Source organism: Pelodiscus sinensis, chromosome 30 (assembly GCF_052426305.1).
Source record: "Pelodiscus sinensis isolate ZL-2025 chromosome 30, ASM5242630v1, whole genome shotgun sequence".
Lineage (NCBI taxonomy): Eukaryota > Metazoa > Chordata > Testudines > Trionychidae > Pelodiscus > Pelodiscus sinensis.
The window spans coordinates 16,084,039-16,144,986 of NC_143081.1; the positions used below are offsets into that span (position 1 = coordinate 16,084,039).

Here is a 60,948-nt window from a genome sequence, read left to right on the forward strand (position 1 = left end):
GGGCCGGGGCTGAGGGTTTGACCGGGGGTAGGGGCCGCACCCTGGCAGAGCCCAGTGTGATGGCGCGTTGGGGTCCCCCGTCTCCTGCACCCCCGAAATGACACGGACAGACTCCCCCAGCCGGTAGAACAGAGGTGGTTTATTGCTTCTCCAGGACACAGCACAGCACAGATGTAATCAGGTTCCAGGGCAGGCCTAGGATGCCTCAGCCCCCCTCGATATGGGGTGGGGGGTCTCGGCTTCTAAACCCCCCAGCCTGTTGCTGAGGCTGCTTCCTCCATGCTCCCAGACCAAAACTAACTAACCCTCCTCCAGCCCTGCCCCCCAGCCAGGGCAGCATCCACCTCCCTTTGTTCCTCCCCATGGGGGGTGGCTGGTCAGACAGGTTGAGAGACCCCTTTGCATAGTGACTCATCGCCTGTCTTGCTTGGTGGTGCTACAGACAGTAGCCAGTGAGTTAGCAAGGTACCCCCCACTAGGTCACACCCGGCTGTCTGCAGCATGCGCCCCCACTACCCATTCCTGCGCCTCAGTTTCCCCTCCCCTCTGCACCGCAGTGCCAGCTCGGAGTCTGTCTGGGGGCAGCCAACCCCAACATGCCGTCACACAGGGGTTGGCAGGGAAGGGCGCAGGACTTAGGGGTGCTGGGGTTGCCAGTGAAAGGAGAAAAGGGGGAGCCGGCCAGCTTGTGTGGTGCCAGGCGCCTGCCCCCCGCTCCTATTGGGCCCCTCGCTGGGCTGGCAGGGCGGTAGGTGGAGGAGCCGAGCGGGCCAGGCGGACGGGGAGCAGCCGTGAGTCAGGGCTGGGCTGGGTCCACTCCCCTGGTCTGGGCTCTCCCCACAGGCTGCGGGAGCATCACTGGCCGGCAGCCGAGGGCCCAGCCTGTGACGCTGGCAGGGGGCCGATGGGCGTCAACCCGCCTGTCTCTGCCGATGAGTTTCCCCTCCCCTCTGGGCCCCAGAGAGGGGTCGGGGTCTCTCCAGGGGCAGGAGATGGGGGGAGCAGGGCCTCACTTGGCTGGGAATGGGAACACGGGGGGCAGCCCTGCCACCGGCCGAGGGCGCCCAGGGTCTCTCGGGGCACACAGCCGCCTGGCACACGTTCCCCGTCGCCCCCTCTGTCTGCGCGGCCCCTGCAGGGGCTGTAGCTCGTGTCACCAGCCCAGGGTGGGTTCAGCGGCCCCGGGCCATCTGGCCCCAGGAACCGTCCATTTCACCTGCTCAGAGCTGGCGAGGGCCCCACCCCATGGCCCCAGTGGGGAACCGCACCCGCGACGTTTCGCTGCAGCCCACCTGCGTGTCAGGGCCTGCGCTGCCGGTTCCCACCTCTGCCCGGCCGGTCGGGCCACTGTCGCAATGGGCAGAGCCCAGGCCGTCCTGCTGAGCCGAGATTCCTCAGTTTCCCTTCCCACTCCTCCTCCCCCGCACCCGGCCGGGCCCTATGTAAGTCACTCCGGGCCGGGTGGATGCACCAGGACGAGGTGCAGGTCGGATCCGGCGCCAGCCCAGACACAAGGACTTGGTGAGATGCGAGAGTCCCGTCCACGAGAAGAGAGGCAGCGTGTGCTAGTGGTTAGAGCAGGCAGGCTGGGCAGAAGGGCGTCTAGGTGCTCTCCGGAGAGGAGGGGTTTGTGCAGCCCCTGGTCCCGCAGCGGCCGGATCTCCAGCGGGTTTGGTGCCATGTGGGGAACACTGGAACTGGATTTGTGGTGGAGAGCAGGATAAAGACTCTCCCCACACAGCCTGGGGCAGCCTAGTAGATTCAGTGCGCTCCAGCCCCATGGGCGGATAGTGGGGGCGGATTGGCACCGGTGCGGGTTCCACACTGCAGTTTGACAGCTGGACCCAGGCAAGCTGGGGACCATAGATTGCCCTTGGGATGGAGGTTCCACACCCCTGCTCCAGGGTGTTTTGGGCAGAGTGTGTGGGGGGGGGAGACAGGGGCAGGGTTGTGTCCAGCAGGGGGCAGGGAGGGGGCAGATCCACCCCGCTCTGTCTCCATCCATCCCCCCTCTCCCCACGGCAGGTGGATCCAGGCGCACGACATGGCCCCGGGGGGACCCCGCCCCGCGCTCCTGCTGCTCCTGGTCCTGCTGCCAGCCATCCTGGCCTATCTATCTGCATTCCGCAGCTCCCAGGAATTGGTGTGGAAGCACGTGGATTTTCCCAGGACCAGCCCCCCGCCCGGCCAGCCGTACTGCGACTACCTCATGTGGCAGCGGCGCTCCCGCATCCGCGGCTGCAGACGCAGCTTCACCTTCGTCCACGCCGAACCCATCCAGCTCTACAGCCTCTGCCGCTGCTACGGCCGGTGCCAGCCCATGAACAGGACAAGCGTCAGCAGAAACCCCGTCCCCACCACCACCTGCCGCATGGTCCCCGGGCTGGGGCGCTGCTCCTACGTGGGCCGGTTCGAGAGGCGCAGGATCCGCGTGGCCTGCAGCAGCTGGAAGCCCGTGGACGTCCTGGGCACCGTGTAGAGCCGGGCGGGGCCGAGGCCCGGGAGAGGGTCCCTGCACCCCGCTTAGCTCCCGGGTAGCCTCTGTCCTGGGGTCTACCCTGCCCCCTCCCTGCCCTGCTGGCATGAGTTCCCCTCCCTGAACATCCCGCTTCTCCCTTATCCAATGGGCCGGCAGCTCGGGGCTCTGGGGGTTCTCATTCTGGGATCTGGGGTCCAGCGCCCCCCGAGGAACACAGCTGGTGCCCACCCCCCTGCTGGCCCCAGGAGCCCAGCGCCCGCCGAGCGGCTGAAATCTCCCAGGAATTTGCTTTGGGGGCCTCATTTGAGTGTCCAAGGGCAGAGCCAAGTTCCCATGAGCCCTGGTTGGCTGCCCCTTCCCCGCCCCGCCCCCGCTGTGCCCATTAGCCCACACAGCCTCTTCCCCTCCCTTTCCTTGAAGCCGAGCATGGGGGAAGCTGCTGCTTCACTGAATTATCTTGCTTCTTCTGGCAATAAAACCCTTTTGTGCACACGCAGCACGGGGGGCGAGTTCGAGTGTGTGTGGGGGGGGCAGAGTCTCGGTTTCCCAGAGGGAAGGGGGTCGGGGCTCAGCCTCGGGGCAGGGCTGGGGCCTCCCACGTGCCCTGTGGACAGAGCCGGGGGCATTTCAGTCCAGGCACCGGCTGTGGCCGGTGGAACCAGAAGCCCCTCTGCCCCCCTCCCCCGCAACAGGAGACCCATGGGCCCCCGGTGGGGCGTCTCTGCCACAGGAACCCGGGGGGTGGGAGTGTTTCTGGGAGCTCTGCTGAGAAGGTCAAACCAGGGCAAAGAGCCCAGAGATGCGGCCACTTCCCGCCTAAGCCTGGGAGTGCATTGCTCTGAGGCCCCAAACCTCACCCAGGGACCTCCGGATCGGCCCCGGTTCTCCAGAAACCCCTGAGATCCCCTGTTCCCTTGTGTGCCAGACAGCCCCCCATCCCCACATCTCCTCGGACACCCCAGCACTCCCTGTGCTCCCCCCCAGCCACACCACACACAGGTGGGAGGTTATAACCCATCTCCCCAGCGCCCCTTCCTGTGTGCTTCGGATTATTTCTGATCCACGGAAAACCAGGGCACTCCACGTAGACATACCGACTTAGTTATTTTCTGCCAGTGCTAAGCAGTTGATACATCTGTTTACATTTTTCAACCCTGGAAAACAATGACTACACGATTGAAACCTTAAACACTCTTAATTGTAGAGCACTAAACAAAGCACAAAGCAAAGCCAAAGCAATCACTAGAAGGCCTATTGTAATACAATCATTGAGCCTTGTTCACTTACACGCCACCCGTCTGCCGCCCACAGTGCCCAGCGGGAGGTCGTGGCCCCTCGGAGTCCCACCCGTGGGGACGCTGGGCTCTGGGGTCGCCGGTGTGACGGGCCCCTCACTTCTAGTTACAAGGGCAGGCGCTGTGGGTCCCTCCTGCTCCCTCCCCCCGTCGATTATTCTCACTACGCCCATTGGATAGCAGAGCCAGACTCGGTCGCTTCCCAACGGCTGACGTGTGGGGTGAGGTGCCTGGTCGGCCCGTCCTAGGGGGACATCCTGCTACTCAGGATCTAGCCAATCTGCGTGCTTGGGAACATCCCGGTCCCAGGCTGCTCCCAGTCTTGGCGGGGTCTCGCTGTACCGTGCTGTGACGGTGCGTTGGGGTTTCCCCGTCTCCTGCACCCCCGAATGGCACGGACAGACTCCGCCAGCCGGTAGAACAGAGGGAGTTTATTGCTTCTCCAGGATACAGCCCAGCACAGATGTTATCTGGTTCCAGGGCAGGCCTAGGATGCCTCAGCCCCCCTTGAGATGGGAGAGCCTGGGCCCCTAAATCCCAGCCCCTTTCCCTAGGCTGTCTCCTCCATGATCCCAGCCAGAAACTAACTCTCTTCCAGCCCTTCCCCACAGCCAGGGGTGGCATCCACCTTCCTCTGTTTCTCCCCATGGGGGGTAGCTGGTCGGACAGGTTGAGAGCCCCCTTTGCATAATGACTCACCCCTGCCCTGCTGGGCCGTGCTGCAGCCAGTGGGGGTCACCCACAGCCCACTGCCCAGCACAGCAACCAGCAAGGTACCAACACTACGTCACACGTGCCCAATTGGCGTGATTGTGGAAAGCGTCTCTGCCTCTCCCAGCTCTCCCTCAGGGCCTCCCGGTGGCAATATCCATGGTTGCTCAAAGGGTCTCCTTTGCAGCCGGCCTGTGCCCCCCAACCCGGCAGGAAGGCCTCCCCTTTCCTCTCCACAATGGTATGGAGGACACACGACGCCGACACCACCTCGGGGATGTCGTGCTCCCGCACGTCGGGGCGGGTCCGGAGGCACCTGAACTGCGCCTTGAGGTGGCCGAAGGTTTGACGAGGTGACCCCGCGCTCCGGCCCGCAGCCAGCTGTGACTGCGCCAGCCAGTAGAGCAGGAGGGTTTATTGGTTCTCAGGGAGACAGCTCAGCACGGGCTCCTGAAGCCCCTCGTCCTGGACCTCGTCTGCTTCCTTCATGCTTCCCCCAGTCAAGCCTGCCCCTTTTCCCAGCAACTGGTCACTCACCCCCCCAGGAATCCGCACCCCTTCCTTTGTTCAAACTCCTTCCCCGGCCAGTTGTAAAGCTGCTGGGTTATTGTCTACCTGTGTTGGCTCAGGAGACTCCACCTCCCACTGGACCCTGCCCAGACACCGAGCAGCAGAGGGTCAGAAAAGCAGACAGCACCCCCACTACGGCACAGACGGCGCATTCCTCATGCATGCCAGTCCGGCAGAGGTGGGATTTTAAAGTACCGGGCCGCTCGAAGACTCAGGGCGCGGATGGGGATGTGGGTCCCATCGACGGCTCCCCCGCGGTTCAGGAACACCAGGGTGGAAAATCCGGCCAGGATCGGGTCCAGGTCTCCTGGGCGGATGACCCTGCGCAGCAGGATGGAGTTGATGGCCCTCACCACCCGCAGAAAGAGACAAACACACCCAAGAGAGGATGAGAGGGAGTGCCTGAGCCCTTGGGAGGTGCCCTCCCCACTTCCCTCCCCCCAAACACCGGAGGGGCCACCCCCTATGTGCCCACCCTCAGGAGCAGGGCTGTGTGAGGGCAGGATGGCACAAATCCATGGCGATGGAGCATCCCCCTCCCCCAGACGCACCTCCAGGTGACTCCTGCAGTGCCCCAACCCCCCTTTCCCTAGGGTCCCCCTTTCCAGTACTGAACTCCCCCCCTGCAGGGACTGCAGCCGAGAGCGCCCTACTGCATGAGGAGAGCCCCGACAGTGGATTTCCCCGCGCCGAACTGGTTGCCCACCGACCGGTAGCTGTCGGGGGTGGCGAGCTTCCAGACGGCACTGGCGACCCGCTTCTCCAGGGGGTGGCGGGCCGCAGGTGGGTGTCACGTCTCCGGGGGGCAGGGACGAGCCCGGCACACAGCTCCAAAGCTGGCCTTGGGCTTGCGGAAGTTCTAGAGTCACTGCAGGTCGTCCCACCGCTGCAGGACCAGCCGGCCCCACCAGTCGGAACGGGTGTCCGGCCTGCAGAAAAAATTCTCCACCGTGGAGTGCGGTGGCACGGGCCTCGCTCCCGCGCACAGGGAGACGGTCTCAAGAATGAGCTCAGGTTTGAGCTCAGTCAGGGCCATGAAGGCAGCCGGCACACCGTGCAGCGTGGCCGCGTGGGCCCATGGCATGCCCAGGGGCGGCTCCGGCTCCACGGCACAAAGACAAATGCTGTGGTGTCCAAAAGAGTGGGGCAACCAGAGCAGGCGCTGCTGGAGCTTTGCTGTCCCTTGCAGAGGTAGGCAAGTCCACAGTAGAAGCAGAGAAATGTCTGTCCAGGGGGGTCCCTTTAAGCCCGTCTCACACTAGGCTGTGGCGCCAGCACCGGGAAGCAACTGGAGACCTGCAGCCCATCTGGAACTGGTCCCGGGTGGCCTTAGAAGCCAGAGAGCGTCCAATCAGTGATGACGCTCTCTTTCGACAGAGCAGATCACGTCTTCGATGCCCGTCGGCAGTGCGGACGCTCTCTACCGGGAGACGTTTTTACTGAAGAATTCTTCCAGAAAAGCGTCTTCGGAAGGAAGCCTGCAGTCTAGACATAGCCAAGCCCATTGTATAGCAAACCTGGACTTGGCCTTGTTGTGCTTAAAAGAAGCACCCAGGATCATTTTCAGAGGGAGAAGGCAACACACCACATTTACTGACCATCCACAGATCAATCCATACGTATCATATGCAAGTGATACATCACACTCGTGCACTCTCACGCACACACAAGCACACGCCGCCTTGTTACCAGAAGTAGCTCCCTCTAACTGCACTGGCCAGGGGAGTTAGATGGGGCAGATGTGGAGTCAGGCTCCTGTGGATCCCATCTGGATCGATGCTCCCATGTCGACAAGACGAAAACACAGGGTCCTCTGCAAGATGCCTCCTATTTATCCTTCTCATGCAGCCCGTTAGTCATCACCTCGCCTTTCCTAATGCTGCTCCAGAGAGAGTTCTTCCAAGGGCAGGCACCTGCTGCTGGACCCCCACGGCCCCTGTCTGTCCAGTCCTTTTAATGAGCTCACTTTGCAGAGATTGGCTTGGGTCTGGCTCCCAGACCTTCTCCACCCTGGCACCTGCTGCTGGAGGTGCTCCCCTTCCATTCTCCAGTCACACCTCAGTCATTTCAACAGGGCAGTCAAGGAAAGGGGAGAGCTCAAAAGACATTTTTTCTTACTAGATCTAGACATATAAAAAGGAAAGTTTCTCTTACTACAAAGTTAAAGGAGAAACGTTCCGGAGAGTCTATAAGAACACTTAGCAAAGACATAGCTAAAAGGACAAGATCTTAATCCAAAGTGATTTGAGAGTGATAATATTACAGGGATTTCTCCACATGGTTTCCCAACGGGTGATGTGTGGGGTGAGGTGCCTGGTTGGCCCATCCTTGGGGGACATCCTGCTACTCAGGATCTTACCAAACTCTGCGTCTGGGTGGCAGTTTCCTAGCTGTGTGTGGTGTTGTTTTACCGATAAGAGACAGAACGTCCCGGTCCCAGGCTGCTCCCGGCCCTGGCAGGGTCTCGCTGTACCATGCCGAATCAGCATGATTGTGCAAAGCGTCCCTGCTTCTCCCATCTTCCTCCCTGGCCTGCGTGTGATGTGCCCCAGACGTGAGACAGGCCGGGGGTTTGCCAGGTCACAGAGCCGGGCTTTGGACACGGCCAGGGCAGGCCTGACAAGGCCAACGTTGCGATTTTGGTTGAATTCTCCCTCCTGCCAATTCCCACCCCGGTGGGGCTCTCCTGCAGGAGCGATGCTCCTTATTTCTAATTAGAAAAAAGAAACAAACTTGTATTACCAAAACAAAGCTCTGTTGCAAGCACAGTAAATTGGGTGGTTGGAAAGAGCCACCATTGCTATCCCCACTCAGGGAAAGTCCCTGGCTGAAGGGCCAGATACAGAAGAGAAAGAACAATTATCCAGCTCAGGCATGATTTCCAAATGCCCCAACAAGGAAAACGACAAACCCTGAGGGACGAGCTGAACTTTCCCAGCTCACACATTCCAAGAAGTCCGTGCATGGAGAGAGACGCGTCTTCCACCTTCCTCGATCCCTGGGGGAAACTGCTCTGATCTCAGACAAGGGAGAGAGAGAGAAAACCTCTTTTCCAGCATGAAATTCCTACCTGCAGTGCTATTGACTGACCGCCCGACACATGGGCGAGGGACATGTGTTAACCCCTTAGTCACTGGATACTGGTCAGCACCCCTGATGATAACACCCCTCCTGTGCCGTCGGACTCGGTGGGCTGGATTTCACAGCACTTTGAGCTGCCATCGTCACATACCCCTGAGTTCAGCACCTCCCATCCCCACTCTCACCTTATACAAAAACCTGTCGGAGAACACTTCAATCTCCCTGGACACACAATGGCAGATTTAAAGGTAGCCATCCTGCAGCAAAAAATCTTTTTAAAAATATCCCTCACTTAAGTGGATAAAAATGCCCACCGTTTATGCTGACTCAGCACTTTGTCGGCAAAAAGCAGCAGTTTAGAGGGGGATCGTCCGAGAAAGAATGCCTTTATCCACCGATCCCTTAAGCCTCCTGCAAGCAGGTTTACAGGATGCCTAATCTGCATCCTTCTGCCGACAGAGGGATACAGTCTAGACGTACCCTGAGTGAGGTGACTAGGGCTCACCCAGCCGGTCCGGGCAGGTTCTAGTGAGTTCTGTGCCATGGAATAAATGGGTGCTTGCAACCGCTCAAGATCTCTGTGTTTCCAGCCATTTCTTCCTAAAGGGCGGAACTCCACACGATAGAACAGGCGTGTTTGCCCGCCAAGTGCTGTCTCGTGGCTTCTTCCTGATCCGCTTTCAGAGGCCGAGCAGCTGGACACTCAGCCCAGAAGAAGCCGTTTTTATAGTTTTCCGGAATGGTGACGGTATTAGGGGTGCAGGGGTTGGCAGTGAAGGGGGCAGGACATGGGGCACAGGAGGTGTGCAGGGCTAAGCAATGAATGGTGCTGGTTTTAAGGGTGCAGGACGGTGAAGGGCTTGGCAGTGAAGGGGGCAGGATTTAGGGGTTCAGGGGTTGGCAGTGAAAGGCGCAGGAGGGGGAGCAGGCCAGTCCATGTGCACTGCCAGACCCCTGTCCCACTGCCCCCGTCAACCCATCCGATGGGCTAGCCAGGGGCAGTGGGTGGAGGAGCCAAGGGGTCCAGGAGGATGGGGAGCGGCTGTGAGTCAGGGCTGGCCTGGCCCCACTCCCCTGGCCTGATGCTCTCCCCACAGGCTGCGGGAGCTACCCTGGCCAGAACCTGAGGGCTCTGGTTGTGGGGCAGGCAGGGGGCCATGCACCTAATTTACAGCCTGTGGGTGCCCCCATATGTCTTGAGGCCTGGCCAGGGCTGGGGCCTAAGCTGGACACCAGGGCGAGCGTGAAAACTGTTACAACGTCTGACAAATTGAAACAATCGTGAAAAACACCTTTACTTGTTCTGGGCCATGTCATTACCCCCCCCCCCCCCCCAGTTCTTCTGGCCCTTCCCCAGGCCGAGAGAGGAGGGGCAGGGCCAGACAAGCCACCGACAGGCCAGGCCAAGCCCCCAAACTAAGCCTGACACCAGGGGTGCTGGTGAGAACATGGGACAGGAGGAGCTGGGGGTTCTCCCTTAGGGGTGATGGTTGGGTGCAGGGATGGCGTAGGGGGTCTTGGGTGGTTCTCAGGGGGAACTGAGTCTCTAGTTGTTCTGCAGGGCCAGGGCTGAGGGGTTCACCTGAGGGTGGGAGCCTTGCCCTGGCAGAGCCCAGCTCTCTGAGTTTCACGTCCCCACACCCCCATCTCTGCCTCTGAGTTTTCCCTCCCCTCTGCATCCCAGAGAGGGGTTGGTGTCTCTCTGGGGGCAGGAGATGGGGCGAGCAGGGCCCCGATGGGCTGGGAATGGGGTCACCGGGGGCAGCCAGGCCACTGGCTGAGGTCACCCAGATGCTCTCTGGGCACACGGCCATGTGGAGCAATTGCCCGTGGCCCCCTTCATCCACGCAGCCCCTGCAGGGTGGCTATTTCTCCTGTCGCAAGCCCCGGGCGGGTCCCGGGGTCCCTGGCCAGCTGGCCCCAGGTACCGTCCATGTCACCTGCTCAGAGCTGGCAAGGAGGTCACCAGCCACATCCCTGGTGGGAACCGCACCCGCGACGTTTCGGTGCAGCCCACCTGTGTGGCAGGGCCTGCACTGCCGGTTCCCACCTCTGCCTGGCCAGTTGGAACGCTCTCGAAATTGGGGTCGGCAGCCTGAAGGGCCTGTCACTTCGGGTGTGTTTAGACTACATGCCTCTGCTGACAGAAACAGGCTACCCGACATAGTCAATGAAGCGGGGATTTAAAAATGGCCTCCGCACTGTGCCGGCTCCGCTGGTCATCGGCACAGCGCGCGAGTCAAGACGCGGATCGGTCGACGGGGGAAGCCTTTGTTGACTGCCCTGTAAACCTCTTTTCATGGAGCATTAGGGACGGGTCAACAAAGGCTCCCCCCGTCGACCGATCCGTGTCTTGACTCGCACGCTCTGCAGACGATTTTTATTGTAGCACCCGTCTAGATCTATGTCAGCATCTAGCCAAATTGGGTGCCCGGGTGGCAGTTTCCTAGCTGCGTGAAGTGTTGTTTTGCCCATCAGAGACAGAACGTCCTGGTTTCAGGCTGCCCCCGCTCTTGGCGGAGTCTCGCTGCACCCTGCCCAATTGACGTGATTGTGCAAAGCGTCCCTGCCTCTCCCAGCTCCCTCCCCCAGCCTGCGTGCGATGCGCCCCAAACGTGAGACAGGCCGGGGGTTGCTGGGTCACAGAGCCGGGCTTTGCACAAGGCCAGGGCAGGTCTGACAAGGCAACATTGTGGGTTTGGTTGAATCCTCCCTCCTGCCAATTCCCACCCCACTGGGGCTCTCCTGCAAGAACTGATCAGAAAAAAGAATCGTTTCTTACCTAAACACAAGCACATTTGCAAGAGCAGTGAATTGGCTAGACGGAAAGAGCCGCCATTGCTAGCGAGACTCAGGGAGAGCCCCCGGGCTGAAGGCTCAGTTACAAAAGAGAAAAACCAGCTATCCAGCTCAGACATGATTTCCAAATCCCCCAGCAAGGAAAACAACAGACAAGTTAAAATTCCCTCTACGCACCTCTCACCTCCCTCAGTCCCTGGGAGAGACTGCTCTGATCTCAGACAAGAGAGCGAGAGAGAAAGCCCCTGTCCCAGCCTGAAATTCCTCCCTGCACTGCTGTTGGCTGACCGCCTGACACCTAGGCTAGAAACATGAGTTAACCCCTTAGTCACCGGGTGCTGGTCAGCACTCCTGATGATGACACCCCTCCTGTGCCGTCGGACTCGGTGGGCTGGTTTCACAGCACTTTGAGCTGCCATCCTCACGTGCCCCCGGGTTCATCACCTCCCATCCCCACCCTCACCCCACAATCCTTCTGCGGGTAACTCAGGGGATGAGCAAACCCCCCGGGATGTTTGGGCACCGCAGAGATCTTCATCCGGGGCACAAGGAGCGTTGGGGGACAGCGAGTGGGGAAGCCAGAACCGGCCCCTGAGGAAGGGAGAGCGAGAAAGAAGGAACAAGAGAGAGAAGCCACCAGCGTAAGCAGGCCAGTTCCTGAGGGCTGGGCAGTGCCGAGATACATGGACGGGGAGACGAACACACTCAGCAGTGACAATATCAAATCTAACTTGGCACTGATAAGGAATGGTTGGGCTGCAGCCCACAGACCCTCGCGGTTGGGTGCCGAATCAGGCGCTGAGGGCGTCCATGTCTGCCAGGTGGATGCTGTCAATGGCCTGGACCAACTGCACAAGGAGACGAAGAAAGCGAGAAGCGCAGGGGTGTCAGAGCACCTGCGAATATAGCCCCCAGCCCGCCGTCCTTCTCCCCCTCCCCCCACTCATCAGGAGCACCCCCCAATCACCAACCTCCTGGCAGGGCTTTGTGGGGGGGGAGAGAACAAAGTGCCTGGGGTGGGGGTTTGCACCCCCCTCCGTCCCCTTGCCCTGAGGAAGCCCGTTCTGCCGTTCCCCCCCCTCTCCTGGGACAGTGGCCAGGGAAAGGAGCAGGACTTAGGGGTGCTGGGGTTGGCAGTGAAAGAGGAAAAGGGGGAGCCAGCCAGCTTGTGTGGTGCCAGCCGCCTGTCCCCCCGCTCCCATCCTGCCCCTCCCTGGGCTGGCAGGGCGGTGGGTGGAGGAGCCGGGTGGGCCAGGAAGATGGGGAGCGGCCGTGAGTCAGGGCTGGGCTGGGTCCACTCCCCTGGTCTGGGCTCTCCCCACAGGCTGTGGGAGCTATCCTGGCCGGCAGCCGAGGGCCCTGCCTGTGACGCTGGCAGGGGGCCAATGGGCGTCCACCCCCCGCCCTGCCGCTGAGTTTCCCCTCCCCTCTGCGCCCCAGCGAGGGGTTGGGGTCTCTCCAGGGGCAGGAGATGGGGAGAGCAGGGCCTCACTTGGCTGAGAATGGGGACAGGGGGTGCAGCCCTGCCACTGGCCGAGGGCGCCCAGGGCCTCCCAGGGCACCCAACTGCCAGTGCCCCTGCAGGGGCTGGTACTCGTCTCGCCCTTAGGGCGGGTCCTGGGGCCCCTGGCCAGCTGGCGCTGGGTCCTGTCCATGCCACCTGCTCAGAGCTGGCACGGAGGCCCCCCCATGCCCCGGCAGGCGCCGTGCCCGCAACGTTTCGGTGCAGCTCACCTGTGTGACAGGGCCTGCGCTGCCGGGCGCGTCCTGTGCCTGGCCAATCTGGCCACTGACGAAATGGGCAGAGCCCAGTCTGTGCTGTGACTGGAGAGCTTCCTCAGTTTCCCCTCCCACTGCTCTTCCGCCACACCCAGCCAGGCCCTATATAACTCACTCCAGGCCGCACAGCTGGATCAGGACGAGGTGCAGGTCGGAACCAGCGCCAGCCCAGACACAAGGACTTGGTGAGTGGCGGGAGACCCTGCCCGCTGGGGGAGAGGCAGCATGTGCTAGTGGTTAGAGCAGGCAGGGCTGGGCAGAGGGGTGTCTAGGTGCTCTCCGGGGATGAGGGGTTTGTGCAGCCCTGGCCCCGCAGCGGCCGGATCTCCAGCGGGTTTGGTGCCGTGTGGGGAAAACAAGAACTCCATTTCCGGCACTGAGAAGGAGAAAAACGCTCCCCACACAGAGCCTGGGGGGGCAGCCTAGTAGACATGGGGAACTCCAGACCCGTGGGGGAGAGTGTGTGTGTTTGGGGGGCCGTGGAGCACCAGTGCTGGTTCCCCAATACTGGGGGAGCGCCGAGCCTCCAGGGCCAGACCCAGGCAAGCTGACGTCTGTATCCAGCCCCTGGGACAGAGTTCCCCACCCCTGGCCTTGAGCATTTGGGGCAGTGTGGGGGGGGGGCAGGGTATGGCCCGGGAGGGGGCAGATCCACCCCGCGCTGTCTCCATCCATCCCCCCTCTCCCCACGGCAGGTGGATCCAGGCGCACGACATGGCCCGGTGGGGACTCCGCTCCGCGCTCCTGCTGCTCCTGGCCCTGCTGCCGGCCATCCTGGCCTGTTTCTCTGCATCCCGCAGCCCCCAGCAATTGGTGGGGAAGCCCGTGGATTTCCCCCAGAACGTACCTCCGCCCAAGCCAGGGGCCCTGTAACTACCTCACGCGGCAGCGGCGCTTCCTCCCCGGCACCTGCAGACGCGCCGTCCCCTTCGTCCCAGCCGATCCCAGCAGCTCTCTGCCCCTGCGGGGCCGGTGCCAGCCCTCGAACAGCCCATGGCTCTGCAGAGACCCCGTCGCCACCTCCGCCTGCCGCATGGTCCCCGGGCTGGGGCGCTGCTCCTACGTGGGCCGGCTCCAGAGACGCAGGATCCGCGTGGCCTGCCGCGGCGGGGAGCCCCTGGCCATCCTGGGCACCGTGTAGAGCCGGGCGGGGCCGAGGGCCGGGAGAGGGTCCCTGCACCCCGCTTAGCTCCCGGGCAGCCTCTGCCCCGCCCCGTCCCTGCCTCCCCATGTCAGTGTCCCAGGGCAGAGCATAGCTCCCTTGTATCCTGGTTGGGCCCCCTTCCCCCCCTCTGCTTTGCCCATTACCCCGCACAGCCTCCTCCCCTCCCTCTCCCACCCACCCAGCCTGCGGGATGCTGCCGCTTTGTTGAATTTTCTCGCTGCTCCTCTCAATAAAACCCTTCCCTGCAGACGCAGAACAAGGGACGAGCTTGTGTATGTGTGTGGGGGGGCAGGGTCCTGGGGTCCCAGAGGGGAGGGGGTCGGGGCTCAGCCTGGGGGCAGGCCTGGGGGAATTGAGCCCAGGTACCTGCTGTGGCTGGTGGAACCGGCAGCCCCTCTGCCCGTCCATAGCAGGAGACCCATTGGCTCCCGGGGGGGCGTCGCCCAGGGACCCGGGCGGGGGGGGGGGTGTCCGGGGCTCCACTGAGAGGGTCAAACTGGGCAAAATGCCCAGAGACGCGACCACTTCCCGCCCAAACCTGGGGGGCCTCACACGGAGACCCCCGGCTCCCCAGAAACCTGACGAGCCAACCCCGAGATCCCCTGTTCCCCTGGGACCCCTCATCTCCCACCTTATGCAGGGGAGAGGTTATAACCCATCCCCCACCCCCCTCAGACACCCCAGTGCTCCCTGTGCCCCCCAGCCCCCCCTCACACAGGGGAGAGGTTATAACCCATCCCCCACCTCCCCTCAGACACTCCAGTGCTCCCTGTGCCCCCCAGCCCCCCCTCACACAGGAGAGAGGTTATAACCCATCCCCCACCTCCCCTCAGACACTCCAGTGCTCCCTGTGCCCCCCAGCCCCCCCTCACACAGGTGAGAGGTTATAACCCATCGCCCACCTCCCCTCACACACCCCAGTGCTCCCTGTGCCCCCCCAGCCCCCTCACACAGGGGAGAGGTTATAACCCATCCCCCACCTCCCCTCACACACCCCAGTGCTCCCTGTGCCCCCCAGCCCCCCTTACACAGGGGAGAGGTTATAACCCATCCCCCACCTCCCCTCAGACACCCCAGTGCTCCCTGTGCCCCCCAGCCCCCCTTACACAGGGGAGAGGTTATAACCCATCCCCCACCTCCCCTCAGACACCCCAGTGCTCTCTGTGCCCCCCAGCCCTCCCTTACACAGGGGAGAGGTTATAACCCATCCCCCACCTCCCCTCAGACACCCCAGTGCTCCCTGTGCCCCCCAGCCTCCCTCACACAGGGGAGAGGTTATAACCCATCCCCCACCTCCCCTCACACACCCCAGTGCTCCCTGTGCCCCCCAGCCCCCCTCACACAGGGGAGAGGTTATAACCCATCCCCCACCTCCCCTCACACACCCTAGTGCTCCCTGTGCCCCCCAGCCCCCCTCACACAGGGGAGAGGTTATAACCCATCCCCCACCTCCCCTCAGACACCCCAGTGTTCCCTGTGCCCCCCAGCCCCACCCACAGGAGAGAAGTTATAACCCATCCCCCACCTCCCCTCAGACACCCCAGTGCTCCCTGTGCCCCCCCAGCACCCCTTACACAGGGGAGAGGTTATAACCCATCCCCCACCTCCCCTCAGACACCCCAGTGCTCCCTGTGCCCCCCAGCCCCCCTTACACAGGGGAGAGGTTATAACCCATCCCCCACCTCCCCTCAGACACCCCAGTGCTCCCTGTGCCCCCCAGCCCCCCTCACACAGGGGAGAGGTTATAACCCATCCCCCACCTCCCCTTACACACCCCTGTGCCCCCCATACACAGGGGAGGGGTTATAATCTGTCTCACCAACTTCCCTTGTCATGTGGTTCAATTTATTTTGTTTCCAAAGGAAACCAGGACCCTCCAGAGGGACTTTCCCACTTTCTACTTTATTGCCAGTGCTAAGGAGTCAATGCAGTCGTTTACATTTTACAAGCCTTAGAAGCAATGGCTGTGCCATTTAAACCGTACACACGATCAGTTCGAAGGGAATTAAGAGCCCGTAAAGCCGGTACCAGAAGATCTGCTGAAATACAGTGACTAAGCCACTTTCGCTAACACTTCCCACCCGTGGGGCGCCGGGCGCTGGGGTTGCCGGTGTGACGGGCCCCTCACTTCTAGTTCCAAGGGCAGGAGCTGTGGGTCCCTCCTGCTCCCCTGTGACCTGGCGGGGGCGCTGTCCACACTTGCAGTCCTGAATTCACTCTGCTGTTGCAGCCACTCCTTGCTGTACGGTGTGTGTGTGTGTGTGCATGTGCGTGTGTGTGTGTGTGTGTGTGTGTGACCTGGCGGGGGCGCTGTCCACACTTGCAGTCCTGAATTCACTCTGCTGTTGCAGCCACTCCTTGCTGTACGGTGTGTGTGTGTGTGTGCATGTGCGTGTGTGTGTGTGTGTGTGTGTGTGACCTGGCGGGGGCGCTGTCCACACTTGCAGTCCTGAATTCACTCTGCTGTTGCAGCCACTCCTTGCTGTACGGTGTGTGTGTGTGTGCATGTGTGTGTGTGTGCGTGTGTGAGTGCGTATGTGCGTGCGTGCATGTGCGTGTGTGTGTGTGTCCTTGCTGTAGGGTACGTTCTGTCTCTGACCAGTAAAACAAGGCCACACGCAGCCAGGAAAGTACCCCTAAGGGCAGAGTTTGGCAACCCCCTGAGTGGCAGGATGTCCCCGTAGGACGGGCCGACCTGGCACCTCACCCCACATGTCACCCGTTGGTAAGGGTCGAAGTCTGGCTCTGCGGTAGAATGAGCGAAGTGAGATGAATCGACGGGGGAGGGCGCAGGAGGGACCCACAGCTCCTGCCCTTGTAACTAGAAGTGAGGGGCCCGTCACACCGGCGCCCCCAGTGCCCGGCGCCCCACGGGCGGGAATCCGAGGGGCCGCGACCTCCCGCCGGGCACTGTGGGCGACAGACGGGCGGAGTGTCAGTGAACGAGGTTTAATCGTTGTACGATAGTAGAGCGTCCAGGACTGGCTTTGGCATTGCTCTGCGCTGGGCTAAGGGCTTCCCCACTGACGGTGTTTAAGGCTTAACTTGTGTTGTAATTGTTTGTAAGGCTTGTCAAATGCAAACACCTGTATGAACGGCTTAATGCCGGCAGTAAAGGAGAGGTTAAGTGCACCTGAAGTCTCCTCCTTTCACTTTCAGCTAAAATAAACTGGACACAGGACAAGCGGAGGTGGGGGATGGGTTATATCCTCTCCCCTGTGTAAGGGGGGCTGGGGGGGCACAGGGAACACTGGGGTGTCTGAGGGGAGGTGGGGGATGGGTTATAACCTCTCCCCTGTGTGAGGGGGGCTGGGGGGGCACAGGGAACACTGGGGTGTCTGAGGGGAGGTGGGGGATGGGTTATAACCTCTCCCCTGTGTGAGGGGGGCTGGGGGGCACAGGGAGCACTGGGGTGTCTGAGGAGAGGTGGGGGATGGGTTATAACCTCTCCCCTGTGTGAGGGGGGCTGGGGGGCACAGGGAGCACTGGGGTGTGTGAGGGGAGGTGGGGGATGGGTTATAACCTCTCCCCTGTGTAAGGGGGGCTGGGGGGCACAGGGAGCACTGGGATGTCTGAGGGGAGGTGGGGGATGGGTTATATCCTCTCCCCTGTGTAAGGGGGGCTGGGGGGGCACAGGGAGCACTGGGGTGTGTGAGGGGAGGTGGGGGATGGGTTATAACCTCTCCCCTGTGTGAGGGGGGCTGGGGGGCACAGGGAGCACTGGGGTGTGTGAGGGGAGGTGGGGGATGGGTTATCACCTCTCCCCTGTGTAAGGGGGGCTGGGGGGCACAGGGAGCACTGGGGTGTCTGAGGGAAGGTGGGGGATGGGTTATCACCTCTCCCCTGTGTAAGGGGGGCTGGGGGGCACAGGGAGCACTGGGGTGTGTAAGGGGAGGTGGGGGATGGGTTATAACCTCTCCCCTGTGTAAGGGGGGTTGGGGGGGTACAGGGAGCACTGGGGTGTCTGAGGGGAGGTGGGGGATGGGTTATAACCTCTCCCCTGTGTAAGGGGGGGCTGGGGGGCACAGGGAGCACTGGGGTGTCTGAAGGGAGGTGGGAGATGTGGAGGGTTGGGGGGGATTCAGGGGAGCAGGGGATCTCCGTGGGTTGCTCGTGAGGTTTCTGGGGAGCCGGGGTCGATCCGGGGTCTCTGTGTGGGGTTTTGGGGCCTTACAGCGACCGACCCCCAGGCTGAGGCGGGAAGTGGCCGCGTCTCCGGGCTCTTTGCCCCGCTTTGACCCTGTCAGTGGAGCCCCTGCAGACAGTCCGCCCCTCCACCCCAGGTTCCCACTGGGTGTCAGTAGGTCTCGTGCTGGGGGGCAGAGGGGCTGCCAGTTTCATCCGTCACAGCGGGTGCCTGGGCTGAAATGCCCCCGGCTCTGTCCACAGGGCACTTGGGAGTCCCCGGCTCTGCCCCAGGCTGAGCCCCGACCCCCTCCCCTCTGGGATGCCGGGACCCTGCCCCCCTGCCACAAACATGCAGGTGCGAAAAGGCTGTGGGGGGTATTGGGCACAGCAGGGGGTGGGGGGACAGGTGGATGGCAGCGCACCCAGACTGGCCTGCTCCCCCTCCTGCGCCATTCAGTGCTAAGCCAGCACCCCTGAACCCCTCAATCCTGCGCCCTTTGCCCTACGTCCTGCACCCCAGGACACCTCCCCGCAGCTCTGTGAGTGCCCCCCCCAGGTGAGGGGCAGATGTGAGACCGGCACCCCCCCAGAATCGGGTCACCATTGCCCCCCGGGAGCTCTCCCCGCCGGACAGCGACTGCTTCGTGGGGGCCAGTTTGGCCTGGGGAGATCGGCCGTCGGGCCCTGCTCCTGCAGCTCTGGCCTCCTCGGGCCCCTGTCCTGGTGTGGGGGAGAGGCCTGGGCTTCCCCAGAGAAAGGGGGGCAAGGGTGGGGGGGTGCGAGCCCCCGCCCCCGGGGGGTTGTTCTGTCCCCCCCTCAGGAAGCCCTGCCAGGGGTTGGGAGATGGGGGGTTGCTGCTGGTGAGTGGGGGGGATGGGGAAGTGGGGGGAGGAGGGAGAAGACGCGGGCGCCCTGGCACCCCTGTGATTCGAGCTGTTTGTCTCCCTCTGCAGGTGGTCAGGGCCACCCACAGCCCCTGGCAGTCGCGGATGCCGTCATCACCTGATTCGGTGCCCTGGGCTTCCCCAGCTGCGGGAGGGGGGCACTTCCCCACCCGTGCCCCCTGCCACAGGGCACCCAGGTTTATCAACGGCAGGGTCCCTCTCGATGGCTCTGCAGGCGACTGACCACCGGGGCCCCCGCGCCCACATCGCTACGGCGGGCGTGTCCTGCAGGTCACGCGTGTTCCACGAGCCGCACGCCGGGACGTTCTTCCCCCAGCAGCAGGGAGGGGGCTGTGTGTGACCCACGTCACAGGCTGCCCTGCCCTCACCCGGTGCACGGAGAAACCCGCCTCCGAAGTGACATAAACCCAGACTTTGACAAGCCCTGTATGGTGTTTACCGACGCTCGGACACCGGGCTGGGGGCGGTGCTGATGCAGGCGGACGAGAAGGGGGAACGTCACCCCATCGTGTACCTGAGCAGGAAGCTGCTGCCCCGGGAGCGGAGCTACGCGACTGTAGAGAGGGACGCCTGGCCATGGTGTGGGCCCTGCAAAAGCTGCAGCCGTAACTGTCTGGCCGGCGTTTCACGGTGACCCCGCCCCCGCCCCCGACCTGGCTGCACCAGATGAAGGGGACCAACGCCAGGCTGCCGAGGAGGAGCCGGCTCCTGCAGGACTGCGACATGGAAGTGACCCACGGCAAGGGGGGCGCCCACGTCATCGCCGACGCGCTGTCCCGTGGGGGGGCCGAACCTCCCCAGGCCACCGGCAGAGCAGCCCCGTTCAGTCCGCTCTGGGGGGTGCAGGTGTGACGCCGGGCGGGTACCTTGCTGCTCGCTATGCTGGGTGGTGGGTGACCCCTACTGGCGGGTGCCTGTGACACAGCCCAGCCAGCGAGTCAGGCAGGCAGAGGTTCCCGAACCCGGTCAGGCAGGCAGGGGACAGTAGCAGGGGGTCCGGGAAGTTAGTTTCCACCTGGGAAGCAGGAACCAAGGGACTACGGGGGGGGGGGGGGGGCTGGGATTGCAGGGCCCAGCCACCCCCATCTCAAGGGGGGAAACTGAGGCCTCCCAGCCCCAGCTCCTGTAACCAGATTCCATCTGTGCTGGGCTGTACCCTGGAGAAGCAATAAACTCCCTGTTCTACTGGCTGGGGGCGTCTGTTCCTGCCGCACGGGGGTGCAGGAGGCAGGAACCCCGACGCGCCGCCATACGGAGCATTACGTTTCCCAGAGGAGCTGGCCTGAGCAGCCCCCCCGCCGAGCTGAGGGGAACCTGCCAGCCCCTGCCCTGGGGCAGCCGGCTCCTCCTCCAGCCCCACCCAGTTAACCCTGGCAAGTCTCCCATTGTGGGGCCGGTCCTGGTCCACTGAGCCCCCTGGAGGCCCCTTTGCCCACAGCCATGGCAGGTCAGGTCCCACAGGCCCCTGGTCTGCCCGGGTACTGGCTGGCCTCTGGGGGGCGGCTGCTGGGCCCTCCCTCCCTCAGGTGTCTGCGCCCAGTTCACGTGTGCAGTGAGTCATGCCCAGCCCCTCCCTCCACACGCACACGCATGTACACGCACACGCACACACACGGTACAGCAAGGAGTGGATGCAACAACAGAGTGAGCACAGGGCTATAAGCGTGGGCAGCGCCCCCTCCACGTCACAGGGGAGCAGGAGGGACCCGCAGCTCCTGTCCTTGTAACGAGAAGTGAGGGGCCCGTCACACCGGCGACGCCAGAGCCCGGCGTCCCCACGGGTGGGAATCCGAGGAGACAGGGCCTCCCGCCGGGTCCTGTGGGTGGCAGACGGGTGGAGAGTAAGTGAACGAGGCTTCATCGTTGTATTCTACTAACCCTCTACTAATCGCTCTTGCATTGCTCTGCGCTGTGTTCATTGCTGTGGGATGGACAGTTTAAGGCTCCAATTGAACTGTCATTGCTTTTAAGGGCTGTCAAACCCCTTTAGTAACGGCTTAACGCCGCCAACACACCAGTGAGAGGGTGAGTTGCCCTGCAGTGTCCTGCTTCCCTTAGAACGAAAGAGACCAACCCACACGACAAGGGAACGGGGCACAGGGAGCACTGGGGTGTCTGAGGGGAGGTGGGGGATGGGTTATAACCTCTCCCCTGTGTGAGGGGGGCTGGGGGGCACAGGGAGCACTGGGGTGTGTGAGGGGAGGTGGGGGATGGGTTATAACCTCTCCCCTGTGTAAGGGGGGGCTGGGGGGCACAGGGAGCACTGGGGTGACTGAGGGGAGGTGGGGATGGGTTATAACCTTTCCCCTGTGTGAGGGGGGCTGGGGGGCACAGGGAGCACTGGGGTGTCTGAGGGGAGGTGGGGGATGGGTTATAACCTCTCCCCTGTGTAAGGGGGGGCTGGGGGGCACAGGGGGCACTGGGGTGTGTGAAGGGAGGTGGGGGATGGGTTATAACCTCTCCCCTGTGTGAGGGGGGGCTGGGGGGCACAGGGGGCACTGGGGTGTCTGAGGGGAGGTGGGGGATGGGTTATAACCTCTCCCCTGTGTAAGGGGGGGCTGGGGGGCACAGGGGGCACTGGGGTGTGTGAAGGGAGGTGGGGGATGGGTTATAACCTCTCCCCTGTGTAAGGGGGGATGGGGGGGCACAGGGAGCACTGGGGTGTCGGAGGGGAGGTGGGGGATGGGTTATAACCTCTCCCCTGTGTGAGGGGGGCTGGGGGGCACAGGGAGCACTGGGGTGTGTGAGGGGAGGTGGGGGATGGGTTATAACCTCTCCCCTGTGTGAGGGGGGCTGGGGGGCACAGGGAGCACTGGGGTGTGTGAGGGGAGGTGGGGGATGGGTTATAACCTCTCCCCTGTGTGAGGGGGGCTGGGGGGCACAGGGAGCACTGGGGTGGGAGGGGAGGTGGGGGATGGGTTATAACCTCTCCCCTGTGTGAGGGGGGCTGGGGGGCACAGGGAGCACTGGGGTGTGTGAGGGGAGGTGGGGGATGGGTTATAACCTCTCCCCTGTGTGAGGGGGGCTGGGGGGGCACAGGGAGCACTGGGGTGTCTGAGGGGAGGTGGGGGATGGGTTATCACCTCTCCCCTGTGTGAGGGGGGCTGGGGGGGCACAGGGAGCACTGGGGTGTGTGAGGGGAGGTGGGGGATGGGTTATAACCTCTCCCCTGTGTGAGGGGGGCTGGGGGGCACAGGGAGCACTGGGGTGTCTGAGGGGAGGTGGGGGATGGGTTAGAACCTCTCCCCTGTGTAAGGGGGGCTGGGGGGCACAGGGAGCACTGGGGTGTCTGAGGGGAGGTGGGGGATGGGTTATAACCTCTCCCCTGTGTGAGGGGGGCTGGGGGGCACAGGGAGCACTGGGGTGTGTGAGGGGAGGTGGGGGATGGGTTATAACCTCTCCCCTGTGTGAGGGGGGCTGGGGGGCACAGGGAGCACTGGGGTGTGTGAGGGGGGTGGGGGATGGGTTAGAACCTCTCCCCTGTGTGAGGGGGGCTGGGGGGCACAGGGAGCACTGGGGTGTGAGGGGAGGTGGGGGATGGGTTAGAACCTCTCCCCTGTGTAAGGGGGGCTGGGGGGCACAGGGAGCACTGGGGTGTCTGAGGGGGGTGGGGGATGGGTTAGAACCTCTCCCCTGTGTAAGGGGGGCTGGGGGGCACAGGGAGCACTGGGGTGTCTGAGGGGGGTGGGGGATGGGTTAGAACCTCTCCTCTGTGTAAGGGGGGCTGGGGGGCACAGGGAGCACTGGGGTGTCTGAGGGGGGGTGGGGGATGGGTTATAACCTCTCCCCTGTGTGAGGGGGGCTGGGGGCACAGGGAGCACTGGGGTGTCTGAGGGGAGGTGGGGATGGGTTATAACCTCTCCCCTGTGTAAGGGGGGCTGGGGGGCACAGGGAGCACTGGGGTGTGTGAGGGGAGGTGGGGGATGGGTTATAACCTCTCCCCTGTGTAAGGGGGGCTGGGGGGGCACAGGGAGCACTGGGGTGTCTGAGGGGAGGTGGGGGATGGGTTATAACCTCTCCCCTGTGTGAGGGGGGCTGGGGGGCACAGGGAGCACTGGGGTGTCTGAGGGGAGGTGGGGGATGGGTTATAACCTCTCCCCTGTGTGAGGGGGGCTGGGGGGCACAGGGAGCACTGGGGTGTCTGAGGGGAGGTGGGGGATGGGTTATAACCTCTCCCCTGTGTAAGGGGGGCTGGGGGGGCACAGGGAGCACTGGGGTGTCTGAGGGGAGGTGGGGGATGGGTTATAACCTCTCCCCTGTGTAAGGGGAGCTGGGGGGGCACAGGGAGCACTGGGGTGTGTAAGGGGAGGTGGGGGATGGGTTATAACCTCTCCCCTGTGTAAGGGGGGCTGGGGGGCACAGGGAGCACTGGGGTGTCTGAGGGGAGGTGGGGGATGGGTTAGAACCTCTCCCCTGTTTAAGGGGGCTGGGGGGCACAGGGAGCACTGGGGTGTCTGAGGGGAGGTGGGGGATGGGTTAGAACCTCTCCCCTGTGTAAGGGGGCTGGGGGGGCACAGGGAGCACTGGGGTGTGTGAGGGGAGGTGGGGGATGGGTTATAACCTCTCCCCTGTGTAAGGGGGCTGGGGGGCACAGGGAGCACTGGGGTGTGTGAGGGGAGGTGGGGGATGGGTTATAACCTCTCCCCTGTGTAAGGGGGCTGGGGGGCACAGGGAGCACTGGGGTGTGTGAGGGGGGGTGGGGGATGGGTTATAACCTCTCCCCTGTGTAAGGGGGCTGGGGGGCACAGGGAGCACTGGGGTGTCTGAGGGGAGGTGGGGGATGGGTTATAACCTCTCCCCTGTGTAAGGGGGGCTGGGGGGCACAGGGAGCACTGGGGTGTCTGAGGGGAGGTGGGGGATGGGTTATAACCTCTCCCCTGTGTGAGGGGGGCTGGGGGGGCACAGGGAGCACTGGGGTGTCTGAGGGGAGGTGGGGGATGGGTTATAACCTCTCCCCTGTGTAAGGGGGGCTGGGGGCCACAGGGAGCACTGGGGTGTCTGAGGGGAGGTGGGGGATGGGTTATAACCTCTCCCCTGTGTAAGGGGATTGGGGGGCACAGGGAGCACTGGGGTGTGTGAGGGGAGGTGGGGGAGGGGTTATAACCTCTCCCCTGTGTAAGGGGGGCTGGGGGGCACAGGGAGCACTGGGGTGTCTGAGGGGAGGTGGGGGGATGGGTTATAACCTCTCCCCTGTGTATGAGGGGCTGGGGGGCACAGGGAGCACTGGGGTGTGTGAGGGGAGGTGGGGGATGGGGGCTGGCTGGGGCCCAGGGGAGCAGGGGATCTCCGGGGGTTGCTCGTGAGGTTTGTGGGGAGCCGGGGTCGATCCGGGGTCTCTGTGTGGGGTTTTGGGGCCTTACAACGACCAACCCCCAGGCTGAGGCGGGAAGTGGCCGCGTCTCCGGGCTCTTTTCCCCAGTTTGCCCGTCTCAGTAGAGCCGCGCCCCCCCCCCCCCCCTCGCTGGGTGCCAATGGGTCTCGTGCTGTGGGGGGGGCAGAGGGGCCGCCGGTTCCACCAGCCACAGCGGGTGCTTGGACTGAAATGCCCCCGGCTCTGCCCGCAGGCTGCCCCCGACTCCCTTCGCTCTGGGACCCCAGGACCCTGCCCCCCCCTCCCCCCCCCCACACAAACTCGCCCTCGTGCTGCGTGCGCAGGGAAGGGTTTTATTGCAGGAGCAGCGAGAAAATTCAACAAAGGGGCAGGTTCCCCCGGGATCAGCCCCGCAGCCCGCGGGAGGGGGAGGGGGGGAGGCTGTGCGGGCTAGTGGGCACAGCAGGGGGAGGCGGGGTGGGGCGCCCGACCACAGTGCAAGGGATCTTTGCTCTGCCCTGGGACACTGACGTGAGGCCCCTGGACACACTCCCGGGAGATTTCAGTCGCTCGGCGGGCGCCGGGCTCCGGCTGGGGGTCCCGGTGCCAGTTGGGGGTGGGGCGGGGCGCCTGGAGTCTCACTGGTGGGGGGGCTGGGAACCGGACCCCAGAGTGGGGACCCTCAACCTCCCCGAGCTGCCGGTGCATAGTAAAGTGCAACTCTCCGCTTTTGGGACCGTCACAGTGTCTGTTGTGCATCCGTGACATTCGGTCCAAGTGCTCAGGACTTGCTGCCTTTGCTGGCTGGTTGCAAAGTCAGAGGAACTGTGGTGTTGGTGGAAAAATCTCTCAATTTGCTCCCTCCTGGCTGACGGACTCGGGGGATGCTCGTGTTTTGCCTTGGGCAGGGGCCTTTAGCTCATCACAAATTCAGAGAAGTGAGTGTGTCGGTCGCTGCACCGGCCCCTGGGCTAAGGGAGGTGCGGGATGTTCTGGGGGCAGGGGGCTCATTCCAGTAGGGCAGGGTAGACCCCAGGAGCAGAGGCTGCCCGGGAGCAAAGCGGGGTGCAGGGGACCCTCTCCCAGCCCTCGGCCCCGCCCGGCTCTACACGGTGCCCAGGACCCCCACGGGCTCCCCGCCGCGGCAGGCCACGCGGATCGGGCGTCTCTGGAGCCGGCCCTCGTAGGAGCAGCGCCCCTTTATTTCACAGCCGCCGCCGCACACCACACCATAGCCCCCGGAGCCCCCCAGCCCGGCGCCGGCGACCCTGCGGCAGGTGGTGATGGGGACGGGGTGTGTGATGACACCTGAACTGGCCGGGTGCTGGCACCGGCCCCGGCCCCGGCCCCGGCAGCGGCAGAGGCTGGCGAGCTGGCTGGGATCCACATGCACGAAGGTGAAGCTGGGTCTGCAGCGGCCGATGAGAGAGACCCGCCGCCGCATGAGGTAGTCGCAGTACTGCTGGCCGGGGGGGGGGCTGCTCCTGGGGAAATCCACGTGCCTGGCCACGAAGTCCTGGGCGCTGCGGGGTGCAGGGAGCCAGGCCAGGCCGGGCGGCAGCAGGGCCAGGAGCAGCAGGAGCGCGGGGCGGGGTCCCCCCGGGGCCATGTCGTGCGCCTGGATCCACCTGCCGTGGGGAGAGGGGGGATGGATGGAGACAGCGCGGAGTGGATCTGCCCCCTCCCTGCCACTTCCCGGCCCAACCCAGCCCCCTCCACACACACACCCGCTGCCCCAAATGCTCTAGGGGTGGAGAACCTCCGCCCCAGGGGCCAGATACGGCCCCTGGCTCCCCTGGATCCAGCCCCCAGGGCCTGGAACTCCCCCCAGGATTGGGGCACCTGCACTGGCGCTCCAGATGCGCTCCCCCTTACCACATACTATTCCCCCAGGGGGCTGGAGCACCCCAAATCTACCAGGCCAGGCCCCCCCAGGCTGGGTGGGGAGCGTCTGTCTCCTTTTCAGCGTCGGAAATGGTGTTCTTGTTTTCCCCACATGCACCAAACCCGCTGGGGATCCGGCCGCTGCGGGGCCAGGGGCTGCACAAACCCCTCCTCTCCGGAGAACACCTAGACGCCCTTCTGTACGGCCCTGCCTGCTCTAACCACTAGCACACGCTGCCTCTCTCCGGTGGGATGGATCTCCCGCTACTCACCAAGTCCTTGCGTCTGGGCTGGCACCGGATCCGACCTGCACCTCGTCCTGACCCAGGGGCCAGTCCCGCAGTGAGTTATATAGAGCCCGGCCTGGTGTGGAGGAGGAAGTGTGGGAGGGGAAACTGAGGAAGCCCTTGTGTCAGCAGGACGACCTGAGCTCTGCCCATTTTGACAGTGGCCCGACGGGCCAGGCACAGGTGGGAACTGGCAGCGCAGGCATGGATAGTACCCAGCGCCCGCTGGCCAGGGCCCCGGGACCCGCCCTGGGCTGGCAGCATGAGCTACAGCCACCCTGCAGGGGCTGCCAGCCAGGGTAGCTCCCGCAGCCTGTGGGGAGAGCACCAGGCCAGGGGAGCGGAGCCAGCCCAGCCCTGACTCACGGCCGCTCCCCGTGGGCCTGGCCCGCTCGGCTCCTCCACCCACCGCCCTGCCAGCCCAGCGAGGGGCCAGACGGGAGCGAGGGGAGACAGGCGGCTGGTGGCACGTGCAGACTGGCCTGCTCCCCCTCCTGCCCTGTTCACTGCTACCCCCTGCACCCCTAAATCCTGCCCCTTCCTGCCAACCCCTGCACCCCCCTGCACCCCTAAATCCTGCCCCTTCCTGTCAACCCCTGCACCCCCCTGCACCCCTAAATCCTGCCCCTTCCTGCCAACCCCTGCACCCCTGCACCCCTAAATCCTGCCCCTTCCTGCCAACCCCTGCACCCCCCTGCACCCCTAATCCTTGGTCCATCCTGGAGAACTATAAAACCTGCTTCTTCTGGGCTGAGTGTCCGGCCGCCCGGCCTCCGATCGCGGCGCGGAAGAGGCCGCGGGGCAGCGCTCTACAGGCAAACGCGCCCGGGGCTGTGATTTCAGCCCCACCTAGGGAGACCGGAGGCCATGAAAATCAGTGGGGCCTGGGCACTTAAACCCCCTGGGCACCGTGAGAGTGGCGGTCGCGGCACGTGTCTCCCCGGGGCTGCAGTGCTCCCGGCACAGGAAGGGAGCCGAGCAGCCACTTCCCGGCGATCAGCCCAGTGTGACCCAGGCCAGGGTGGTGACACCCTTCGCACGTTGCACAATCGATGCACAGTGGCCGCTCACGCCCGCCCCGAATCCCCGGAATGGTGCCACGTCTGGAAACGGTGCGACTCCCCTCCTGCCGGCCTGACTACCGGGTGTGGGGCGTCTCCGGGCACCGCGCAGGGCAGGCACCATCTCTCAGAGACTGACACTCCACCCCCCATGCAGGCCACGGCACGCCGGCCGGGCCACGGCAGCGGGCACCTCTTCCCCGATAGCGACAAAGCCACTTCCCACTTGGGCTGAAGCCAAACCCCCTGGAAGGCGTCCCAGAGGGGGAGCCGTGTGAGCCAGCCCTGTGGCACCTTGGAGACTAACCGAAGTCTCTAGTAGCAGGAGCGCTGGTGGGCAAAGCCACGTGCTCAGATGAGTGGCGCGAGGCGTGGTCGGTGTGATGTAGTAGGGGTGCCTTGTTCATTGCTATGCTGGGCACTGGGCTGTGGGCGACCTCTGCTGGCTGTAGCAGACCCAGCAGGGAAGGGGGGAGTCATTATGCAAAGGGGGCTCCAAACCGGTCTGACCAGCCACCCCCCATGGGGAGAAACAAAGGAAGGTGGATGCCACCCTGGCTGGGGGGCAGGGCTGGAGGAGAGGGAGTTTCTGTCTGGGAGGATGGAGGAAGCCACCTAAGCAACAGGCTGGGGGGTTTAGAAGCCAAGACCCCCCCCATCTCAAGGGGGGCTGAGGCATCCTAGGCCTGCCCTGTAACCTGGTGACATCTGTGCTGTGCTGTATCCTGGAGAGGCAATAAACCACCTCTGTTCTACTGGCTGGCGGAGTCTGTCCGTGCCATTACGGGGGTGCAGGAGACGGGGGACCCCCAACGTGTCATCACAGTCGGGCCCGTGGACGCTCCTGCTACTAGGTCGATCTCTCTGTGACCCTCTGTGGGGCCGCAGGACCGCGCGGTGCTCCAAAAAGAGGGCTGTTTGGTCCAAAAGCACGGAAGGCCGCCAGCCATCTAAGTCATCGTGGCCCTTGGGGGAGGAATGGTTTTCCCACGAGAGATGAACCCCAGTGGACGTGGTTGGTCTCTGCTCTAGTTGTGAGGGGCAGAAATCTGCCCTGGGAGTTTTAATAATGAGAGGAGGAGAGAAAGCGATGAGGCAGAACATGAGGATGGCCAGGCTGGGTCAGACCAAAGGCCTGTCCAGCCCAGGGTCCTGTCGGCCCACAGTAGCCAGCGCCAGGTGCCCCAGAGGGAGGGAACAGAGCAGGGGACCAGCCAGTGACCCCCTCCCCCTTGCCCATTCCCAGCCCTGACAAAAGGAGGACACAAGGGCAGAGAGGGAGTCACAGGGAGTGTCATAATTTTTGTCTCTTGGGATCGAACCCAGGTGCTGAGTCTTCAAAGGCTTGGGTTGGGCATGTTATTTCTTCATGCAGCGCACAGTCAACCTGCGGAACTCCTCGCCAGAAGAGGTTGTGAAGGCCAGGACTTTCACAGGGTTCAGAAAAGAGCTGGATAGATTGATGGTGATTGGGTCCATCAATGGCTGTTAGCCAGGGTGGGCAGGGCGGGAGTCCCTAGCCTCTGTAAATGCAGCGAGGAGTCCTGGGGCACCTTATAGACCAACCGAAGTGTAGGAGCATCAGCTTTCGTGGGCAAGGATGCGGATGCAGATGGGAAATCTCTACTGATAAGATCTCAACTCCAGCCCACAGAGTCCAAAGGCTCACGAGGGCGCCGTGGGGCATTGCTGTGAGCCCAGCCTGCTGAGTCCAGGGCCATATGAGGGGTCAGCGTGTGAGTGCTGGTTCCCCTCCACTCAGCCGTGCTCTGGCAGTGGGTGAGTGTCCGGGTGTTGCTAAGGTGGGAAGATCCCGTCCCAAGGAACCTAGCCCCTGCTCCAGCAGGAGGGGAATTGGCAGCAGGGAGAATTCGGCTCCACAGGAAGCACAAGCAGCATGCGCAGCACCCGGACAGAATTGGGAACCTCCCCCAGCCCCAGAAGAGTAACCCTGATGAATGAGCAGACCACAGAGTATTGGGCAAAGCTGGTAACAACACTTTGCCCTTGTGTCAGGGCCGCAGCATGCGGGGCCGGAGCAGCCAGTCAGGAGATCTCCCTCGGTGCCCTGTTCCTGCGCAGCACTGCTCTCCAGGCGGTTGCTTTGTGCTGGCCGTAAGGCAGCCAGTGCCACCTCCTTGAGCTCCAGGGAGAAACCCACCTGCTGTGCACTGCAGCCCTCCCTAGACCAGACAGCCCAGCCCGGACTGGCTGCTTCCTGCAGCCCATCTCAGCTTGGCGGCCTCCTTTGCAGCCTCCCAGGGGCTGCGTGTAACACCGTGTGGTCCAGATGCCCCATCCCAGGACGAGCACCGATGCCCATGCCCTTATGTAAGCCTTGGTGCTGTGGGGAGGGGGAGATGCCCACCCAGCCCAGACCCCCAGAGCAGGGCTGGGATCTGAGTTTTCCTGACCCGGGCACAGCTCAATGCCAAAGGTGCTGGCTCTCCCCAGCACTGACGGAGGCCCGGAAATCAGTTCTTCCCTGTGGGGGAGGCAGGACCAGACCTTGCATGGGTTTGGGCAGCACAACGGGGAGCGGCTTCAGGGGGTCACCGGGTTAGTCGGTTTCGGCAAAGTCACGAGAAGGCCTGTGGCCCACAAAGACTAACCATTGTATTTGGCCCTAAGCCTCCTCACGTGGAGGAAGTGCTAGCGTCGGCTGGGCAGGGATCCGGCCACTCCTCTGTGTTAGCGCACACATGGGAGTGTTGCGTTGTTATGTGGAGGACGGGTGCTAACGAGGCCAGCTCAGGGTGGATGTGGAGCTGGGTGGAAATTACCTTTTGCCGTGACAGGCACTGGCCAGACCCAGTGTGACGGTGTCAGGCTGGCGTGTGAATCCCAGCTCAGCAGTTTCGCCTGTAGTCTGGTTTGGGAGGCCTTTTTGCTCAAGTCTGGCAACTGTCAAGTCTGCTACGGAGCGAAGAGAGAGGCTGAAGTGCTTGCCTGGGTTTTGACTCTTCCCGTCTGTGTCCCTCTCTCCTGCTGCGCAGGGCCTGTCCGGTTTGGCCAATGCCCACGGCAGAGGGGCCTGGCTGGCGCACGCCAGCAGATAGCACACGAGAAGGCGTGCAGGGGAAGGAGCCCTGATGGGGGGCTGATGGGGTGAGGTCCCACGAGGGCAGAGTTGGCGACGGGGTTTGTTGCAGGGGTGAGTGTTTCTGTGGCATGGGGGGTGCTCGGCGGTTGGTATTCGCTTCACATTGCAGGAAAGGGGCCGGTGCCAGAGGGGCTGGAGTCGTGTGAACCAGATTTTGTCTTGGAGGTGATTGGCTAACTGGTGGCTGAGCTACTGAAGACGAGCTTCACACCTCTACCCACACGGCTGCCCCTCTGATACTTGACACCTTGACCAGTGCGTGGCCCTGTGGCACCCTAGGGACTGTCTACACGAGCACCCTCGTTTGAACTAGGGAGGCTAATGGAGGCGTTCGAAGTTGCAAATGAAGCCCAGGATTTAAATATCCCAGGCTTCATTTGCATTTTCCCAGGTGCCGCCATTTTTCATGTCCCTTCGTCCGAACTCCCTGCCCGCGGCTCCACGCGGCTCCACGCGGCACCGAGCAGGTAGTTCCAGTTAGGATCTCCTGACTACCGTTACTCCTCATGGAACTAGCTTCCTGGGGACGGGATCTTCCCACCTTAGCAACACCCAGGCACTCACCCACTGCCAGAGCACGGCTGAGTGGCGGGGAACCAGCACTCACACGCTGACCCCTCATATGGCCCTGGACTCAGCTGGCTGGGCTCACAGCAATGCCCCACGGCGCCCTCATGAGCCTTTGGACTCCATGGGCTGGATTAAACAGCACTTTAAGCTGCCATCCCCATACGCCCCCAGGTTCAGCCCCCCCCATCCCCACTATCACCCCACAGTCATTCACGGAAAAACCACACGATGAGCAAACCCCACAGGACTTTGGCCACTCCAGGGATCTTCAGCGTGGGGACAAGAAGCGTTGCTGCCGAGCGAATGGGGGAGCCAAAACAACCCCCCTTAGGGGAGAGTGAGCGAAAGAGAAAGGAAGAGAGAAGCCGCCAGCTTAGCAATGACAGTGATTGATTTGTGAGGAGTGAACAGATCTCACCCAGTAACCACAGAACCGTTCCCAGAGGGCAGGGCAGGCGGCCGTGCCTAGAGAGGTGGTTGTTGGGGGAGATAGAGAGAGAGAGAGAGACCTCACCGCTCCATGGAGCTGGCACGGATAGTGGGTTCCAGACGGTGCTGGGAGCCGGGGTCCAGGGCAGGGGACGAGCAGAGCAGAGCCCCCCACACGACCAGACAGGTGGTGGAGACTCTCAGTGGAACGGATGCCGTTTCAATCCAGCTACCGGAGCAGTTTTGCTCGGGGCAAGGAGAGGAGTGTCTGTAGGGCTAGTTCACAGGGAAAGAGGAGAGACGACAGCGACTGATCGCCCCCAGCTATGGGGGATGGTCCCTGAAGGAGCTCGCAGTGCACGTGGCAGTGTCAGGAGTGTGGGTGTCACTAGGGTCGTTACTGGAATTGGTCTGCTCATGACTAATTTGGATGTGAGCAGGCCTGGGTTCGTTAGCATCTGGAGTAGAGATTTCCCATCAGGCCGTGCTCTCTGCTTTCGCTGTCCCAGAGTTCAGTGCGGTTCCTGCCTTGGCAGAGCTGCTCTCCACTCTGTATGCTAATGAGTTCTCTCTTCAATGCAGATGAGCTGGGGTGTTTCCTTAATTAGCTGAGGTGTGTCTTCCCCGGCCTTTTCGCGGCTTTGTCTGATTCCCGGGAAGGCCTAGGGGAAGGGGGGGACACGATGGTTTTCCGTGAGTGTCACTCCCTGGTCCCCAGTGCACAGGGCTGGTCGGTAACAGGGCGCTGGTGCCGTGGGGGAAATGGCCCACGGAGACACAGAGGAGTCAGAGCAGATGGGCCAGGGCACGAGCCTTCGGTAGCTGCCCCTCCCTTCGTCAGAGGGTGTCCCCAGGCGCGCCGAGGGGGCGCGAGTTCCTGAGGGGGGAGGGGGTGTTCCTGCGCCGAGTCCCCGCTCAGACCTGTTCTGCCTGTGTCTGCTTTGCACGGGAATTCCCGCTCTGCACTTTCCCGTGGCAGGCTGGTGCAGGAGGGTTTTGCCTGAGAAGGGCAGCTTGCACCTCCGTAGTGAGACATCCTGGGCAGCCAATCCCCCCCACCCCCGGCTTTTGTGTGTTGCCGTTCCAGCCGGCCGGTTTGTGCCCATTGTTCCTTTGGCGTCGTGGCGGCGCCGTGGCGCCTGGACGAGCTGCATGGCCGCTCCAAGGGACTGCCCCCCAGCTGTCCCCGCAGAGTAGCACAGATTTAATTTCCCCTCTCGCTGCCCGGTCAGTCCCTCGCTCTACGCCCCTGAGGACGTGAGGGGCAGCTCACGAATGCATGTGCCCTGTTGGCTTTGATACCCCTTGTGACGTAGTGGGGGTACCTGGCTGGTTTCTATGCTGCTGGCTCTGGGGGAACCCCCACTGGCTGCTGTGGGTACCACGATCCAGCAAAACAGGATGAGTCACTATGCAAACCAGTGGCCAGACACCCCCCATGGAGAGGAACAAAGGAAGGTGGAATGCTGCCTTGGCTGGGGGGCAGGGCTGGAAGTTAGGGAGTGGGTTGCTGGCTGTCGGAGGGCATGGATGAGACAGCCTAGGGAGAGGAGCTGGAGTTTAGGGGCCCAGTCTCCCCCATCTCAAGGGGGCCTGAGGCATCCTAGCCCAGTTCCTGTGACCAGATTACATCTGTGCTGCGCTGTGCTGGAGGAGCAATAAACCACCCTCAATTCCACTGGCTGGTGCAGTCTGTTTGTGCCATTTCGGGGTGCAGGAGACAGGGGACCCCAACGCGCCGTCACACTGGTGTCAGAAGTGGGATGCACTGCACCCCGTGGATGAAGCTCCCAGCGGCAAGCGACAAGGCGCAGTAGAAGCAAGAGCCCTGGAGCCAGGCGTGCTGGAGACAGAGCGAAGCGGTTCCTGGGAATCGTGGGGCGCTGCAGCACTAGACTGGTGAGTCTGCACCGAGGGGCCCAGCGGGCAGATGGCCTACGCCCGACTCTTGAAGGCAGAGCTGGTGGGGCTGTGCAGAGAGAGGGGCTTGCCTGTGCGGAAAGCAACCAAGGCCCAGCTGATTACCCAGCTGGAAGAGAATGACCAGCCACAGGGCCAGGATCTTGTCCCCAGGGGAAGCAGCCAGACCCCCCCTGAGAGTGTGTCAGGCTCAGAGAGGGGGAGGAGCGCTGGAACCCAACGGAGAGATGAGACAGCGTCTCCCGGGAGGCCTGCAAGCCGTAGCCCATCTAGGGCAGGGGCCAGCCCAGCGGAGCTGCGGCGGCTGGAGATCCAGCTGCGGATCAGGGAATTGGAAGTAGAGGACCGAGAGAAGGAGCGCCAAGATCGAGAGAGGCAGCGACAGCATGAGCTGGCCATGGCAGAGCGGAGAACCGGCGGGGCACCGGCTGCGCCAAGTGCGGATGGGCCCCAAGGTCCCAGGGCTGCTAGCCACTTGGAGAGGCTCGTGGTGGCCCAACTGAAGGACATGGGTGACATAGACGGGTTCCTCAGTGCCTTTGAGAGGGCCTGTGGACTGCAACGGGTTCCCCCAGCTGACTGGCTGCAGGAGCTCATCCCCGCACTGAGCCAGGAGGCGGCCGGAGTGCTCAGTCAGCTGGAGGACCTACAGCCAGGGGATTACAACCGAGTCAAGGAGGCCCTGCTGCACAAGTTCGGGCTGACCCCCGAGATATACAGGAAGAAGTTCCGGGGGGTACAGAAAGGGGCACGGGAGACCTATGTGGACCTGGCCTCCCGCCTGGCGCAATACTGCCGCAAGTGGGTGTCTGGAGTTGGAGCCCAGACCGCAGAGGAGCTGCTCAAGCTGGTCATGATGGAGCAGTTCTATGAAGCGTGCCCACCCAAACTGAGGCTGTGGCTCAAGGACCGGAGACCAGAGAACCCCCAGGAGGCCGGGAGACTGGCGGATGAGTTCACGGAGAGCCGGTCCGGGTGTGAACGGGAGTCCCGGAGAGAAAGGGAACCGCGCAGAGACCGGATCTCGGCTGAGCGACGGAGGGAGTCAACTACGGGGCGAGACCAAGGAACAGGTCGTCTGCGCCCCAGAGAACCAGCCAGGGCCTGGACAGAGACAGCCCAAAGCCTAACTTGCCATCGCTGTGGGCAAAAAGGCCACAAGAGGGCTCAGTGCACCAGGTCCCAGGACCGGGGACTGTCCAGGGTTAACTGGCTGGGGCGGGAGGAAGGGCAGGCTGCCCCAGAGGCAGGGGCTGGCAGGCAAACCTCAGCTCAGAGAGAGGGGAAGGATGCTCAGTGCACCTCCCCTGGGAGGTCTGATTCTCAGGAGGCGGATTCCTCCGTGTACCGGGTGGGGGCAGGACGGCCCCTGCGGAGCGAGTGCCTCATACCCCTGGAGGTGGATGGTAGGAAGGTGACGGGCTTCTGGGACACGGGGGCGGAGGTGACTCTGGCCCGATCTGACATAGTGGCCCAGGAGCGGATACTACCCCACGCGCAGCTGACCCTGAAGGGCATAGACGGGTCCCCGTTTAAGGTGCCTGTAGCCAGGGTGCATCTGAAATGGGGGGCGAAGGAAGGCCTCAAGGAAGTGGGGGTGCACCCGCACTTGCCCACCGAGGTGCTGATGGGGAACGACCTAGAGGAGTGGCCCCATGAATCCCAGCGGGCTCTAGTCACTACCCGGAGCCAGAGCCAGCGGGGGGCTGACAACGTGGGTCCAGGGAAGGACTCCTGGCAGCGTCCTCAGGGTCCCATCCCAGTGGACACGGGGTCCAGCCAGGCTGGGACTCCGGACCTAGGCAGAGGTGGGGGACAGGTCCCGATCCCTGCCTCAGCAGCTGAATTCCAGGCTGAGGTGCAGGCAGACCCCTCCTTGCAGAGGCTGAGGGACCAGGCTGGCCTCCGTGCAGCTCAGCCCCGGGGGAGAGGTGGCCAGGAGAGATTCCTGCGGGAGCGTGGGCTCCTGTTCCGTGAGTGGCTCCCCCCCAGGAAGGCGAGGGCATGGGGTGTCCAGCGGCAGCTGGTCGTCCCCCAAAAGTATCGCCTCAAGCTGCTGTATTTGGCCCACGACGTCCCCGTTGGGGGCCACCGGGGGATCCGGAGCACCCGGCTGAAGCTGCTCCAGCACTTCTATTGGCCGGGAATCTTTACAGCCGTGCAGCGGTACTGCCGGTCCTGTGACTCCTGCCAGAGGGGCGGGAAGGCCCAAGACAGGAGGAAAGCGGCTTGGGGGTCTCTACCCCAGATAGAGGACCCTCTGGGCTTGCTGAGAGAGTTATGGGAGGGGAAGTCCTCCCTGGATGGAGCATCGGGGGTGGAAGCCGCCCTGGCTGTCCAGCGAAGGCTCGCTGGGCTCATGGCCCTGGCCCGAGAGACCCCGGCCAGAGATCAAGGCCAGCGGAAGGGTGGGTGTGACCCCCGAGGACAGGCCTGCGTCAGTCGCCCTGGAGCGGGGCGGCGAGTGGACAGAGGGAAGCCAATTCATGTGGGGCCTCGCCACGGCCGGCCCGAGTCAAGGGGAGCACCCATGTCCCCAGGGCGGGTTCCCACGCAGAGGACCCGAACTTCCCTAGGTCACGAGCGGAGTGACCCTGCTCAGTTCGCTCTCGGAGGGGGGAGAACTGTGACGTAGTGGGGGTACCTGGCTGGTTTCTATGCTGCTGGCTCTGGGGGAACCCCCACTGGCTGCTGTGGGTACCACGATCCAGCAAAACAGGATGAGTCACTATGCAAACCAGTGGCCAGACACCCCCCATGGAGAGGAACAAAGGAAGGTGGAATGCTGCCTTGGCTGGGGGGCAGGGCTGGAAGTTAGGGAGTGGGTTGCTGGCTGTCGGAGGGCATGGATGAGACAGCCTAGGGAGAGGAGCTGGAGTTTAGGGGCCCAGTCTCCCCCATCTCAAGGGGGCCTGAGGCATCCTAGCCCAGTTCCTGTGACCAGATTACATCTGTGCTGCGCTGTGCTGGAGGAGCAATAAACCACCCTCAATTCCACTGGCTGGTGCAGTCTGTTTGTGCCATTTCGGGGTGCAGGAGACGGGGAACCCCCAACGTGCCGTCACACCCCTGGCTGCTGCTGAGCATTGGCCATGACAGATTTCCCCTCCCACGTGCCACAGATGCGCTACGCTCGCAGGCCGCCAAAGCAGCACGTGGAACCAGGATGCTGGGCCGCCCCCATCCGGCCGTAGGGGACAAGGAGCAGCTGTCTCCCCGTGGAGACCCCCGTTTGCCAGACTAGACGACAGGACGTGGGCTCCTACACGGCAGAGAGCGGGGAAACCCAGCCACCTGCATGCCACCACCCTGCCCCCAGCGGTTCCCACCTGCCATCACCCTGGCGGCCTGTGGACAGCACTGGTCCACCACGCCCTTTCCTCTTGGCGAGGGAGGGGGTGTCCCCAGCCCCTTGGGGTGGGAGACCCAGGTCTCGCCCAGAGCCTTGGGATGCTAAAGAGCTTGGGTGAAGGTTCCATCAGAAACACCCCGAGATGCCAGGGCCTGGCCCCCACCCTGAGGAAGGCGAGATGGGTGCCAAACAGCAGCCAGTAAGACAGTGGCCAGGAACAGGCTGCCTCACTGGCAGGGGCAGTGCTGCCTTGTGGTCAGAGCAAAAGGACTGCTGTCTTCTTCCAGCACTGCCTTCAGCCTACCCCCTCCCTCACCTTCCCTAGGTAACCCCTGACCCTCATCCTGGGCTCCAATTCCTAGCTACCAGCCCCTTCTCCAACTGTGGGGAAGGAGTCTTGCTCCACCCACTAGGCACAACTGCCCAGCCCTGCTCACCAGCAGGTAGGTGGCGTGAGCACCGCGCCTGCGCACTAGGAGAGCACTAATTACGGGCTCCATCGGGACCAAACCTGCGCGGCATCCGTGCGCAAGGTCACCGTGCCCCACAGATAATGACGGTGGTGCCCAGCCCTGTGTGGGAGCGGAACAGGGCTGTAGAGATTGTTTGCAGGGGCATCCGTGGTGAGAGGGTGGGGCAGGTGGGGTGAGTCTTGGGTTTGTCCCGCAGGAGATCTCAGGGGTTGGGACGGGGGAATGCTGAGCACCCCCCTTAGCAGCCCCGTTCTGCTTCAAGGGAGGAGGGGCTCCCAGAAAGCGGTTGGGAGACACACAACCCGTCCATGCAGCCTCCTGCCTGCTCTCCGAGGACACGCGAGCAGGCCTGGGGGTGGTCGCGTGGCAGTAGCTGCCCTGCTATTTGGGTTTCAACCGGAAAGGGGGGAAAAACATAACATAGACCAGCCCTCCCTCGGCCGGGCGGCCAGATGCCAACCCAGCACGCGGGGCTAGGAACGGAGGCAGCTTGCCCCACAAGACGGGATCCTGGAAGGAGACATCCTCACCCCCAGAGTAGCGGGGAGGGCGGCTATACTGTATAATGGGCACTAGGGGGCAGCAGAGGGTGGGTGGGGGAAGGGGCGGCTATACTGTATAATGGGCGCTAGGGGGCAGCAGAGGGTGGGTGGGGGAGGGGCGGCTATACTGTATAATGGGCACTAGGGGGCAGCAGAGGGTGGGTGGGGAAGGGGCGGCTATACTGTATAATGGGCACTAGGGGGCAGCAGAGGATGGGTGGGGAAGGGGCGGCTATACTGTATAATGGGCACTAGGGGGCAGCAGAGGGTGGGTGGGGAAGGGGCGGCTATACTGTATAATGGGCACTAGGGGGCAGCAGAGGGTGGGGGAAGGGGCGGCTATACTGTATAATGGGCACTAGGGGGCAGCAGAGGGTGGGGGAAGGGGCGGCTATACTGGATAATGGGCACTAGGGGGCAGCAGAGGGTGGGTGGGGAAGGGGCGGCTATACTGTATAATGGGCACTAGGGGGCAGCAGAGGGTGGGATGGGGAAGGGGCGGCTATACTCTATAATGGGCACTAGGGGGCAGCAGAGGGTGGGGGAAGGGGTGGCTATACTGTATAATGGGCACTAGGGGGCAGCAGAGGGTGGGGTGGGGAAGGGGCGGCTATACTGTATAATGGGCACTAGGGGGCAGCAGAGGGTGGGCGGGGAAGGGGCGGCTATACTGTATAATAGGCACTAGGGGGCAGCAGAGGGTGGGTTGGGGAAGGGGCGGCTATACTGTATAATGGGCACTAGGGGGCAGCAGAGGGTGGGGTGGGGAAGGGGCGGCTATACTGTATAATGGGCACTAGGGGGCAGCAGAGGGTGGGTGGGGAAGGGGCGGCTATACTGTATAATGGGCACTAGGGGGCAGCAGAGGGTGGGGGAAGGGGTGGCTATACTGTATAATGGGCACTAGGGGGCAGCAGAGGGTGGGGGAAGGGGTGGCTATACTGTATAATGGGCACTAGGGGGCAGCAGAGGGTGGGGGAAGGGGTGGCTATACTGTATAATGGGCACTAGGGGGCAGCAGAGGGTGGGGAAGGGGTGGCTATACTCTATAATGGGCACTAGGGGGCAGCAGAGGGTGGGGGAAGGGGTGGCTATACTGTATAATGGGCACTAGGGGGTAGCAGAGGGTGGGGAGGGGAAGGGGCGGCTATACTGTATAATGGGCACTAGGGGGCAGCAGAGGGTGGGATGGGGAAGGGGCGGCTATACTGTATAATGGGCACTAGGGGGCAGCAGAGGGTGGGGAAGGGGTGGCTATACTCTATAATGGGCACTAGGGGGCAGCAGAGGGTGGGGGAAGGGGTGGCTATACTGTCCCCTCTGGCTGTGGGGGGGAGGACCGGGGGGACCCCCGACCCGCCCTCACACCCTCTGCACCGCCTGTGTGGACTGTGGGCCTGGCGCGGGCGCAGGATCTGCCTCCGCAGGGCTGGGCTCGCCTGCCGCAGTTTTGGGGAGGCCTCGTTCCCCCTGCCCGGCTCCCGACCGCTCTGTGGGCCGAGCTGCGCCCAGCCCCCCTCCATGCCCGCGGTCCCTCTGTCTGTCCTGTCCGGCGCCACGTGCTGCACTCTGGGATCCGCACCCGGCGCCCGGCTCACCCCCTTCTGCCCGCCCGCTGCTCCGGCCGGGGCCTGGGCGTGGGCTGGGCCCTGCTCCGCCCACTGGGCACTGCTGCCGAGAGAGGACTGCCCGCCTGAGGGCTTTCCAGCCGCTGAGCGCTCCTGCCCTGCTCCCAGCCCGCGGCTGCCCCGTCAGCCCATGGCTGGGCCGTTGCTGGGTCTCTGCCTGTGGCCAGGACAGGCCGGGGGCACCCTGCACACGCAGGGGAGGTGTCGGAAGCCGGGTGGGGCAACGGGCGGGCGGTTGGTGGGTCTGCCAGGCAGGGGGATGTGCCAACGCCTGCTCGTTCCTGGCAGTTCTGCTGGCATCTCGCCCACCTCCCACACGCCCTGGGGCCATGCCCTAGACAGCAGGGCTGCTCTGGGGGGTTGTTTCTATACCCCCCCTTGGGGCTACCTGCGGCTGGACGCGGAGGAAGGGGCACGGGCGAGCACCCCAGGGAGGTGGGCTGAGGCTGGCAGTGGCGGATGGAGGCTGGGAGGCTGCAATGAGGAATCGTCGCACGACAGGCCGGTTTCCCGGGACCTCAAGGGATGCAGCTCGTGACCGGGCTCCGGGGCTGCTGCCAAGACGGAGCCTGGACGTGGGTCCCCTGCAGAGCGGGGCCACGTGGGTCTCCTGGGACCCGGGCCAGGGAGCTGTAATCCCCGGGTTCGTACCACGCCGTGAGTGGAGCTGTCTAGCACACGCCAGGGACTCTCAGCCACCTACGAGGCCAATTTCCAGCTGGAACGTGGCCACCTCGAATGCCCAGCCGGCGGCTGGTGTCGTGCCTGTCTGTGCTAGATTATCCAGCCCTCTAGTACCTCGTGTTTTCTCCCCCCGGGGCGGTTCTGGCAAATCCAGGTTTACACCCCACTGCAGGGTTTAACAGCGGCCTGCGATACCGATACCCGAAAGAGAGAACGAAGTTCCTGTACAGAAAGTCCGAGCGCCCGCAGCAGGCGTATGTAGGTCAGATGTGGGTTGAGGGGCTTTGCTGGAGCGGGAGGGTGCGCCTGGCACAGAGGAGAGAAGCTGAGCCAGAGCTGCAGAAAGCCAAGCACCAAGCTAGAACAAGCACTGGGAATGGGACTCTGAGAAAAGCCAAGCAAGAGAGACTTTCGGGCAGAGCGCCGGCCAGCCACAGGCAGGGAATTATGAGCCAAGAAATTGCCCCTTGAGGTTTGGTTCCTCCTATGTTTAGGGAAACAAGACTTCATACATACCCAGGGCTGTGTGAAACCTCCGACTCTCCCGTCAGCCCCTCTTCCTGCGGGAAACCACCTGAATTTTGGCCGACTGCTTGTGTCCAAAAGGAGTAAGCGCTGGTGTCAGCGGTGGGATCCAGGAGCGAGCTCGTGAGCTGGAATTCATGCTGACGCGAGATGGTCAAAAGGCCGTGAAACGAGCTCGTCAAAGCAGAGCTCTCCGAGGGGAAGCCAGGCAGCAAGCAGAGCGTGCCCGGAAAGGCTGAGAGGCTCTGTCCTAGCCCGGGTGAATGGCTGGGAAGAAGGACCAAAAAGGCAGGTTCGGGTCAGCCCGGCTGTGGGCAGAATTTCCCTGCAGAGAGGAGACGGATTTGATCTACGTCTGGTGGAAAGCCCTGATGTGCCGTGAGCAGCCCGCCCTCAGTCGGAGGCACACCTGAAACCAGCTAAGACTGACCCATCCTTGTCTCCTGGGCCCAGCCCGCAGCCAGGCCCCTACTCCAGGGTCCGGGGCAAAAGGTGGGACCTGGCCAGCCCCCTCCAAATCCCCTTCCGCAGCTAGGGACTGGTGCAGTGCCCAGGGAAACTGAGGCACACAGCGGGTATCCCGCCAACTGCTCCCCTGTGATAGAATCCCGCCGGTGCAATGTAACAGGTGGTCTGGGCACTGCTGAGAGGGTCACATCAGGGCAAGTCCCCGGCTGAGTCCCCAGGTGTGGCTGGAGAGCGGTTGTTGGTGCAGCCGCACTGTTTACCCCAGCTGGTCCCTGAGCGGCCCCTCCCCGAGGGGCTCCGGCTGTCTCCGAGAGGGAGGCTGTTGCAATACAAGCCCCGAGCCTGCGTCCCTGTTCTCAGTGGGGCAGGGGCAGAACAAGGAGCAATGGGCTCAAGGTGCGGTGGGGGAGGTCCGGTTGGATATTAGAGAAAACTCTTTCCCTAGGCGGGTGGGGAAGCCCTGGGCTGGGTTCCCTGGGGGGGGGGGGGAATCGCCATCCGTAGAGGTGTGTAAGTCCCAGCTGGACCAAGCCCTGGCCGGGTTGATTTAGGTGGGTTGGTGTCACGTTACTGGATTTTGAGGGGAGCAGCCAGGTCACTGCTGCACCCACAGGTGGGGGGTTGGCCCCAGGAATGGTATAAAAGGGGCCATGTGGGGCGTTGAACAGAAGCTCACTGTCTGCTGATCCTGTGTACACTGGTCATGTGAGTGTCTAATGTCTGTGTGTGGAGTTAGGAGTCTGTAATCTGTGTGGAGACTGAATATTTCTCTGCATGTGGTTGAGCATTGGGCAGGGCCCGGCCTGTGGACTTGCTAATCAGCGAGGCCCTGTGGGACAATGGCACTCAATGGGCCAAGGACACACCTAAAGCATGAGTGGTGACACCTGAGAGCAGCCAGCAGGGAACACAGGGATAGGCCGCTGGCCAAGTGACCTGCTGCAGCCAAGAAGAGGCCAGGAAGGAGGGATAAATAGGCCATGTGGGGGACTCCATCTTGGTTTTTAGCTCAGCACTTCATCCCAGAGGCAGCACTGCAGGGATTGAAGAGCCCGGAAGACCTGTGAACCCATCCTGATGCTAGGATGTGCAACAAGAACTTTTAAACCAGCAGCTGTAACATCTCTGCTAGAGCCTGCATCGAGGACTGGGAGATTCGGTGCATGTAACGTACTGTACTTTAACAACCTGACTCTCATGCTTTTCTTTCTTGTGATAATAAACCTTTAGATATAGATTCTAAAGGATTGGCCCAGCGTGATTTGTGGGTAAGGTCCAGAGGGTAAATTGACCAGGGATCTGTGGCTGGTTTCTTGGAACCGGACAGGACTTGTTCGGGGTAGGTGGGATTGGGTGCTAGGACCCCCCACCTGTGTATGAGGCCTGGGGCCATCTGGGGCACAGATATTGCTGGGGTGTCAGAGGGGTTTTGCTCGGGAGGCTTCAGGCAGGCAGCTGAAGCGCTCTGTGGGACTGGTGTGTGGCCTGTGTGGAGAGGTCACCAGTCGGGGGCTGTAAGGAGCCCCGGATTTGAGCAATTCGCCCTGAGCGGACGCCCTCAGCTGTGCCCAGACACGGCCCGGTCCGTCACAGTTGGTCCTGCCTTGGGCAGGGGGCTGGACGCGGTGACCTTCCGAGGTCTCTTCCAGCTCTGTGGTTCCGTGGAGCAGCCCAGGCCCAGGTCTCACTAGGCACCTCCCGACCCACGTGGCGCAGAGCTTGGGGCGGACACACCCCAGAGATCTGCATGCAGACGGGACGCCGGAGCCTGGCGCGGCTGCCCAGTGCCCTGGAGAGCCCAGGGGAGGGCGAAATCGGACGAGCGGACGGGGGGGAGGGTCAGAGCAAAAACCCACGGCTCCCAGCGCCAGGTGCCCAGAGGGAGGGAACAGAACCGGGAATCACCCAGTGATCCCTCCCCATCGCCCATTCCCAGCCTGTGACACACAGAGAGGCCAGGGACCCTCCCTGCCCAGCTTGGCTTATACCCACTGATGGCCCTGGGAGGCAGGGGGTAGTTTGGGGTTTAAAGGGGGGTTGCTCACAGGGTGGCTCAGTGCCCAGCAGTTCCTGGTTTCCTGTGCCAAAGGGGGCAGTTTGGGGTTCAAAGGGGGGTTGCTCACAGGGTGGCTCAGTGCCCAGCAGTTCCTGGTTTCCTGTGCCAAAGGGGGCAGTTTGGGGTTCAAAGGGGGGTTGCTCACAGGGGCTCAGTGCCCGGCAGTTCCTGGTTTCCTGTGCCAAAGGGGGCAGTTTGGGGTTCAAAGGGGGGTTGCTCACAGGGTGGCTCAGTGCCCAGCAGTTCCTGGTTTCCTGTGCCAAAGGGGGCAGTTTGGGGTTCAAAGGGGGGTTGCTCACAGGGGCTCAGTGCCCGGCAGTTCCTGGTTTCCTGTGCCAAAGGGGGCAGTTTGGGGTTCAAAGGGGGGTTGCTCACAGGGGGTCAGTGCCCAGCAGTTCCTGGTTTCCTGTGCCAAAGGGGGCAGTTTGGGGTTCAAAGGGGGGTTGCTCACAGGGGGGCTCAGTGCCCAGCAGTTCCTGGTTTCCTGTGCCAAAGGGGGCAGTTTGGGGTTCAAAGGGGGGTTGCTCACAGGGGCTCAGTGCCCAGCAGTTCCTGGTTTCCTGTGCCAAAGGGGGCAGTTTGGGGTTCAAAGGGGGGTTGCTCACAGGGGCTCAGTGCCCGGCAGTTCCTGGTTTCCTGTGCCAAAGGGGGCAGTTTGGGGTTCAAAGGGGGGTTGCTCACAGGGGGGCTCAGTGCCCAGCAGTTCCTGGTTTCCTGTGCCAAAGGGGGCAGTTTGGGGTTCAAAGGGGGGTTGCTCACAGGGGCTCAGTGCCCAGCAGTTCCTGGTTTCCTGTGCCAAAGGGGGCAGTTTGGGGTTCAAAGGGGGGTTGCTCACAGGGGCTCAGTGCCCAGCAATTCCTGGTTTCCTGTGCCAAAGGGGGGAGTTTGGGGTTCAAAGGGGGGTTGCTCACAGGGGGGCTCAGTGCCCGGCAGTTCCTGGTTTCCTGTGCCAAAGGGGGGAGTTTGGGGTTCAAAGGGGGGTTGCTCACAGGGGCTCAGTGCCCGGCAGTTCCTGGTTTCCTGTGCCAAAGGGGGCAGTTTGGGGTTCAAAGGGGGGTTGCTCACAGGGGGGCTCAGTGCCCGGCAGTTCCTGGTTTCCTGTGCCAAAGGGGGCAGTTTGGGGTTCAAAGGGGGGTTGCTCACAGGGTGGCTCAGTGCCCGGCAGTTCCTGGTTTCCTGTGCCAAAGGGGGCAGTTTGGGGTTCAAAGGGGGGTTGCTCACAGGGGCTCAGTGCCCGGCAGTTCCTGGTTTCCTGTGCCAAAGGGGAGAGTTTGGGGTTCAAAGGGGGGTTGCTCACAGGGGGTCAGTGCCCGGCAGTTCCTGGTTTCCTGTGCCAAAGGGGGCAGTTTTGGGGTTCAAAGGGGGGTTGCTCACAGGGGGTCAGTGCCCGGCAGTTCCTGGTTTCCTGTGCCAAAGGGGGCAGTTTGGGGTTCAAAGGGGGGTTGCTCACAGGGGGTCAGTGCCCGGCAGTTCCTGGTTTCCTGTGCCAAAGGGGGCAGTTTTGGGGTTCAAAGGGGGGCGGCACACAGGGGGGCTCAGTGCCCAGCAGTTCCTGGTTTCCTGTGCCAAAGGGGGCAGTTTGGGGTTCAAAGGGGGGTTGCTCACAGGGTGGCTCAGTGCCCGGCAGTTCCTGGTTTCCTGTGCCAAAGGGGGCAGTTTGGGGTTCAAAGGGGGGTTGCTCACAGGGGGGCTCAGTGCCCGGCAGTTCCTGGTTTCCTGTGCCAAAGGGGGCAGTTTGGGGTTCAAAGGGGGGTTGCTCACAGGGGCTCAGTGCCCAGCAGTTCCTGGTTTCCTGTGCCAAAGGGGGCAGTTTGGGGTTCAAAGGGGGGTTGCTCACAGGGGGGCTCAGTGCCCGGCAGTTCCTGGTTTCCTGTGCCAAAGGGGGCAGTTTGGGGTTCAAAGGGGGGTTGCTCACAGGGGGGCTCAGTGCCCAGCAGTTCCTGGTTTCCTGTGCCAAAGGGGGGAGTTTGGGGTTCAAAGGGGGGTTGCTCACAGGGGGGCTCAGTGCCCGGCAGTTCCTGGTTTCCTGTGCCAAAGGGGGCAGTTTGGGGTTCAAAGGGGGGTTGCTCACAGGGGGGCTCAGTGCCCGGCAGTTCCTGGTTTCCTGTGCCAAAGGGGGCAGTTTGGGGTTCAAAGGGGGGTTGCTCACAGGGGCTCAGTGCCCGGCAGTTCCTGGTTTCCTGTGCCAGAGGGGGCAGTTTGGGGTTCAAAGGGGGGTTGCTCACAGGGGCTCAGTGTCTGGCAGTTCCTGGTTTCCTGTGCCAAAGGGGGCAGTTTGGGGTTCAAAGGGGGGTTGCTCACAGGGTGGCTCAGTGCCCGGCAGTTCCTGGTTTCCTGTGCCAAAGGGGGCAGTTTGGGGTTCAAAGGGGGGTTGCTCACAGGGGGGCTCAGTGCCCGGCAGTTCCTGGTTTCCTGTGCCAAAGGGGGCAGTTTGGGGTTCAAAGGGGGGTTGCTCACAGGGGCTCAGTGCCCGGCAGTTCCTGGTTTCCTGTGCCAAAGGGGGGAGTTTGGGGTTCAAAGGGGGGTTGCTCACAGGGGCTCAGTGTCTGGCAGTTCCTGGTTTCCTGTGCCAAAGGGGGCAGTTTGGGGTTCAAAGGGGGGTTGCTCACAGGGGGTCAGTGCCCAGCAGTTCCTGGTTTCCTGTGCCAAAGGGGGGAGTTTGGGGTTCAAAGGGGGGTTGCTCACAGGGGCTCAGTGCCCGGCAGTTCCTGGTTTCCTGTGCCAAAGGGGGCAGTTTGGGGTTCAAAGGGGGGTTGCTCACAGGGGCTCAGTGCCCAGCAGTTCCTGGTTTCCTGTGCCAAAGGGGGCAGTTTGGGGTTCAAAGGGGGGTTGCTCACAGGGGCTCAGTGCCCAGCAGTTCCTGGTTTCCTGTGCCAAAGGGGGCAGTTTGGGGTTCAAAGGGGGGTTGCTCACAGGGGCTCAGTGCCCAGCAGTTCCTGGTTTCCTGTGCCAAAGGGGAGAGTTTGGGGTTCAAAGGGGGGTTGCTCACAGGGGGGCTCAGTGCCCGGCAGTTCCTGGTTTCCTGTGCCAAAGGGGGCAGTTTGGGGTTCAAAGGGGGGTTGCTCACAGGGGGGCTCAGTGCCCGGCAGTTCCTGGTTTCCTGTGCCAAAGGGGGGAGTTTGGGGTTCAAAGGGGGGTTGCTCACAGGGGCTCAGTGCCCAGCAGTTCCTGGTTTCCTGAGCCAAAGGGGGCAGTTTGGGGTTCAAAGGGGGGTTGCTCACAGGGGGGCTCAGTGCCCGGCAGTTCCTGGTTTCCTGTGCCAAAGGGGGCAGTTTTGGGGTTCAAAGGGGGGTTGCTCACAGGGGGGCTCAGTGCCCGGCAGTTCCTGGTTTCCTGTGCCAAAGGGGGCAGTTTTGGGGTTCAAAGGGGGGTTGCTCACAGGGGGGCTCAGTGCCCAGCAGTTCCTGGTTTCCTGTGCCAAAGGGGGCAGTTTTGGGGTTCAAAGGGGGGTTGCTCACAGGGGGGCTCAGTGCCCGGCAGTTCCTGGTTTCCTGTGCCAAAGGGGGCAGTTTGGGGTTCAAAGGGGGGTTGCTCACAGGGGCTCAGTGCCCAGCAGTTCCTGGTTTCCTGTGCCAAAGGGGGCAGTTTGGGGTTCAAAGGGGGGTTGCTCACAGGGGCTCAGTGCCCAGCAGTTCCTGGTTTCCTGTGCCAAAGGGGGGAGTTTGGGGTTCAAAGGGGGGTTGCTCACAGGGGCTCAGTGCCCGGCAGTTCCTGGTTTCCTGTGCCAAAGGGGGGAGTTTGGGGTTCAAAGGGGGGTTGCTCACAGGGGGTCAGTGCCCAGCAGTTCCTGGTTTCCTGTGCCAAAGGGGGCAGTTTGGGGTTCAAAGGGGGGTTGCTCACAGGGGGTCAGTGCCCAGCAGTTCCTGGTTTCCTGAGCCAAAGGGGGCAGTTTGGGGTTCAAAGGGGGGTTGCTCACAGGGGGGCTCAGTGCCCAGCAGTTCCTGGTTTCCTGTGCCAAAGGGGGGAGTTTGGGGTTCAAAGGGGGGTTGCTCACAGGGTGGCTCAGTGCCCAGCAGTTCCTGGTTTCCTGTGCCAAAGGGGGCAGTTTGGGGTTCAAAGGGGGGTTGCTCACAGGGGCTCAGTGCCCAGCAATTCCTGGTTTCCTGTGCCAAAGGGGGCAGTTTGGGGTTCAAAGGGGGGTTGCTCACAGGGGCTCAGTGCCCGGCAGTTCCTGGTTTCCTGTGCCAAAGGGGGCAGTTTGGGGTTCAAAGGGGGGTTGCTCACAGGGGGTCAGTGCCCAGCAATTCCTGGTTTCCTGTGCCAAAGGGGGCAGTTTGGGGTTCAAAGGGGGGTTGCTCACAGGGGCTCAGTGCCCGGCAGTTCCTGGTTTCCTGTGCCAAAGGGGGCAGTTTGGGGTTCAAAGGGGGGTTGCTCACAGGGGGGGTCAGTGCCCAGCAGTTCCTGGTTTCCTGAGCCAAAGGGGGCAGTTTGGGGTTCAAAGGGGGGTTGCTCACAGGGTGGCTCAGTGCCCGGCAGTTCCTGGTTTCCTGAACCAAAGGGGGCAGTTTGGGGTTCAAAGGGGGGTTGCTCACAGGGGGGCTCAGTGCCCAGCAGTTCCTGGTTTCCTGTGCCAAAGGGGGCAGTTTGGAGTTCAAAGGGGGGTTGCTCACAGGGGGGCTCAGTGCCCGGCAGTTCCTGGTTTCCTGTGCCAAAGGGGGGAGTTTGGGGTTCAAAGGGGGGTTGCTCACAGGGGGGCTCAGTGCCCGGCAGTTCCTGGTTTCCTGTGCCAAAGGGGGCAGTTTGGGGTTCAAAGGGGGGTTGCTCACAGGGGGGCTCAGTGCCCGGCAGTTCCTGGTTTCCTGTGCCAAAGGGGGCAGTTTGGGGTTCAAAGGGGGGTTGCTCACAGGGGGGCTCAGTGCCCGGCAGTTCCTGGTTTCCTGTGCAAAGGGGGCAGTTTGGGGTTCAAAGGGGGGTTGCTCACAGGGGGGCTCAGTGTCTGGCAGTTCCTGGTTTCCTGTGCCAAAGGGGGGAGTTTGGGGTTCAAAGGGGGGTTGCTCACAGGGGGGCTCAGTGCCCGGCAGTTCCTGGTTTCCTGTGCCAAAGGGGGCAGTTTGGGGGTTCAAAGGGGGGTTGCTCACAGGGGGGCTCAGTGCCCGGCAGTTCCTGGTTTCCTGTGCCAAAGGGGGGAGTTTGGGGTTCAAAGGGGGGTTGCTCACAGGGGGGCTCAGTGCCCAGCAGTTCCTGGTTTCCTGTGCCAAAGGGGGGAGTTTGGGGTTCAAAGGGGGGTTGCTCACAGGGGGGCTCAGTGCCCGGCAGTTCCTGGTTTCCTGTGCCAAAGGGGGGAGTTTGGGGTTCAAAGGGGGGTTGCTCACAGGGGGGCTCAGTGCCCGGCAGTTCCTGGTTTCCTGTGCCAAAGGGGGGAGTTTGGGGTTCAAAGGGGGGCTGCACACGGGGGGCTCAGTAGGAATAAGAGATCCTCTGGAATAGGGCTTTATTCTGGAGGATCGCACCAGTCTGGGCGCTTTTCTCCGGCTTATCTCCAAGCCGGAAAAAAGCGGCGGCCATGAAACTGCAAATCCCGCAGATATTTAAATCCCCCGCAGATTTGTCTCTTCCAAAGTTCTACATTGACATCCCTATTCCGTAATAGGGGCCAATGTAGACGTAGCCAAGAAGTCGTTCTCCCGCTCTGCTCTATGCTGGTTGGGCCTCAGCTGGAGGATCGTGTCCAGTTCTGGGCACCGCATTTCAAGAAGGATGTGGAGAAATCGGAGAGGGGCCAGAGAAGAGCAACGAGAATGATGACAGGTCTGGAGAACATGAGCGAGGAGGGAGGCTGGAGGAATTGGGCTTGTTTAGTTTGGAAAAGAGAAGACTGAGAGGGGACATGAAGCCGTTTTCAGGTATCTAAATGGGTGTCACAAGGAAAAACTTGTTCTCCTTGGCCTGTGAGGGCAGGACAAGCAGCAATGGGCTTAGACTGCAGCAAGGGAGGTTTAGTTGGACATTAGGGAAAACTTCCTGCCTCTCCGGGTGGTGAAACACTGGAATAAGTTGCCCAGTGGGTTGTGGAATCCCCGTCTCTGGAGATATGGAAGAGCAGGCTGGACAGACGCCTGGCAGGGATGGGCTAGACGGTGTTTGGTCCTGCCGTGAGGGCCGAGACTGGACTCGATGACCTCGCAAGGTCCCTTCCCATTCTACTGTTCTGTGATTCTAGGGACGGAGGTTCCACCCCTCCCTAGGGACCCAGCCAGGGCTCCAGCCCCCAAACCACAGTGGTCGCCTCCGCTGGACCCTCTCCAGTGCGCCCACGTCCTTTCTGTAGTGGGGGGGCTGGAAGCTTTTTCCCTTCCAACATCTATAAAAAGGGGAATAAGAACAACCCAGGAAACTACAGACGGGTCAGTTTAACGTCTGTCCCAGGGAAGATAATGGAGCAGGTAATTAAGGAAATCATATGCAAACACTTGGAAGGTAATAAAGTGATAGGGAATAGCCAGCATGGGTTTGTGAAGAACAAGTCATGCCAAACTAATCTGATAGCTTTCTTTGATAAGATAACGAGCCTTGTGGATAAGGGAGAAGCGGTGGATGTCATATACCTAGACTTTAGTAAGGCATTTGATACGGTCTCGCATGATATTCTTATTGATAAACTAGGCAAATATAACTTAGATAGGGCCACGATAAGGTGGGTGCATAATTGGCTGGATAACCGTAGTCAGAGAGTGGTTGTTAACGGTTCTAAATCCTGCTGGAAAGGGATAACAAGTGGAGTTCCGCAAGGGTCTGTTTTGGGACCCGTACTGTTCAATATCTTCATCAATGATGTAGATATTGGGATAGAGAGTACGCTTATTACGTTTGCAGATGATACCAAACTGGGTGGGGTTGCAACTTCTTTGGAGGATAGGGACATAATTCAAAATGACCTTAGCAAGTTAGAGAAATGGTCAGAGGTAAACAGGATGAGGTTTAATAAAGAGAAATGCAAAGTGCTCCACTTAGGAAGGAACAATCAGTTCCATACATACAAGATGGGAAGCGACTGTCTAGGAAGGAGCATGGCGGAAAGGGATCTAGGGGTCATAGTGGACCACAAGTTGAATATGAGTCAACAGTGTGATGCTGTTGCAAAAAAAGCAAATATGGTTCTAGGTTGTATCAACAGGTGTGTTGTAAGCAAAACTCGTGAAGTCATTCTGCCGCTCTACTCTGCACTAGTTAGGCCTCAGCTGGAGTACTGTGTCCAGTTCTGGGCGCCACATTTCAAGAAAGATGTGGAGAAATTGGAAAGGGTACAGAGAAGAGCGACAAGAATGATTAAAGGTCTAGAGAACATGACCTATGAAGCCAGGCTTCATGAACTGGGCTTGTTTAGTTTGGAAAAAAGAAGATTAAGGGGGGACATGATAGCGGTTTTCAAATATCTAAAAGGGTGTCACAAGGAGGAAGGAGAAAATTTGTTCCTCTTGGTTTCTGAGGACAGGACAAGGAGTAATGGGCTTAAAGTGCAGCAGGGGAGGTTTAGATTGGACATTAGGAAAAAATTCCTAACTGTCAGGGTGGTCAAATATTGGAATAAATTGCCAAGGGAGGTGGTGGAATCTCCCTCTCTGGAGATATTTAAGAACAGGTTAGATAGACATCTGTCAGGGATGGTGTAGGTGGAGCTTGATCCTGCCTTGAGGGCGGGGGGCTGGACTCGATGACCTCTCGAGGTCCCTTCCAGTCCTAGGATTCTATGATTCTATGATCACCTCCCCCCAGCCCGTCCCTCCCCCGACTCCCCCAGAGCCCAGACGGGTTTGACAGCAGTTTCCCCTGGGCGGGTGTTTCCCAACCTCCCGCTGACAGTTGCCTGCCCCAGACCACAAGGGCCAGGGGGATCGTGTCCGCTGCCTGCGACATCCCAACCGCCAACCGGCCCGGGGAGCCGAGGGGCTGGCAGCTGGGACTGGCCCCCCGACACCTTCCCTGCCTTGGTTGGGCTGAGCCGCTCCAAGCCAAGGGGCCGTGGGCAGCCCCTTAGGGCCAGGTCCGGGCCTGCCCCGGCACTGGGGCGTCACAGCCCTGACCCCACAATCACCAGGGTCCCTGCAGGCGGGGGGCAGGAGCTGGCACAGAGGGGCCGGGCAGAGCCACAGAGCCGGTGCCAGTGGGGGGGGCTGGGAACCCGCCCTGGGACTAGCCCCTCCCAGTTATCTGCGGGGTCCGGGCTGCACGGGGGAAATGACAGAGAGGAAACAGCGTCAGACTGGGCAGCGTGTCCACCGATCCCTGATCCCCCTGGGCCCAGCTGCCAGGCCTGCCCCAGTCTCTCTGGGCTCAGCCAACCCAAAGTGTTCCAGATCCCCCTGGGCCCAGCCAGCCCGGCCTGCCCCCGATCCCCCTGGGCCCAGCCAGCCCGGCCTGCCCCCGATCCCCCTGGGCCCAGCCAGCCCGGCCTGCCCCCGATCCCCCTGGGCCCAGCCAGCTCACCCTGCCCCCGATCCCCCTGGGCCCAGCCAGCTCACCCTGCCCCCGATCCCCCTGGGCCCAGCCAGCCCGGCCTGCCCCCGATCCCCCTGGGCCCAGCCAGCCCATCCTGCCCCCGATCCCCCTGGGCCCAGCCAGCTCACCCTGCCCCCGATCCCCCTGGGCCCAGCCAGCCCGGCCTGCCCCCGATCCCCCTGGGCCCAGCCAGCCCGGCCTGCCCCCGATCCCCCTGGGCCCAGCCAGCCCAGCCTGCCCCCGAACCCCCTGGGCCCAGCCAGCCCAGCCTGCCCCCGATCCCCCTGGGCCCAGCCAGCCCAGCCTGCCCCCGATCCCCCTGGGCCCAGCCAGCCCGGCCTGCCCCCGATCCCCCTGGGCCCAGCCAGCCCAGCCTGTCCCCGATCCCCCTGGGCCCAGCCAGCCCACCATGCTCCCAATCCCCCTGGGCCCAGCCAGCCCGGCCTGTCCCCGATCCTCCTGGGCCCAGCCAGCCCGGCCTGTCCCCGATCCCCCTGGGCCCAGCCAGCCCAGCCTGCCCCCGATCCCCCTGGGCCCAGCCAGCCCAGCCTGCCCCCGAACTCCCTGGGCCCAGCCAGCCCGGCCTGCCCCCGATCCCCCTGGGCCCAGCCAGCCCAGCCTGTCCCTGATCCTCCAGGGCCATGCCCAGTGTCCGTCTCCCCCCATCTCCCTGCCCCCAGCATTGCCCATCCCCTAATGGGCGGAGCTGCCCCCCAGGCTCCGGCTGGGCTCTATATAAGCAGCCCGGAGGCGAAGGACTCGGGGCTCAGCTCTGCCTGCGGCTGGATCCTTCTCGGCAGAACCCAGGACTGGGGTGAGCTGAGGGCAGACCCAGGGCGAAGCGGGAAGGCAGTGGCGGGGTGGGGGGCTGAGGATTGACCCTGGGGACTGGGGGCAGAATGGGGCCGGGACCCCATTCACTTGGGGCGACTCCACGTGGTGCCTGGGCAGGTGATCGGCCGGGGCGAATGGAACATGGGGGGCAGCTGGACCCCGAACTCCTGGGTTCTCGCCCCTGCTCTGGGAGGGCAGTGGGGTCCAGTGGGTAAAGCCGGGGGGCTGGGAGCTGGGACAAGGAAACCAGGCCCTGCTCCCCGCCTGGCCCCAGCTCTGCCTGCAGCTCTTGCTGCCTCTGGGGCAGCCAGTCCCGAGGGGCCCCGGTCTGGGCTCCCCTTCCCGACGGGCCCCCGATCTCGGCCGGGTCTGGGCTCCCCTTCCCGACGGGCCCCCGATCTCGGCCGGGTCTGGGCTCCCCTTCCCGACGGGCCCCCGATCTCGGCCGGGTCTGGGCCCCCCAGCCCCATGGGCGCTGATCTTGGCCGGGTCTGATGCCCCCGGCCCCACGGGCGCTGACCTCGGCCGGGTCTGGGCAATGCCCCGCACTCTCCCCCTCCATCTCCCCGTCCCCCGGCAGGTCGATCGAGTGACAGACGCGGCCATGGCACTGAGGGGACCCTGCGTCCTGCTCCTCCTGACGCTGGCCCTGCTGGCTGTGGGCCTGGCCCAGCTCATCCCCCAACCGCCCAACTACCAGCGCTTCGTGCGGGAGAACGTGGATTACCCCAGGACCGGCATCGCCAACGCCCACCGCTACTGCAGCACCATGATAATGCGCCGTGGGCTGCCCTGCCCGTTCAGCCACACCTTCATCCACACCTCCCCCCGCCAGCTGCAGAGCGTCTGCACGAGGAACGGGAGATGCCGACGCCCAGGCAACCAGTGCGACAGCCACCGAGCCTTCCCGCTGACCACCTGCCGCCGGGTGGCCACCTCCCGCCCCTCGGGCTGCGTGTACCGGGGCCGCCAACACACCAACCGCGTCCGCCTGGCCTGTCGCAGGCGGCTGCCCGTGAGCTTCATCCGCTACCTGTAGCGCCGGCGCCAGCGCCGCTTCCCACCCGGCAGCCTCTGCCCCTCAGGCCTCTCCTGCCTCATCCCTGCCTCGCCCTGCATCCCCTGCCATGAGTCCCCATGGGGGTGTCCCGTGTCCCCCTTCCCCCATGGGCCGGCAGCTCGGGGGGTTCCTACGCTGGGGCCCGGTGCTGGGCCCGCCAGCGACGCTCCGGGCGCCCACCCCCCGGCTGGCACCAAGACCCTCTGCCTGAGCCCAGCGCCCGCCTGGCTGGGGGCCTGTGATCCAGCCCAGCCGCCCCCTCTGGCCCTGCTCACACTGGGCCTGGGTGTCAGGGTGTGCAAAGAAGATGGGCCCAGGGCCTGGGAGGCTCTCGCAGAGTTTGGTTCCCGCGCTGCTTCCTGCAATAAAACCCTTTCCCGGCAGCTGCAGACTCAGTGTGTTGGGGGCAAAGGGAGGGGTGCCCTGTGTGGGGTACGGGCAGCGGGGGAGGGGTGCTCTGTGTGGGGTACGGGCAGCGGGGGAGGGGTGCTCTGTGTGGGGTACAAGCAGCAGGGGAGGGGTGCCCTGTGTGGGGTACGGGCAGCGGGGGGGGTGCCCTGTGTGGAGTGTGGGCAGTGGGGGAGGGGTGTGGGGTGTGGGGGACGGGGCGTGTGCTACCGACACCGGCTGGGTCTGGCCTGTAGGGATGGGGCTGGAGGCTGGTGCCAGGGGGGCGGGGGCAGTGCATGCAGCTGGGTGCCAGCGCTGAGTGTGGGGGACGCGGCGTGTGGTACCGACACTGGCTGGCTTTGGCTGCCTGTCAGGCAAGCGGGGTCGTGGCTGAGCCTCCAGGAGCCTTGGACCAAATGTGGCTGGGGGCGGAGAGGCGCTCTGGAACCCCCCGACTGGGGGGCAACCAGGGTGATTTCCCCAGCCTAGGCTGGCCCAGGCCCAAAAGATCTCCCCTCCCCCCTTGCTGCCCCCTAAAGCAGATGCTCAGTGCCCCCAGCCCCACAAAACCCTCTGAGCTCCCCCAGGAACTCCCGCTGTGAAAGCACCGGAAACCGGACACTGCGCAGCGCCCACTGTACCCCAAAAAGTGCCCGTGCCCAGCAAGCCTCTTCACCCACCAGAGTGGGGGGGCGGCAGAGGGGCAGGCAGCTGGGGGAGGCTCCGTTCCCAGAGTGGGGGGATGCTTGGGGTGAAGGGGTTCAGATGGAAGCGAAGACACAGGGGTGGCTGTGACGGCGCGTTGGGGGTCCCCCGTCTCCTGCACCCCGAAATGGCACAAACAGACTGCACCAGCCGGTGGAATAGAGGAAGTTTATTCCCTCTCCAGGATACAGCACAGCACAGATGTAATCTGGTCACAGAGCTGGGCTAGGATGCCTCAGGCCCCCTTGAGATGGGGGAGACTGGGCCCCTAAACTCCAGCCCCTTCCCCTAGGCTGTCTCCTCCATGCTCCCAGACAGCAACTAACCCACCACTCCTCCAGCGCTGCCCCCCAGCCAGGGCAGCATCCACCTTCCTTTGTTCCTCTCCATGGGGGGTGTCTGGCCCTACTCATTTGCATAGTGACTCATCCTGTTTTGCTGGGTCGTGGTACCCACGGGAGCAGTGGGGGTTACCCCAGAGCCAGCAGCATAGAAACCAGCCAGGTACCCCCACTACGTCACAGGCCACAAGCCGAATATGAGTCAACAGTGTGATGCTGTTGCAAAAAAAAGCAAACGTGATTCTGGGCGGCATTAACAGGAGTGTTGTGAGCAAGACACGAGGAGTCATTCTCCCGCTCTGCTCTGCGCTGGTTAGGCATCAGCTGGAGGATTGTATCCAGTTCTGGGCACCGCATTTCAGGAAAGATGTGGAGAAATCGGAGAGGGTCCAGAGCAGAGCAACAAGAATGATTAAAGGTCTAGAGAACATGAGTTAGGAGGGAGGCTGAAGGAATTGGGTTTGTTTAGTTTAGAAAAGAGAAGATTGAGAGGGGACGTGAGAGCATTTTTCAGGTATCTAAAAGGGTGTCACAAGGAGGAGGGAGAAAACTTGTTCTCCTTGGCCTCTGAGGACAGGACAAGCAGCAATGGGCTTAACCTGCAGCCAGGGAGGTTTGGGTTGGACGTTAGGGAAAACTTCCTGCCTGTCCGGGTGGTGAAACACTGGAATAAATTGCCAGGGGGGTTGTGGAATCCCCATCTCTGGAGATACTGAGGAGCAGGCGGGACACGCACCTGTCAGGCATGGGCCGGAGGGTGCTGGGTCCCGCTGGGAGGGCCGGGACTGGACTCGAAGACCTCGCAAGGTGCCTTCCCATTCTACTGTTCTGTGATTCTAGGGACGGAGGTTCCACCCCTCCCTAGGGACCCAGCCAGGGCTCCAGCCCCGGAATCACTGTGGTTGCCTCCGCTGGACCCTCTCCAGTGCGCCCACGTCCTTTCTGTAGTGGGGGGCTGGAAGCTTTTCCCTTCCAACATCACCTCCCCCCAGCCCGTCCCTCCCCCGACTGCCCCAGCACCCAGACGGGTTGGGACAGCAGCTTCCCCTGGGCGGGTGTTTCCCAACCTCCCTCTGACAGTTGCCTGCCCCAGACCACAAGGGCCAGGGGGATCGTGTCCAACGCCTGCGACATCCCAACCGCCACCCGGCCCGGGGAGCTGAAGGGCTGGCAGCTGGGACCGGCCCCCGGACATCCTCCGTGCCAGGGCTGGGCCGCTCCAAGCCAAGGGGCCGTGGGCAGCCCCCTAGGGCCAGGTCTGGGCCTGCCCCGGCACTGGGGCGACACAGCCCTGACCCCACAATCACCGGGGGGGGGGGCAGGAGCTGGCACAGAGGGGCCGGGCAGGGCCCCAGAGCCGGTGCCAGTGGGGAGGGGCTGGGAACCGGCCCTGGGACCAGCCCCTCCCAGTTATCTGCGGGGTCCGGGCTGGACGGGGGAAATGACAGAGAGGAAACAGCGTCAGACTGATCTCCCTGGACCCAGCCAGCCCGTCCTGCCCCCGATCCCCCTGGGCCCAGCCAGCCCATCCTGTCCCCAATGCCCCTGGACCCAGCCAGCCCGTCCTGCCCCCGATCCCCCTGGGCCCAGCCAGCCCAGCCTGCCCCCAATCCCCCTGGGCCCAGCCAGCCTGGCCTGCTCCCGATCCCCCTGGGCCCAGCCAGCCCATCCTGTCCCCGATCCCCCTGTGCCCAGGCAGCCTGTCCTATTCCCGATCCCCCTGGGCCCAGCCAGCCTGGCCTGCCCCCGATCCCCCTGGGCCCAGCCAGCCTGTCCTATTCCCGATCCCTCGGACTCAGCCAGCCCGTCCTGCCCCCGATCCCCCTGGGCCCAGCCAGCCCAGCCTGTCCCAGATCCTCCAGGGCCTTGCCCAGTGTCCGTCTCCCTCCATCTCCCTGCCCCCAGCATTGCCCATCCCCTAAGGGGCGGAGCTGCCCCCCAGGCTCCGGCCGGGCTCTATATAAGCAGCCCGGAGGTGAAGGACTCGGGGCTCAGCTCTGCCTGCGGCTGGATCCTTCTCGGCAGGATCCAGGACTGGGGTGAGCTGAGGGCAGACCCAGGGCGAAGGGGAAAGGCAGAGGTGGGGGGAGGGGGCAGAATGGGGCCGGGACCCCATTCACTTGGGGTGACTCCACATGGTGCCTGGGCAGGTGATCGGCCGGGGCGAATGGAACATGGGGGGCAGCTGGACCCCGAACTCCTGGGTTCTCGCCCCGGCTCTGGGAGGGCAGTGGGGTCCAGTGGGTAAAGCCGGGGGCTGGGGGCCGGAACAAGGCTCACATCGCCCACAGAGCATGACACTGTTGGCTCAGGTCCTGGCCAGCTGCCCTGTTCCGAGGGGTCGCCAGGGGGCCAGAGGCTCTGGGGGTTCGTGCCCTGTTTCTTAGGCAGTGGGTTTCCCAGGGGCCCTGGAATCTGCGACCCCTGGGCCATGGGAGCGGGGACCCCAGGGGGCTGAGGACTCCAATGTTAACTTCTCTCTGCTCCGTTTGCCCACCTGTCATGAGGGAGGAAACCCAGCCCTGCTGCCTGCCTGGCCCCAGCTCTGCCTGCAGTTCCTGCTGCCTCTGGGGCAGCCCGTCCCGACGGGCCCGGGTCTGGGCTCCCCAGCCTGACGGGCCCCCATCTCAGCCGGGTCTGGGCTCCCCAGCCCCACGGGCCCCCATCTCGGCCGGGTCTGGGCTCCCCGGCCCCACGGGCCCCCATCTCGGCCGGGTCTGGGCTCCCCAGCCCCACGGGCCCCCATCTCGGCTGGGTCTGGGCTCCCTGGCCCCACGGGCCCCCATCTCGGCTGGGTCTGGGCTCCCCGGCCCCACGGGCCCCCATCTCGGCCGGGTCTGGGGTCCCTGGCCCCACTGGCCCCCATCTCGGCCGGGTCTGGGCTCCCCGGCCCCACAGGCCCCGATCTCGGCTGGGTCTGGGCTCCCCAGCCCCACAGGCCCCGATCTTGGCTGGGTCTGGGCTCCCCGGCCCCGTGGACCCTGATCTCTGCCAGTTCTGGGCTCCCCAGCCCCACGGGTGCCCATCTCGGCGGGGTCTGGGCAATGCCCCGCACTCTCTCCCTCCATCTCCCCGTCCCCCAGCAGGTCGATCGAGTGACAGACGCGGCCATGGCACTGAGGGGACCCTGCCTCCTGCTCCTCCTGACGCTGGCCCTGCTGGCTGTGGGCCTGGCTCAGCTCATCCCCCAACCGCCCAACTACCAGCGCTTCGTGCGGGAGAACGTGGATTACCCCAGGACCAACATCCCCAACGCCCACGGCTACTGCAACACCATGATGTGGCGCCGTGGGCTGCCCTGCTCAACGAGCCACACCTTCATCCACGCCTCCCCCCGCCAGCTGCAGAGCGTCTGCACGAGGAACGGGAGATGCCGACGCCCAGGCAACCAGTGCGACAGCCACCGAGCCTTCCCGCTGACCACCTGCCTCCAGATGGTCACCCCCGGCCCCTCGGGCTGCGTGTACCGGGGCCGCCAACACACCAACCGCGTCCGCCTGGCCTGTCGCAGGCGGCTGCCCGTGAGCTTCATCCGCTACCTGTAGCGCCGGCGCCAGCGCCGCTTCCCACCCGGCAGCCTCTGCCCCTCAGGCCTCTCCTGCCTCGTCCCTGCCCCCCCTGCAACCCCTGCCATGAGTCCCCATGGGGGTGTCCCGTGTCCCCCTTCCCCCACAGGCCGGCAGCTTGGGGGGTTCCTACGCTGGGGCCCGGTGCTGGGCCCGCCAGCGACTCTCTGGGTGCCCACGCCCCGGCTGGCACCGAGACCCCCCGCCTGAGCCCAGCGCCCGCCTGGCTGGGGGCCTGTGATCCAGCCCAGCCGCCCCCTCTGGCCCTGGTCACACTGGGCCTGGGTGTCAGGGTGTGCAAAGAAGATGGTCCCAGGGCCTGGGAGGCTCTCGCAGAGTTTGGTTCCCACGCTGCTTCCTGCAATAAAACCCTTTCCCGGCAGCTGCAGACTCGGTGTGTTGGGGGCAAAGGGAGGGGTGCCCTGTGTGGGGTACGGGCAGCGGGGGAGGGGTGCTCTGTGTGGGGTACAGGCAACGGGGGAGGGGTGCTCTGTGTGGGGCACAGGCAGCGGGGGAGGGGTGCTCTGTGTGGGGTATGGGCAGTGGGGGAGGGGTGCTCTGTGTGGGGTACAAGCAGCAGGGGAGGGGTGCCCTGTATGGGGTACAGGAAGTGGGGGGGAGGTTACAGGGGCACTGAGGCACATCCTGACCCTGGTCCCCCCAGCTGGTCTCTGACCGGAGCCTCCCTTCCCTCCTGGCTGGGCCCGGTGGCAAAGGCTGGAGGGGGCTCAGCTGTGGCGGCCGCAGCACACGCACACCCCGGAGTCACTGGTTGCCCGGGAGCGCTAGAAAAACGCTGCTTGACAATTTGAGCGAGTCCGAATTCAGAAACAGACACTTTGCTCCTGGGCTGGGGGCCGGTGCTGGGGCGGGCAGAGCACAAAGCCAGGCGCCGGCGCTGAGTGTGGGGGACGCGGCACGTTGTACCGACACCGGCTGGGTCTGTGGGACCAAATGTGACTGGGGGCGGAGAGGCGCTCTGGAACCCCCCGAGTGGGGGGCAACCGGGGTGACTTTCCCCAGCCAAGGGAGGCCCAGACCCAAGAGATCGCCCCTCCCCCCCTCGCTGGGCCCTAAAGCAGACACTCAGCGCCCCCGTGTTATGACGTGTCGGGATTTTCCCGTCTCCTGCACCCCCGAAATGGCAGGAACAGACTCCCCCAGCCAGTAGAGTAGAGGGAGTTTATTGCTTCTCCAGGATACAGCACAGCACAGATGGAATCTGGTTACAGGAACTGGGGCTAAGAGGCCTCAGTGCCCCCCTTGAGATGGGGGAGTCCCAGACCCCCCCCCAGCTCCTTCTCCCCTGCTTTCCAGCCAGGAACCGACTCTCTCTCTCCAAGCCCTGCCCCCGGCCAGGGCAGCACCCACCTCCCTTTGTTTCTCCCCATGGGGGGTGGCTGGTTCAACAGGTTTGGAGTCACCTTTGCATAGTGAGGTTTTCCCTGCTGGGTCTTGCTCCAGACAGCAGGGGTCACCACCGCCCAGCAAGTACCCCCACTACGTCACAGTTCTCCCCCCTCCGAGAGCGAACTGAGCAGGGTCACTCCGCTCGTGACCTAGGGAAGTTCGGGTCCTCTGCGTGGGAACCCGCCCCGGGGACATGGGTGCTCCCCTTGACTCGGGCCAGCCGTGGCGAGGCCCCACATGAGCTGGCTTCCCTCTGTCCACTTGCCGCACCGCTCCAGGGCGACTGGCACAGGCCTGTCCTCGGGGGTCACACCCACCCTTCCGCTGGCCTTGATCTCTGGCCAGGGTCTCTCGGGCCGGGGCCATGAGCCCAGCGAGCCTTCTCTGGACAGCCAGGGTGGCTTCCACCCCCGATGCTCCATCACAGCTGGAGACAGAGCAAAACGGTTCCTGGGAATCGTGGGGCGCTGCAGCACTAGACTGGTGAGTCTGCACCGAGGGGACCAGCGGGCAGATGGCCTATGCCCGACTCTTGAAGGCAGAGCTGGTGGGGCTGTGCAGAGAGAGGGGCTTGCCTGTGTGGAAAGCAACCAAGGCCCAGCTGATTGCCCAGCTGGAAGAGAATGACCAGCCACGGGGCCAGGATCCTGTCCCCAGGGAGAGCAGCTAGACCCCCCCCCCCCGAGAGCGTGTCAGGCTCTGAGAGGGGGCGGAGCACTGAAGCCTGCCAGAGAGATGGGACACCTTCCCCCAGGAGGCCTGCAAGTAATAGCCCATCTAGGGCAGGGACCAGCTCAGCGGAGCTGCGGAGGCTGGAGATCCAGCTGCGGATCAGGGAATTGGAAGTAGAGGACCGAGAGAAGGAGCGCCAGGACCGAGAGAGGCAGCGACAGCATGAGCTGGCCATGGCAGAGCGGAGAACCAGCGGGGCCCCGGCTGCGCCAAGTGCGGATGGGCCCCAGGGTCCCGGGACTGCCAGACGCTTGGAGAGGCTCGTGGTG

General features: G+C 63.2%; 1 protein-coding gene and 2 pseudogenes across 4 annotated transcripts; all 3 read left to right on the top strand.

Moving 5' to 3' along the window:
• The first annotated feature begins 2,030 nt into the window (after positions 1-2,030).
• LOC142825347 (ribonuclease homolog) lies at positions 2,031-2,713 on the top strand. The gene has a single exon (XM_075917322.2). The coding sequence runs from the start codon at positions 2,045-2,047 to the stop codon at positions 2,477-2,479; it is 435 nt and encodes a 144-aa protein (XP_075773437.2). The 5' UTR covers positions 2,031-2,044; the 3' UTR covers positions 2,480-2,713.
• Positions 2,714-52,363: 49,650 nt separating this feature from the next.
• Positions 52,364-53,918, top strand: LOC142825346 (ribonuclease pseudogene; annotated as a pseudogene). The gene is made up of 2 exons (XR_016348085.1): positions 52,364-52,455; positions 53,056-53,918. The product of XR_016348085.1 is annotated as a ribonuclease pseudogene (transcript).
• Positions 53,919-56,888: 2,970 nt separating this feature from the next.
• On the top strand, positions 56,889-58,919 carry LOC149521284 (ribonuclease pancreatic pseudogene; annotated as a pseudogene). Of its 2 annotated transcripts, none has more exons than XR_016348088.1 (2): positions 56,889-57,010; positions 58,058-58,919. The product of XR_016348088.1 is annotated as a ribonuclease pancreatic pseudogene, transcript variant X2 (transcript). The 2 variants fall into 2 exon arrangements; XR_016348087.1 differs by having other exon boundaries at positions 56,921-57,010; positions 58,055-58,919.
• Positions 58,920-60,948: the final 2,029 nt, after the last annotated feature.

Coding starts and splice junctions, on each gene's coding strand:
- LOC142825347 (XM_075917322.2), top strand. CDS start 2,045: ATGGCCCCGGGGGGACCCCGCCCCGCGCTCCTGCTGCTCCTGGTCCTG.